Genomic DNA, 72,089 nt, shown 5'->3' on the forward strand with positions numbered 1-72,089 from the left:
TTTATGTTGTTGGAAAGATAGTCCACAAGCAAACAGTTAATTTAAAGTTTTGTAGGTCAGGTTCACCCAAGGTAAAAACTAAAATAAAGCCTGTCATTAAAATAAATTAAAATAACATTAATAATACCCACACTTACCCAATTAAGTCTTATGTAAAATCTTAAACAACTGTTTAGCACGTTGCAAAATTATGGCTAAAGGATCAATTAGTAACAAATAAAAGCAAGCATTTGCCTAGCCTGAGCACACTGCAAGAATCGTCTTGAGGCTTCCTGATCTTGCTCTGAATTACCAGCGACAACCATGTCAACTAAGGGTGGAAAAAGTCAGTGCCCTCCTGTAAACTCGGCAACATGCCAGCCTCCATCAGACCCCACACCGTATCAACCTCCATCAGACCCCATACCATGCCAACCTCCATCAGACCCCATACCAAACCAACCTCCATCAGACCCCACACCATGCCTTCCTCCATCAGACCCCACACCATGCCAACCTCCATCAGACCCCATACCAAGCCAGCCTCCAACAGACCCCACACCATGCCTACCTCCATCAGACCCCACACCATGCCAACCTCCATCAGACCCCATACCAAGCCAGCCTCCAACAGACCCCACACCATGCCAAACTTCATCAAACTGTAAGTATTATTATTGTATATTTATGTAGTGCTGACATCTGCCATAATGCTTTAGAGTCCATAGTCATGTCACTAACAATCCCTCAGAGGAGCTCACAAATCTAATCTCTACCATAGTCAATCGAATGTCTAACAAAGTCTAAAGCCAGTTTTAGGTGGTAAACATTTAAACTACCAATATTTTTTAGGATTGTGAGAGGAAACCCATGCCATCATGCCACCCAACATACTGCCAGAGACTCTCTGACAGGTTATTCTAATGTCACAGTAAAAGACATAGAACACAAAAAATATTTCTTTTCCAACAGACTCCCAAATGGTTTTCACCATGTCCAAATTATCAATTTAAAAATGTATTTTTTATGATGCATTATAAATCTGACCATCTTCTTTGTACATCTTCACTTGATTTATTTTATGTATCACAATAATGCTTAAAAAAAGTGAAATGGTGATGTTCAACCAAATTAAATGCATACATGTGCAATGACTTGTACCAATTTGGCTATGATGCTTACAGAGATACAAAATCAATAAGAAGTACCGTATATACTCGCACATAAGCCGACCCCCGTATAAGCACCCACTTTTCCCTCATACACCAGAAAAAAGTCATTGACTCACGTATAATCCCCCTCCCCAGTATAGCCCCCTCCACAGTAGCCAAATATGCCTCCAGTACAAGTTATTCCTTCTTCCCACAGCCAGATATGCCCCGAGAATGATACATCTGTGTCTCCAGACACCACTAGAATGACATCACAGACGTGAGACACAATAATTGCCACACAGGAAGAATCCTGGATCATTTCTGGCAAGTTGCTTGCACGCTCTGCTCCACAAGCCAGGGGACAGGTAGTCTTGAGCAGCGCACTCTGCACACCATGTTGCAGGGGATAGGGGGCACGAACACAACAGGGAGCCAGCTGGCAAGAGCAGGATCACTAATGCATGATCCTTACGTTCCACTGCCAGTAACAAAACCTGTTCCACCATCTGTTCTGCTCCACTGACTCGCAAATAAGCCGAGAGGTTCATTTTTCAGCACATTTTTTGTGCTGAAAAATTATGCTTATACGCGACTATATAAGGTAGTTAATTCATCAAACATATTTTCGGCTGTTCTGTATATAGTGGGAATAGCTGTCAGATGGTAGTATTGCAGTGATAAAGCAGCATAAATATGAACTTGTCGGTAAGTCAACTGGTGAAAATCTAGAACTAAAAGAGCAGGCTTTCTTGAAATGAAAAGGGATAAAAAGCATACACCCTCCCTACCCATTGTTGGGCATCGTGATACTTGCATAATTTATCAAAAACATAACAATGCAGTGCAATGCCTAACATTCATCTTCTTTGAAAGCAAGTGAAAATTCCCCATGCAAGCTATAGGAACCCCTTCAAGACCAGTACTGTAAAACTTTCAATTACCAGAGAACTGTGTTTGCACTGTGCCAGTTTGACTATCGGTAACTTTTTTATTTGTTAGTTTTTGGGCTGTGTGTGTGGTGGAGACAAATAGCACTTTCTTTTGACACTATATAATCAGGGGGTGACCATTTAGTCTTTCTGAGGTGTATCATTTGATCTAGACCAATGGGAATCTTTAGCAAGAAATACTTTCATTGGTCCACATCAATGACCAATGGTAAGCAATCTTCACTAGCAGGGCCGGGCCGAGGCAGAGGCTGGAGAGGCTCCAGCCTCAGGGCGCAGTGTAGGAGGGGGCGCACAATTCATTCAGCTGTCATTCACAATTGTGTTTGAAGCAGAAAGAAATAAGAAAAGGGGATACATGACAGTGACTGCAAGCCAGATAACTAAAGATTAAGGTGTTGGGGAGGTTGGGGGCCCTGGGGCACCTATTAGTCTAATAGCAATCAGTGTGTGACGGCTGAGGGGTGAGGGATGGAGGGGCGCACTTTGCTGTCTCAGCCTTGGGTGCTGGAGGACCTTGTCCCGTCTCTGCTCACTAGCAAACATTTGTATTGACTTGGGTTAAAGCAGACCAGTTGGCTAGTGCCAGCATTCATGGGGAGTTTAGGAATCAATTAAAAGGCTAGGTGACAAGACTGTTTTTTATATTTTTTTGAACATGTGTGGACAACCAGATAGTTATTGTCTTGTAAGTTTATGCTCACAGGCCCATACACACGTCGGATTTTTTTTAAACGACGGGTCGTTTGGAGGTCCCATCGTTCAGTCGTCCGGACGTCAAATCGGGCGTGTGTACAGTCCGTTGTTCAGCTGATAAGACTGGTCTTGAGCGATCCGCCAGGCGGATCGCTCAAGATCAGTCTTATCAGCTGAACGACGGACTGTACACACGCCAGATTTGACGTCCAGACGACTGAACAACGGGACGTCCAAACGACCAGTCGTTTAAAAAAATCCGACGTGTGTATGGGCCTGTACTCAGTCTGACTATTACCAAAAAGCTAGAACATATTGAAAGAAATGTTTCTTTTTTTGTAAGCATGTTTCAAGCTGGACAGGAAATCTTCTATAATAAATAATCTAAAACATCTAAAAACCATCTATTGAGGGTAATCTATACACAAGACAACAACAATAACAGTACAGTGGATAAAAACAAAAGTTCTTGTGTTTGTGGCAGTGTTGTGATCAGGTCACTTTCAGAGCTTAAAGGATATCCAAGGTGACTTTTTAAAAAATTTTTAAGGAATACTATTTAGATGCATTAACCCCCTGGCATTCGGTCTGCATACTGCTTTTTCTCCAGTTTTCCTCCAAGAGCTTGCAAAAGTGTCCAAACCGGGCCCCAACCCTCCCCTGGACTGACAGGTATGGCCCAAAAGCAGAAGTCCACAATCGCCGCCCTGCCTGTGCAGTTCGCATGGCTGCACATGCACCTGCGCAAGTTAAAAGCCCTCTGTCGCAGCGCCCTTACTCCCGGCAGTCTGGGAGCAAGGACATGACATCAGAGGGCCTTTGGTCTGGGCAGACACATGTGCGGCCATGAAAACTGTGCAGGCGTAGTTTGCATGGCCTGAGCAGTGAATCTGATCTGCTTGTTTGTTCCCAGTGTATGGCTAAAAGCATTAGGACCCTGTCACACGCGAGAGCGTTTTGCGGGTAGTTTTCTTTTTTTTAAAAAATGTTTCCATTGACTTGCATTAAAATCGTGATAAAATCACTGCAAAATTGCTGCGATCGCAATTTTTCAAAAAAGCAGGACATCAGGACAATGTGCATTGTTAAATAGAAATAAATCTTTAATCCGCCACGCCATTCTCTCTTCAGGTGTCCTTTAAGTTACACCGATATCAACCAGGGCAGTTTCTAGGCTAAATTGCACCCAGGGCGAAGGTGTAAAAATCCCCCCCCCCCCGACCGCCGACCTAGGTATAGATGCCTGCGGTATAGGTTGGCTAAGTAAAGGTCCCCCCAGTATAGGTAGCTATTGATAGGTGCTCCAAGTATAGGTAACCAGGCATAGGAGCTCCCAGTATAGCCAGGCATAGTTGCTCCCAGTATATGTAGCCAGGCATAGGAGCTCCCAGTATAGCTAGACATAGGTAGATGCTCCCAGTATTGCCAGGCATGTGTTCCCAGTATGCTGCACAGAGAATTTAAATGTGTGCATTAAACACCAAGTGAACACCTGACACAACTGGCTGAGCAAATTTGGCCTGATTGGCTATTCATGAGGCAATGCTCATGCAAATATGCATTTGCTTTCGCATGCCAACTAATGCAGGGTCCATTGAACCAATGCCGCAAAGCGGTTTGCCCTGCGGGAATTAGTTCATGCTATACAGCACTATCCAGGAGCGCCTCGGGGAGGCTTCCCAATGCCCCCATACAACCGGGGGACCGCGGGGTCCCAGGCGCTCTCACTGCCTGGGAACCACAGCAGCACCCCGGAGGGGGGAGGCTGGGTGGCGCAGGCGGCCCCCCCAAGCGTGGCCAGCGCCGGGGAGAGCCATCCGCACCTTTCACCTCCCAATATTTAAAAACAGGCACTTACCTTAACGTCCATTGCGTTCTGCTGCTGAGCATAGCTTGGGTGCAACACATTTGAAAAGGAAAGGAATGAAGCATGGGTCGCACCGAGCTTTGGAGCTCAGGGCTGGCTCACACACTGCACTCCAAGGGGGGTGGAGGACAGGCACTGACAGCCCACTCCAGGACTCACACTACCTGGAATGAGCCATCCGCTACCCGCCTCCAAGGGAAAGAAATTCACAAATCGCTGCACAGAGAATTTAAATGTGTGCATTAAACACCAAGTGAACACCTGACACAACTGGCTGAGCAAATTTGGCCTGATTGGCTATTCATGAGGCAATGCTCATGCAAATATGCATTTGCTTTCGCATGCCAAATAATGCAGGGTCCATTGAACCAATGCCGCAAAGCGGTTTGCCCTGCGGGAATTAGTTCATGCTATACAGCACTATCCAGGAGCGCCTCGGGGAGGCTTCCCAATGCCCCCATACAACCGGGGGACCGCGGGGTCCCAGGCGCTCTCACTGCCTGGGAACCACAGCAGCACCCCGGAGGGGGGAGGCTGGGTGGCGCAGGCGGCCCCCCCAAGCGTGGCCAGCGCCGGGGAGAGCCATCCGCACCTTTCACCTCCCAATATTTAAAAACAGGCACTTACCTTAACGTCCATTGCGTTCTGCTGCTGAGCATAGCTTGGGTGCAACACATTTGAAAAGGAAAGGAATGAAGCATGGGTCGCACCGAGCTTTGGAGCTCAGGGCTGGCTCACACACTGCACTCCAAGGGGGGTGGAGGACAGGCACTGACAGCCCACTCCAGGACTCACACTACCTGGAATGAGCCATCCGCCACCCGCCTCCAAGGGAAAGAAATTCACAAATCGCTGCACAGAGAATTTAAATGTGTGCATTAAACACCAAACACCATTTCAGCTGTCATTCACAATTGTGTTTGAAGCAGAAAGAAATAAGAAAAGGGGATACATGACAGTGACTGCAAGCCAGATAACTAAAGATTAAGGTGTTGGGGAGGTTGGGGGCCCTGGGGCACCTATTAGTCTAATAGCAATCAGTGTGTGACGGCTGAGGGGTGAGGGATGGAGGGGCGCACTTTGCTGTCTCAGCCTTGGGTGCTGGAGGACCTTGTCCCGTCTCTGCTCACTAGCAAACATTTGTATTGACTTGGGTTAAAGCAGACCAGTTGGCTAGTGCCAGCATTCATGGGGAGTTTAGGAATCAATTAAAAGGCTAGGTGACAAGACTGTTTTTTATATTTTTTTGAACATGTGTGGACAACCAGATAGTTATTGTCTTGTAAGTTTATGCTCACAGGCCCATACACACGTCGGATTTTTTTTAAACGACGGGTCGTTTGGAGGTCCCATCGTTCAGTCGTCCGGACGTCAAATCGGGCGTGTGTACAGTCCGTTGTTCAGCTGATAAGACTGGTCTTGAGCGATCCGCCAGGCGGATCGCTCAAGATCAGTCTTATCAGCTGAACGACGGACTGTACACACGCCAGATTTGACGTCCAGACGACTGAACAACGGGACGTCCAAACGACCAGTCGTTTAAAAAAATCCGACGTGTGTATGGGCCTGTACTCAGTCTGACTATTACCAAAAAGCTAGAACATATTGAAAGAAATGTTTCTTTTTTTGTAAGCATGTTTCAAGCTGGACAGGAAATCTTCTATAATAAATAATCTAAAACATCTAAAAACCATCTATTGAGGGTAATCTATACACAAGACAACAACAATAACAGTACAGTGGATAAAAACAAAAGTTCTTGTGTTTGTGGCAGTGTTGTGATCAGGTCACTTTCAGAGCTTAAAGGATATCCAAGGTGACTTTTTAAAATTTTTTTAAGGAATACTATTTAGATGCATTAACCCCCTGGCATTCGGTCTGCATACTGCTTTTTCTCCAGTTTTCCTCCAAGAGCTTGCAAAAGTGTCCAAACCGGGCCCCAACCCTCCCCTGGACTGACAGGTATGGCCCAAAAGCAGAAGTCCACAATCGCCGCCCTGCCTGTGCAGTTCGCATGGCTGCACATGCACCTGCGCAAGTTAAAAGCCCTCTGTCGCAGCGCCCTTACTCCCGGCAGTCTGGGAGCAAGGACATGACATCAGAGGGCCTTTGGTCTGGTAGTTTTTTGGTAGTTTTCTTTTTTTTAAAAAATGTTTCCATTGACTTGCATTAAAATCGTGATAAAATCACTGCAAAATTGCTGCGATCGCAATTTTTCAAAAAAGCAGGACATCAGGACAATGTGCATTGTTAAATAGAAATAAATCTTTAATCCGCCACGCCATTCTCTCTTCAGGTGTCCTTTAAGTTACACCGATATCAACCAGGGCAGTTTCTAGGCTAAATTGCACCCAGGGCGAAGGTGTAAAAATCCCCCCCCCCCCGACCGCCGACCTAGGTATAGATGCCTGCGGTATAGGTTGGCTAAGTAAAGGTCCCCCCAGTATAGGTAGCTATTGATAGGTGCTCCAAGTATAGGTAACCAGGCATAGGAGCTCCCAGTATAGCCAGGCATAGTTGCTCCCAGTATATGTAGCCAGGCATAGGAGCTCCCAGTATAGCTAGACATAGGTAGATGCTCCCAGTATTGCCAGGCATGTGTTCCCAGTATGCTGCACAGAGAATTTAAATGTGTGCATTAAACACCAAGTGAACACCTGACACAACTGGCTGAGCAAATTTGGCCTGATTGGCTATTCATGAGGCAATGCTCATGCAAATATGCATTTGCTTTCGCATGCCAACTAATGCAGGGTCCATTGAACCAATGCCGCAAAGCGGTTTGCCCTGCGGGAATTAGTTCATGCTATACAGCACTATCCAGGAGCGCCTCGGGGAGGCTTCCCAATGCCCCCATACAACCGGGGGACCGCGGGGTCCCAGGCGCTCTCACTGCCTGGGAACCACAGCAGCACCCCGGAGGGGGGAGGCTGGGTGGCGCAGGCGGCCCCCCCAAGCGTGGCCAGCGCCGGGGAGAGCCATCCGCACCTTTCACCTCCCAATATTTAAAAACAGGCACTTACCTTAACGTCCATTGCGTTCTGCTGCTGAGCATAGCTTGGGTGCAACACATTTGAAAAGGAAAGGAATGAAGCATGGGTCGCACCGAGCTTTGGAGCTCAGGGCTGGCTCACACACTGCACTCCAAGGGGGGTGGAGGACAGGCACTGACAGCCCACTCCAGGACTCACACTACCTGGAATGAGCCATCCGCCACCCGCCTCCAAGGGAAAGAAATTCACAAATCGCTGCACAGAGAATTTAAATGTGTGCATTAAACACCAAACACCATTTCAGCTGTCATTCACAATTGTGTTTGAAGCAGAAAGAAATAAGAAAAGGGGATACATGACAGTGACTGCAAGCCAGATAACTAAAGATTAAGGTGTTGGGGAGGTTGGGGGCCCTGGGGCACCTATTAGTCTAATAGCAATCAGTGTGTGACGGCTGAGGGGTGAGGGATGGAGGGGCGCACTTTGCTGTCTCAGCCTTGGGTGCTGGAGGACCTTGTCCCGTCTCTGCTCACTAGCAAACATTTGTATTGACTTGGGTTAAAGCAGACCAGTTGGCTAGTGCCAGCATTCATGGGGAGTTTAGGAATCAATTAAAAGGCTAGGTGACAAGACTGTTTTTTATATTTTTTTGAACATGTGTGGACAACCAGATAGTTATTGTCTTGTAAGTTTATGCTCACAGGCCCATACACACGTCGGATTTTTTTTAAACGACAGGTCGTTTGGAGGTCCCATCGTTCAGTCGTCCGGACGTCAAATCGGGCGTGTGTACAGTCCGTTGTTCAGCTGATAAGACTGGTCTTGAGCGATCCGCCAGGCGGATCGCTCAAGATCAGTCTTATCAGCTGAACGACGGACTGTACACACGCCAGATTTGACGTCCAGACGACTGAACAACGGGACGTCCAAACGACCAGTCGTTTAAAAAAATCCGACGTGTGTATGGGCCTGTACTCAGTCTGACTATTACCAAAAAGCTAGAACATATTGAAAGAAATGTTTCTTTTTTTGTAAGCATGTTTCAAGCTGGACAGGAAATCTTCTATAATAAATAATCTAAAACATCTAAAAACCATCTATTGAGGGTAATCTATACACAAGACAACAACAATAACAGTACAGTGGATAAAAACAAAAGTTCTTGTGTTTGTGGCAGTGTTGTGATCAGGTCACTTTCAGAGCTTAAAGGATATCCAAGGTGACTTTTTAAAATTTTTTTAAGGAATACTATTTAGATGCATTAACCCCCTGGCATTCGGTCTGCATACTGCTTTTTCTCCAGTTTTCCTCCAAGAGCTTGCAAAAGTGTCCAAACCGGGCCCCAACCCTCCCCTGGACTGACAGGTATGGCCCAAAAGCAGAAGTCCACAATCGCCGCCCTGCCTGTGCAGTTCGCATGGCTGCACATGCACCTGCGCAAGTTAAAAGCCCTCTGTCGCAGCGCCCTTACTCCCGGCAGTCTGGGAGCAAGGACATGACATCAGAGGGCCTTTGGTCTGGGCAGACACATGTGCGGCCATGAAAACTGTGCAGGCGTAGTTTGCATGGCCTGAGCAGTGAATCTGATCTGCTTGTTTGTTCCCAGTGTATGGCTAAAAGCATTAGGACCCTGTCACACGCGAGAGCGTTTTGCGGGTAGTTTTCTTTTTTTTAAAAAATGTTTCCATTGACTTGCATTAAAATCGTGATAAAATCACTGCAAAATTGCTGCGATCGCAATTTTTCAAAAAAGCAGGACATCAGGACAATGTGCATTGTTAAATAGAAATAAATCTTTAATCCGCCACGCCATTCTCTCTTCAGGTGTCCTTTAAGTTACACCGATATCAACCAGGGCAGTTTCTAGGCTAAATTGCACCCAGGGCGAAGGTGTAAAAATCCCCCCCCCCCCCCCCGACCGCCGACCTAGGTATAGATGCCTGCGGTATAGGTTGGCTAAGTAAAGGTCCCCCCAGTATAGGTAGCTATTGATAGGTGCTCCAAGTATAGGTAACCAGGCATAGGAGCTCCCAGTATAGCCAGGCATAGTTGCTCCCAGTATATGTAGCCAGGCATAGGAGCTCCCAGTATAGCTAGACATAGGTAGATGCTCCCAGTATTGCCAGGCATGTGTTCCCAGTATGCTGCACAGAGAATTTAAATGTGTGCATTAAACACCATGTGAACACCTGACACAACTGGCTGAGCAAATTTGGCCTGATTGGCTATTCATGAGGCAATGCTCATGCAAATATGCATTTGCTTTCGCATGCCAACTAATGCAGGGTCCATTGAACCAATGCCGCAAAGCGGTTTGCCCTGCGGGAATTAGTTCATGCTATACAGCACTATCCAGGAGCGCCTCGGGGAGGCTTCCCAATGCCCCCATACAACCGGGGGACCGCGGGGTCCCAGGCGCTCTCACTGCCTGGGAACCACAGCAGCACCCCGGAGGGGGGAGGCTGGGTGGCGCAGGCGGCCCCCCCAAGCGTGGCCAGCGCCGGGGAGAGCCATCCGCACCTTTCACCTCCCAATATTTAAAAACAGGCACTTACCTTAACGTCCATTGCGTTCTGCTGCTGAGCATAGCTTGGGTGCAACACATTTGAAAAGGAAAGGAATGAAGCATGGGTCGCACCGAGCTTTGGAGCTCAGGGCTGGCTCACACACTGCACTCCAAGGGGGGTGGAGGACAGGCACTGACAGCCCACTCCAGGACTCACACTACCTGGAATGAGCCATCCGCCACCCGCCTCCAAGGGAAAGAAATTCACAAATCGCTGCACAGAGAATTTAAATGTGTGCATTAAACACCAAACACCATTTCAGCTGTCATTCACAATTGTGTTTGAAGCAGAAAGAAATAAGAAAAGGGGATACATGACAGTGACTGCAAGCCAGATAACTAAAGATTAAGGTGTTGGGGAGGTTGGGGGCCCTGGGGCACCTATTAGTCTAATAGCAATCAGTGTGTGACGGCTGAGGGGTGAGGGATGGAGGGGCGCACTTTGCTGTCTCAGCCTTGGGTGCTGGAGGACCTTGTCCCGTCTCTGCTCACTAGCAAACATTTGTATTGACTTGGGTTAAAGCAGACCAGTTGGCTAGTGCCAGCATTCATGGGGAGTTTAGGAATCAATTAAAAGGCTAGGTGACAAGACTGTTTTTTATATTTTTTTGAACATGTGTGGACAACCAGATAGTTATTGTCTTGTAAGTTTATGCTCACAGGCCCATACACACGTCGGATTTTTTTTAAACGACAGGTCGTTTGGAGGTCCCATCGTTCAGTCGTCCGGACGTCAAATCGGGCGTGTGTACAGTCCGTTGTTCAGCTGATAAGACTGGTCTTGAGCGATCCGCCAGGCGGATCGCTCAAGATCAGTCTTATCAGCTGAACGACGGACTGTACACACGCCAGATTTGACGTCCAGACGACTGAACAACGGGACGTCCAAACGACCAGTCGTTTAAAAAAATCCGACGTGTGTATGGGCCTGTACTCAGTCTGACTATTACCAAAAAGCTAGAACATATTGAAAGAAATGTTTCTTTTTTTGTAAGCATGTTTCAAGCTGGACAGGAAATCTTCTATAATAAATAATCTAAAACATCTAAAAACCATCTATTGAGGGTAATCTATACACAAGACAACAACAATAACAGTACAGTGGATAAAAACAAAAGTTCTTGTGTTTGTGGCAGTGTTGTGATCAGGTCACTTTCAGAGCTTAAAGGATATCCAAGGTGACTTTTTAAAATTTTTTTAAGGAATACTATTTAGATGCATTAACCCCCTGGCATTCGGTCTGCATACTGCTTTTTCTCCAGTTTTCCTCCAAGAGCTTGCAAAAGTGTCCAAACCGGGCCCCAACCCTCCCCTGGACTGACAGGTATGGCCCAAAAGCAGAAGTCCACAATCGCCGCCCTGCCTGTGCAGTTCGCATGGCTGCACATGCACCTGCGCAAGTTAAAAGCCCTCTGTCGCAGCGCCCTTACTCCCGGCAGTCTGGGAGCAAGGACATGACATCAGAGGGCCTTTGGTCTGGGCAGACACATGTGCGGCCATGAAAACTGTGCAGGCGTAGTTTGCATTGCCTGAGCAGTGAATCTGATCTGCTTGTTTGTTCCCAGTGTATGGCTAAAAGCATTAGGACCCTGTCACACGCGAGAGCGTTTTGCGGGTAGTTTTCTTTTTTTTAAAAAATGTTTCCATTGACTTGCATTAAAATCGTGATAAAATCACTGCAAAATTGCTGCGATCGCAATTTTTCAAAAAAGCAGGACATCAGGACAATGTGCATTGTTAAATAAAAATAAATCTTTAATCCGCCACGCCATTCTCTCTTCAGGTGTCCTTTAAGTTACACCGATATCAACCAGGGCAGTTTCTAGGCTAAATTGCACCCAGGGCGAAGGTGTAAAAATCCCCCCCCCCCCCGACCGCCGACCTAGGTATAGATGCCTGCGGTATAGGTTGGCTAAGTAAAGGTCCCCCCAGTATAGGTAGCTATTGATAGGTGCTCCAAGTATAGGTAACCAGGCATAGGAGCTCCCAGTATAGCCAGGCATAGTTGCTCCCAGTATATGTAGCCAGGCATAGGAGCTCCCAGTATAGCTAGACATAGGTAGATGCTCCCAGTATTGCCAGGCATGTGTTCCCAGTATGCTGCACAGAGAATTTAAATGTGTGCATTAAACACCAAGTGAACACCTGACACAACTGGCTGAGCAAATTTGGCCTGATTGGCTATTCATGAGGCAATGCTCATGCAAATATGCATTTGCTTTCGCATGCCAACTAATGCAGGGTCCATTGAACCAATGCCGCAAAGCGGTTTGCCCTGCGGGAATTAGTTCATGCTATACAGCACTATCCAGGAGCGCCTCGGGGAGGCTTCCCAATGCCCCCATACAACCGGGGGACCGCGGGGTCCCAGGCGCTCTCACTGCCTGGGAACCACAGCAGCACCCCGGAGGGGGGAGGCTGGGTGGCGCAGGCGGCCCCCCCAAGCGTGGCCAGCGCCGGGGAGAGCCATCCGCACCTTTCACCTCCCAATATTTAAAAACAGGCACTTACCTTAACGTCCATTGCGTTCTGCTGCTGAGCATAGCTTGGGTGCAACACATTTGAAAAGGAAAGGAATGAAGCATGGGTCGCACCGAGCTTTGGAGCTCAGGGCTGGCTCACACACTGCACTCCAAGGGGGGTGGAGGACAGGCACTGACAGCCCACTCCAGGACTCACACTACCTGGAATGAGCCATCCGCCACCCGCCTCCAAGGGAAAGAAATTCACAAATCGCTGCACAGAGAATTTAAATGTGTGCATTAAACACCAAACACCATTTCAGCTGTCATTCACAATTGTGTTTGAAGCAGAAAGAAATAAGAAAAGGGGATACATGACAGTGACTGCAAGCCAGATAACTAAAGATTAAGGTGTTGGGGAGGTTGGGGGCCCTGGGGCACCTATTAGTCTAATAGCAATCAGTGTGTGACGGCTGAGGGGTGAGGGATGGAGGGGCGCACTTTGCTGTCTCAGCCTTGGGTGCTGGAGGACCTTGTCCCGTCTCTGCTCACTAGCAAACATTTGTATTGACTTGGGTTAAAGCAGACCAGTTGGCTAGTGCCAGCATTCATGGGGAGTTTAGGAATCAATTAAAAGGCTAGGTGACAAGACTGTTTTTTATATTTTTTTGAACATGTGTGGACAACCAGATAGTTATTGTCTTGTAAGTTTATGCTCACAGGCCCATACACACGTCGGATTTTTTTTAAACGACAGGTCGTTTGGAGGTCCCATCGTTCAGTCGTCCGGACGTCAAATCGGGCGTGTGTACAGTCCGTTGTTCAGCTGATAAGACTGGTCTTGAGCGATCCGCCAGGCGGATCGCTCAAGATCAGTCTTATCAGCTGAACGACGGACTGTACACACGCCAGATTTGACGTCCAGACGACTGAACAACGGGACGTCCAAACGACCAGTCGTTTAAAAAAATCCGACGTGTGTATGGGCCTGTACTCAGTCTGACTATTACCAAAAAGCTAGAACATATTGAAAGAAATGTTTCTTTTTTTGTAAGCATGTTTCAAGCTGGACAGGAAATCTTCTATAATAAATAATCTAAAACATCTAAAAACCATCTATTGAGGGTAATCTATACACAAGACAACAACAATAACAGTACAGTGGATAAAAACAAAAGTTCTTGTGTTTGTGGCAGTGTTGTGATCAGGTCACTTTCAGAGCTTAAAGGATATCCAAGGTGACTTTTTAAAATTTTTTTAAGGAATACTATTTAGATGCATTAACCCCCTGGCATTCGGTCTGCATACTGCTTTTTCTCCAGTTTTCCTCCAAGAGCTTGCAAAAGTGTCCAAACCGGGCCCCAACCCTCCCCTGGACTGACAGGTATGGCCCAAAAGCAGAAGTCCACAATCGCCGCCCTGCCTGTGCAGTTCGCATGGCTGCACATGCACCTGCGCAAGTTAAAAGCCCTCTGTCGCAGCGCCCTTACTCCCGGCAGTCTGGGAGCAAGGACATGACATCAGAGGGCCTTTGGTCTGGGCAGACACATGTGCGGCCATGAAAACTGTGCAGGCGTAGTTTGCATGGCCTGAGCAGTGAATCTGATCTGCTTGTTTGTTCCCAGTGTATGGCTAAAAGCATTAGGACCCTGTCACACGCGAGAGCGTTTTGCGGGTAGTTTTCTTTTTTTTTAAAAATGTTTCCATTGACTTGCATTAAAATCGTGATAAAATCACTGCAAAATTGCTGCGATCGCAATTTTTCAAAAAAGCAGGACATCAGGACAATGTGCATTGTTAAATAGAAATAAATCTTTAATCCGCCACGCCATTCTCTCTTCAGGTGTCCTTTAAGTTACACCGATATCAACCAGGGCAGTTTCTAGGCTAAATTGCACCCAGGGCGAAGGTGTAAAAATCCCCCCCCCCGACCGCCGACCTAGGTATAGATGCCTGCGGTATAGGTTGGCTAAGTAAAGGTCCCCCCAGTATAGGTAGCTATTGATAGGTGCTCCAAGTATAGGTAACCAGGCATAGGAGCTCCCAGTATAGCCAGGCATAGTTGCTCCCAGTATATGTAGCCAGGCATAGGAGCTCCCAGTATAGCTAGACATAGGTAGATGCTCCCAGTATTGCCAGGCATGTGTTCCCAGTATGGCCAGGAATAGAGCGGGCAGCATAGCGCTACAGTGGGTGCCAGGTACTTCCTTCTCCCCCCCCCCCCCGACAGGAGTGACAATGGGTGCCGGGCACAGGGGTGTTTGCCTCCCGACCCCAGACAGTGAGTGCTGGGCACAGAGATGCTCTCCCTCCCAGCAGACAATAGGTGTTGAGCACAGAGGTTCTTCCTACCCACCCCCACATCCAAACAGTGGGTACTGGGCACCCCCCCCATCCCCCTCCCCCCGCACACACACACTGGGTGCTGTGTACTGGGCACAGGTGTGTTTGACCCCCCTTTTTTCACCTGTTGGCAGGGGTGCTTACCCCCCAGCAGGAGTGCACAAAGGTGCTTCCAACCCCCTCCCCAGACAGGTGTTCTCAAACTCTCCCCCCCCCTTCCCCACAGTGGGTGCTGAGCACAGAGGCAGATGTGCTTCCAGCACAGAGGCAGGGTGCTGAGCACAGACGCAAAGGTGCTTCCACTCCCCCTCCCCTCCCCAGACAGGAATGCTACGCAAAATCTCCCTTTTAAAATCTCCCTTTTACCTGTCAGCAGAATAGGATGCACGCAGGGACCATCAGTGCTTCAGTTTTATTGGTTCCAGGCTGCAATGATCTGCCCCGCCTCCATCCTCCACGGTAACCGCTCGTTTTCTATCCCTCTTCTGCACTTCACGTGTAATCAAGTGCAGAGGAACCCGGAAGTGGAGAACAAGCGGCTGCTGAAGATGGAGTGGCAGATCATTGAAGCCTGGAGCCAATGAGACTAAAGCAGCGCTGGCCGCTGTGTACATTCAATTCTGCTGACAGGGACACAGGACAGGGGTGCCCGAACTCCGGGGAAGATACGGTCGGGGGGAAATCTCCCCAATTCCCTCAGGCCAGTCTGCACATGATGACCACCGCAGCGCCCTTCTACCTGCAGCTCCATCTGGCGCTCAGTGCTGTCACACTGACCGCACGGCCCTGGAAACGGGCCTGATATCAACAATCGTCAACAAGTTTAAACTAATGCAATAGGAATGTGTCTTTTTGTTTTCTAGCATGTCAACAGCAACAGCAGCCAGGCACCAACAGGGCTAGTGGTTATGGCAGTGGAAGTGGCCGTGGATATGATGGTGGACAACAAACTCAGGACTGCACACAGACTAGTCCTCCTCCTGGTGAGTGAAACACTAAAGAGGCATTTTAAAATGATCTGTTTACTATCAGTAAGGACTAGTCAGTGGTAAAAATAATGTCATTTATAAATAAGCTGCTATTTATCACTTTTAAACGTTTTTATAACAGTTCCATTTGATGCAAATGTGTGTTGAAAAGTTAGTGGTACAGGAATAGTCTTCTGAAGGAGCCCCTGAATGGATACTTTAATGTCTGGTGCGCACCATGCAATTTCCCATCAGATCGACGTGTCAAATCAATCAATTCCAACAGGTCTGATTTCCAATCGTTTTTCTGATTGTACAGAAGTGAACGGTAAATCAATAAGAAAAACAATCGGACCTGTTGGAAATAATCACTAATGCCAGTGTACTCGGCATTAGAGCTAATCCACACTAGGTCCGGAAACGTATCCGTGGCTGCGTTTTTCAAACCGGATGAAAAACGGAGTCCCGGATACTAATGTTGATAATAGCAGCCAGCCTCACCCAAGTAAAAAACGGATCCGTCTGCGTTTGCGGGGATCCGTTTTCAAAACCTGAACGGAAGGTCCGGATCTGCTGCATTTTCACGCAACGGATCAGGACCACGGATACACGCAGGGGTAGTGAAAGCAATGAGAAAATGCATCTCCAGCTCCACAGGCAAAAAACGGATGTTAAAACGGATAGCCTGAGCTTTATGATTGGCCCAAAAAAATCCTCCCACTACTTCCTAATGATGGAGACGTTTTCTGTCAGGGAAAAACCTGAACGGAAACTGATGCAAAACAGATGCACTTTCATCAGTTTGCAGTACGGTGGGTACTTCCCCTGATCCGGACTGCAGTGTCCGTCCTGCAACTGTGTCTAGTGTGGACCAGCTCTTAGGCTGGGAGCACACATGGTGGTGCGATTTTGCAGGCATTTCCAGTAGTTTGCTGCTCTCATTTCCTATTATCATGTTTCCCACACAGGATTTTTATGCAAGAAATTACACAGAAATAAGCAGTATGTTGTGTGTTTTTAATTGCTAATGAAAGATGCAAACAAACGCAAATGACTGTTTTCCCTAACCTGCACGTCTGTAGCAATCAGATGCATTCGCTAGGGTGACAGTTCAGAAGGCCCTAGTGCTGTACAGATGCATCGCTAGGCAATGGCGAAAGCAGTGCATCTATAGAGCAATGTTTACCTTAGTGATTGCATCTGATTGCTACAGGTGGCAATTAGGCTAGGCTGAGGTTAAAACTTGCCTGGAGATAATAAAGAACACATTTTATTTTATTGAGACCTTATCACTTTAATTTTTTTTATTTTATTTGAAAAACTTTTTTTTCTTTGCCTAACTTTATTGAATGATTTTGCTATTTGCTAGCAGCAGTCATTAACTTCTACACAGGATCTTACTTGTGCAGTGGCAGGCAGTGGTTTTTAACTGGAGGGGGGTGGGGGCAGGGATTAGTACATTCTATATCTTAAAACCAACAGCAGCTACAACTAGTACGTAGAATCTACATCCTAAAATGATGTTAAAGAACTGGTCAATCTACATGGCAGGTTTTTTCATAGATACAATCACAACTGTTTTCAATATTGGGAATAGTTGTGATTCTTTAAGGCTGTGGGTCAAATCAGATTCAGATGGCTTACAACTACAACCTCACTTGAGTACCTTTAATAATCAGCTATTGTTGGTAGGCAGCCAGTGATTGATAGTAGCAGGCAGTGGTGTAGCTAAGGAGCAAGTTTTACATTATTTAGCTTCCAAGATGGTTTGCATGCAAAGTATAATGTACTAGACACTTGCGCCACGGTGAGGCAAACCTCGGGGCAAGTGACCTAACCTAAATTTAAAACCTTGGGAGCAGCTAAGCAAAAAAAGTGTAACTTATATTTTGTTGGACAGCAAGGAGAGGGCCAGCGCATACCACTAAGGCTGCATCTGAAATGACAAGTTACCGAGCACTTAGCAAAGTGTTTATTCATAAAGGCTGTTTCCGCATGAAAAGCTGGCATTCCTGAGCAGAGCGATAAATTACCGCCATGTGCGGTGATTAGGTTAACAAATGTCACCATATGTCAATTCATAAAGATTAGAGCAAGCGGTGCCAGCACGGAGATTACCGCTCCCTTTGACATAGCGATAACCATGCGCAGAACAGCTAAGCTAATTAGACAGACCTCCCAGCAGCAGCAGCAGCAGCAGTGGAGCAGAGCAAAAAAAAAAAAACATTCCAGAATACCAAGGCTGTCTTTAACCCCTTGGGTACCTGTTTTCAGATATATTTCACATCAGAAAGCCTGCATGTGTAACATTTTTTTGAACTTCCTCTAAGTTGTGGCAATTAAATAGATTGTTTAGAAAGACTAATAGACAGATTCCGGCAGATTCAGGGCAAGGAGAGGCCGTTTTTAAAAAATGCACGTGTAAAGGGATGCTGGGGCTGGCTGTTCTGTAGTAACGCTGTCTCTGGAGGAGAAAATGTATCAACTCGGCAGCTTCTCATGTTACACAAACATACCGCCAGCCTACCGCCTGCCTAGTTCAGGGAAAATACTGAACTTGTATCGCAAGTTCGCAACTGTAAACATTTTTATGAATGAGCACACAGAAGTGTAAACTATCGAATACGGTATTTTCCCACACAGATTTTTTTTACCGCACTGCTTTTATGAATGATAGCCTAGGACAGGTTTGAGAAACACAGAGCTACAGGTTTAAAGCATGATTTATATTTTCATTTAAAAGCTGAACTAATTTGTGGTAGTCCTATACAGTATTTTATATCCAAATAAGAAATTTCCCCAGGATTGCTGTGGTATTGTGTAACAGAATTAAACATGTATTGTTGGAACCACTGTCATCTAGGAGAGTCTTTTTCTTTGCAAGTAGGGACGGATTTCCCATTAGGCAGAGTAGGCTTGTGCTTGATTCTTAGGGACACACTCGCCCTAGTGGTTTCAAGAAATTTGTTGATATACAATACACAGTATCTCACAAACATGAGTACATTTTATAAATATTTTATTATATCTTTTCATGGAGCAACACTGAAGATATGACACTTTCATACTATGTAAAGTAGTCAGTGTACAGCTTGTAAATCTATGTATTCAGAATATCATGCACTATGACAATCATCCAACCAGTCTCAACAATCAATCCTTAATTAGGCAAATCTGTAATGCAATCAGATAGTGCTGCTCCAAGAAGGTTCCACCTGAGTACTCCACTATACCACCACGCTGCTGGCCACGGCTTGTCAGAGGAAGGTCCGGAGGTGGAACCTAAAGAGGCACCTATGTTATTTGCCTATGTCATTCAGACATCTTGTAAGTAGATTTGAGTTTTTATGATTACCTATTAAAAATGGAATGCTAGGAAGAGTGCCAATTTCTTCCTTGTATCGTGTAAAAGACAACCTCTGGATATGACACCGAGCATGTGCACTCAACTACAGTGGAACCTTGGTTTGCAAGCATAATTCGCTCCAGAAACATGCTCGTAATCCAGAGCACTCTTATATCAAAGCGAATTTCCCCATAAGAATTAATGGAAACCCAGTTGATTTGTTCCACAATCCAAAAACAGTTATAGTAAAATAGTATAAAATAAAAAATTCAACAAGCCTTTCACTATAACTGACAGGATCATTTCCATCTGTTGGCTCACCCCAACCTTTTTTTGTGTGGCTTTAACAAGGAACTTATCCAATGACAGTTACTTGTGAGGATTTCATGGAAATGTGACTTTGCACAGTTTCTACACTCAGATTACGTACAATTAAGTACAATCCTGCATCACCAAAGGGAGAAGAACCATCGGCTCTTTTGTGATGACATGACGCATGTATACTTTTTTTGCTTATATATCAAGACGTAGCTTGTATATCAAGTCAAAATTTCACAAAAATGTTTGCTTGTATTGCAAAGCGTTCTTAAATCAAGTTACTCTAAGGCTGGTTTTACAGTGGGACGTTACAGGCGCACGTTAGAGCAGCCTGTAACGCACCCCACCGCACAGCAATGAAAAATCAATGGGCTGTTCACAGTGCCCACGTTGCGTTACTTAGTAACCCTGCCCCATAAGACAACGTACTGCATGCATAAGCGGCAGAGCCGCGTTAGACTGCTTGCACATGCTCAGTAATGTTGGGGAGGAGCGGAGAGCGGCCAGGCACATGGCTAATTAACCACTTCAGGATTCTGCGTACGCTTAAGTACGCCCCTGAATCCTGAAGTGGATTCCATGGAAAGGCCGCTCGTATGAAGATCTTCCCCAGTGTTTACTTATATACCGTAGAGGAGATCGGCGATATCCGGCCTCTGATTGGCCGGGGATCGCCGGCATCTGATAGGCTAAAGCCTATCCCATCAGGCGCAGGACGGAAATCCGTCCTGCGCCGCTCACAGGGGGAGGGAGAGGGAGGGAAGGGGAATGAGGCCAGGAAGCGCTGCGGAGGGGGGCTTTGAAGATCCCCCCCCCCCCGCAAGTGCAAGCAGCCGGCGGCGATCAGACCCCCCCAGCAGGACATCCCCCTAGTGGGGAAAAAAGGGGGGAAGTCTGATCGGCCTGGCTGCTATCTGATCGGTGCTGCGGGCTGGAGAGCCCACGCAGCACCGATCAGCAAAAAAACCCCTGACACAGAAGTGGTTATTGATATTCACTGCACTCAGTGACGTGCAGTGTTTACTTCCTGGAGCGGCCGCTCTGTGCGGCGATTGGCCGGCCGGGACCACGTGATGCCGCATGCGTACAAAAGTACGCATCACGGCATCAAGGACGCCAGAGTGAGCTGTACAACGCGGTTCACTCTGACGTCCACATAAGAGAGCACCAGGCGTTGCGTTAGGGGCACGTTATGCGACCTTAACGTCCCCTAAAACGCAACGTCCTGGTGTGAAACCAGCCTAAATGCAAGGTTTTACAGTACTTTGGTCGACAATGGCAAGTCCTGTCTTAAGTGGAACCTATCCTGTTAAACTGCTTATGGTCTTTGCCACAATGCTACAGCTCAGTTTCATGGTGCTGACAATCAACTTATTGCCTCAGACAGTTTTATGTAGAGCAACTATTTTTTTTAACATCCTCAGAGAGTTTTGTGCCATGAGGTGCCATGCTGAACTTCCAGTGACCTGTACAAGAGAGTGTAAGAGTGATAACACTAATCTTAACACACCTGCTACCCATTCACACCTAAGAGCTTGTAACACAAGTAACATGACCCCTTGGAGGAAAAATGTCTAATTGGGCAGAATTTCAACATTCTTCACTTAGGGGTTTGCTCACGTTGTTGCCAGGGTTTTAGATATTAATGGCTGTGTATTAAGTTATTTTGACAGGACAGCACATTTAGGCTGTTGTACAAGCTGTACACTGACTACTTTACAGTATGTTGTATCAAAGTGTCATAACTTCAGTGCTGTCAAATGAAAACATAATAAAATTTTTACAAAAATGTGAGGGGTATACTCACTTTTGTGAGATACTGTATATTTATATATCATAACAGGTGACCTTAAGTAAAAAAAGTAAGGAATTCATAGGGTCCACACACTCAGCAGATTAACGGTTATTTATTCATAACATTACAATCGACCAGAGAATGTTTTGGGGCCACGGCGGGTCCCCTTTGTCAAGGTATATGACAGAATGAGAACGACAGAATGATCTCGTTATCCTGTCTTATACTTTGACAAAGGAGACCCGCCGTGGCCCCCGAAATATTCATTGGTCGATTGAATGTACATCTGGCTTATTATGAATAAATAACCGTTAATCTGCTGAGTTTGCGGACCCTCTGGGTTTCTTGCTTTGAACATTTCTGGTCCAGCACCTCTACTACTATATGGTGTGCTACTCTCTCTTGAAACTTGGACTTATGGAAAAAAAATAACGTTTTTTAATAGGTTTGCACTGCAGATAATGCTTTTTAGTAGTCCCAAAGTAAATAAAATAACTGCCTATCAAGGATCCAGAATGTTAGCACAATGTTAAAATTACTACTAATGTCATTTTCATGTTTTTGTTTTATTTCAGATACCTGCCAACTAAAGGGGTGTGGAGCCAGCAAATGATCAATAATGTGCAGAAGAAGACACATAGCCATTAGCTTTCATATCTTCTAAATTCTCATGTGCTTTCCTTCTAATCTACTGTTTATAATCTGCTATTCATGATTCATTCAAGCAAATAAAATGGACTGATCTTCACACTGAGTTTTTATTTCTATTATATTTTTTTTGAAAGAAAAAAAAAGTGAAAAACTAAATACTAGGGGTTTCTAGATGAGAGAGCACCGGAGTGTAACGATCGGTGTCAGCCAGAACAGATTTTCTGATTATTGGTGATCTGTAGAATCACCAATAATACAAGTATAGCAAGACACACAGGATACAAAGATGTAAGATGGTGTTTGGTGCAACAGTAAATATAGATAGAGATACCCACTGTCCAGAGGAGCTGGTGAAGGGGCTATCTCTAATCAACACAGTAATTAGTATTCCAGAAAGCTGGAGACTCAGAGGAGCAATGACAGGTTTACCCGAGGAGCAGGTGATGCACAGTAAGACAATGTAGCGAGTGATTCAGACTGTACTGCAACAGGTGATCCCCTGAGGGGCAGGGACCGCAGACAGCATATAATGATAGCTAGTCACCTGAGGAGCAGGTGAATAAGACCGTACTGCAGCTATCTACCTGAGGAGCAGGTGATTCAGACTATACTGCAGCTATCTACCTGAGGAGCAGGTGATTCAGTCTAAACTGCAGCTAACAACCTGAGGAGCAGGTGATTCAGACTATACTGCAGCTATCAACCTGAGGAGCAGGTGATTCAGACTATACTTCAGCTATCAACCTGTGGAGCAGGTGATAACTAAACTGAGAACCCCTCACCAGAACTAGCTCCCTGGTGAGGGCAGAAGAGTCAGACAAGCAGGTTCGGCCACACACACGGACAGATACGGTACAGAGGCGGAAGACAGAATGAGGGATAGCCAAGTCGGCAACTGGATCAGATAGGCAAAGGCACAGAATTACAAGACAGAAGAGTAGTCAAGGCTAGCAGAGGGTCATAACAAATAATACAATTCAATTAGTACTTTAAGCTATCAACAGAATCTGTCTAAGTGTGGATCCCCAGCTCCTGCTGGTTCTAGGCACACTTTCGGATCTGACTATGGGTCTGAGTGCTAACACGTAGCATATGCAACAGCAGACAAGGAACAACTGAAAGGCCTGTTCTATATATACTGGGAGCGCTCCTAAACACCGCCCCAGTCACTCAGCCAATCAGGATCAGTGCTGGAGTCAGCTGACCGGCTGATCAGCTGACTCCCCTTCTGCTTGCATAAAGATGCTGTCTGTGCGCGCGCGCACATGCATAGACCTCAGTCTATGTGCGACTGAAGGAGCAGGCAAAGTTCCACTATGCGACTGTAAGGCTTGGTGGTGTATTCTCCACAGTCAGCATGCAACGCATGAGCTGGCGTGGAGGAGGTACACACACTAGCACCAGGAAACAGGCTATCCCTAGTATAGTGGAGGGGAGGACTGACTCCAATAGGAGATTGTGGCGCACAGAGCCGGTGCAGATCTGACAGCCACAAACAATGCTTTCGTTATAACGTCTCAGCGCAAAGTAGCGCTGAACGCATAAACCAGAACTGAGGAGATCAGGACAGGTAGACAGAATGAACGCTTGCTAGCTAGCGGCTACTTAGCGACAGCAAGCGTCCAAAACCAGACAGACTGGAATGAGGCAGCCAATGCGCTGCGGCGATGGCGTGCCTCACAAAGACAGGACAGGACAGTCAGAAAATAGCAGGATTAAGATAGATGAACGTAACACAGATAAATATACAATAAGTATGTTTTCCTAGCGTATTACAATTACAGCTATCAATGAAACTATTTGTAACTTCTGACTAACATATGTATATATCGGCAATGAACCGATATATGACATAAGCAGGAACGCTGACTAGGACTGGAGTAATACAGGGAACAGGACTCAGAAGGATTCGCTATCTCTTCGCAGAGATGAACGCAATCCACAAACAGTAACAGAACAGGATTCAGAAGGATTCGTTATCTCTTCGCAGAGATGAACGCAATCCACAAACAGGACCAGGAACAGGATAACTAGCTCAGCACGGGTGTTCATGGTACGCGCAAACTACCAAAACGTGCTGGAAAACTGACTAACTGAACACAGGAAATAAACAGTTCGTGTACGTATATATCAGCAACACTGATATATCAACGTAACACAAATACAAGGAAAATAATAAACGTGCTGGTATGCATATATATTGGCAATGAACCAATATATGATGCAAAGACCAGCAAAGTATCTTTAACAAGAAACACGATCGGGGGCTAAAGCGACAGCAAGACAGGCTTAAGCTGAAGCTATGAAAACCCAAGGAAACCCTGCAGGAAGCAGATCTTTATACTGAGGTCATCCAATGGGAGCAGACATGCAGATTCCCACACAGGTGAATGATAATCAGTCACAAGCTGACAGCAGGGAAAGACAGACAAATCTATGCAGCTTGCATGGAAAGACATCAGAACTGCCTGAGCTGCAGCACTACTTCCAGCAATAGCTGCTGCAGCAGCGATCATTACAGTACCCCCGCCTTTAAAAGCGGATTCCAGACGCTTTTCAAAACTGAAATTTCCAACAAAACAGTCTGACTGATAATTCATGATGACCGGGACAGCCCGGCAAGACCGAATTCCAGAATCAGTCCCCACAAGACTGGACCCATCAGAACCAGAACCTACAGAACCATGCCCATCAGTACTACAAGCCCCAGTGTGACACCCATCAGAACCATGATTTCCAGAAGAAAGCCCTCCGAAACTCCCTGAGCGATACCCACCGCCTTCCAGGAACAGTTCAGAAACGCCAAAGCCTTTGCAATGCCCACCGGTACTGTCTTTACCAACACAAAACCCACTGTTGAACCAGTCCAAGGCACCAGGACAAGTTTTCTCAGAGACCTCCCAGAACACCTTGAAGCTCCAAAGAGATCCCCATAGGTCAGAATGCCCCTTAGGCTCACATGGAGAACTATCAAGAACCCCTATGGAACCTAGGGCAATTCCCGAGTCAGGGCCACAAGGACAAACATCAATATCAGGGCTTTCAGGGACCAGAACCATCTCTGGGCATGCAGGCAGACTGGCAACATCAGAACATGTTCCCACTAAGGAAGCATCAGAGCACGCTAACACCTTAAACACACTTGGGCATTCTGGCACACAAAGAACATCTGGGCACACTGGCACAAGAGAAACCTCTGGGCATGTCAAGGAACTGTGAGCCTCAGGGTCAGCCAAGACAGGACCAAAACCAGGACTGGCCAAAAAAAAATCATCATGACTAGACTTCGCAACTACTGGATTTTTACACGAGAATGCAGGATCAGACTTAGATGTCGCTGATTCCAGCAAAGTCAACAACAAATCAGATTCAGGGGCACCAACAAGACAGGACAAATCTTCTGATGTATGCACTGAACCAGATAGGGACTCCACAACTACCTCTGGACTGGACAGAGACTCATCTAATACACTGGATTGGAGCTCATGAGGCGCTGCAGAACAAGTCAGCATTGCAGCAGCCCCCACTGGACTAGGCAAAACTGAGGAATTCCCTGGACAGGAAGGGGACTCTGGAACCTCTGCCACAGCGGCCAGAGAACCAGAATCTTTCAGGATACAGGGCTGGGTTTCAGGAACACACATCAGACCGGACTGAAATTCTGAGATTTCTATTATTTTGACCAGAGAATCAGAATTATCCATGTTACAGGGCAAGACTTCTGAAACATTCAGAGGACAGGGCTGGAGTTCCTCGGCTGTTACAACACTGGAGAGGGACTCAACATTGGTTAAATCAGACTGTGTACAGGGCAAGGTATCTAACACAATTGCTGACGAGGACAATATTTCAATGGCTTCTGCTTTGCTGGGCAGAAATTCACCAAGTTTTATTAGAGCAGACTGTAATTCCAAAACAGCTGCTAGACAAGTGAATATTACTGCAACACCAACTGAGGTAAGCAGTGCCTCAGACCCTTCTGCTAGAGGGTTTGAAATATCCAAAGTACTGGGTGAAGCATAAGACTCTGCGACCACAGCTTCACTGGACAGAATCACTGAACAGTCCATATTGCAGGGCAAAACCATGGAAGCACCTGCTGGACAGCATAATGATTCTGTGACCTGAGTTTCATTGGAGAGATCTACTGCACAATTCATGGTACAGGGCAAATTTACTGGAAGATTTTCTGAACAAGGTAATAATTCTGCGATTTCAGGTTCACATAGCAGATGCTCTGAGCTATTCATGAAACTAGAGCGAGGTGTAGAAACAGGAAGATCAAGACACAATGTTTGCGCATCTGAATCACCATTCATTTGTAAAATTGGAAAATTCAGATGCCGGGGTTCTGATGTTTCTATACAGGATTGCTGGGACTCGGAAACTGATGTAGTGCATCTATTGGCATCTGCTGGATCAGACAGGAGTTGAACTTTATTAACACAGGTAATTTCTGCAGAAGTGTTTGCAGAGACAGGCAAGATTTTTCTGGTGTCTGTTTCACTAAACAAAGAGTCATGAGTACTGGCTAGGCTGGACTCGGAAGTCAGCAGGACCTCTGGATTCTCTGCTGAGAAATGTGCGCAGGGCAAGGTTAAGAATGTATCAGTGGCTTCTGTTTTACTGGGAAGTAACACTGAGTTATCCATGGTACAGGGTGGAGTTACAGGAACATTCACAAGACATGGCAGGGACTCAGTAACTGGAGAAGTGGGACAGACTCCAATTGACAGTGTGTCTTCCCTGGTATCAACTGATTGAATCGCATAAAAATCATCCAAAATCATTTTCCACACATCGATCAATGGAGCCACAAAGTGATACCCACACACACCAGTTTTTATTAGGTTATAGGCAGACTTAATGCATGCATTCAATACTAATTCACTTTTTGCACTGTAAAATTGACAAAATGAACTTGAATCATTCTTCCATTCATTGACCAGAGCTTCCATCTCTCCTTTCTCAAATGGAGGATTCCAAGCTTACTTAACAGGCAGATCACAGTTTGCAGATATGATTGTGGCAGGGACATATATTGGGTTAATTAGCAGGTGATTGGCAGATTCCTTATTCTTAAGAATCTCTAATACCTGTAGCAAGTGTTTAACTGTAGTGTATGCAAACTTTCCTTGCTTCACAAATGAGTTGATTTGTTCAATACTCTGTAATATCTCCTCATAATCATACTCAGCAGTGCTGAACCGCCCGCTGCCCGGCCTCCCTCAACGCGTCACTCTCCGGACTCCTCCTCCTCCTCAGTCACTCCATAGTGCCGCCCACTGCCAGCCACCCACTACCGCACAGGTACAGTTTCACTTCCTAACTTTTGAATGGGGAAGCGGGCAGAGGGGGGAGCGCTAGCGGAGGGGGTGGGGGGAATTTCCGACCCCCCCGCGATCGGGGCATGCTCCCCCTTATGCCTGCGACCCCATAGGGCCCCCAAAAGCGGGATGTTCGGGGAGTTCGGGGTTCGGCCCGAACATGCCGAACATTGCGTCCATGTTCGGCGAACTTTCCCGAACCCGAACATCCAGGTGTTCGCCCAACACTAGTTGTTGCACAAGCTGATCAAGAGCATTCTGACTGTATAGAGTCTAACCCAACGCCACTAAAATCTGCACACTGTCTCATCTAACTGGGTTGGACCAAAACCCAACTCAAATCTTACATTTAAGAATTTTTCAGGTTTCTGTGCTCCAGAAAAGGCACAAAAAAAAGATGGAAACTGCTCACTCTACAGCCAACCCAGATGCAAACTTAGAACATAGAGATGACCCCACAATGTCCATAAAATTAAAGTTTCTTTATTATGGACGTATCCAAGAGTCCCCACACATCAACAACTACATCCACTAAGTTGTTGATGTGTGGTGACTTTTGGATATGTCCATAATAAAGAAACTCGCATTTTATGGACATCGTGCGGGCATCACCATGTTCAAAACTCCAGAAAAGGTATAATAAATAGGAGAATTGGGCAGCACTGGCACAAATACTGTATATGTAATGATCAAAAACATGTGTGTCTCCGTCTATAACAAGTAATGCCATTATGTCTCCGATGTAACAATGACACTATGCTCTCCTATAACCAGCACGTAGTTCGTAGCACTCGCTATACTACTCTGATAAGGCATGTTAACTTTGATAAGGCGTGTTATCTCTGATAAGGTGTGCTATTTGTCATAGCACGGTTTAGTGAATCTATCCCCAGGTCTTCAAGGTCAGACATAACTCATAAATCAGGCACGTGCAGAAGGGGGGGCTCTGGGTGCCCAGGCACCTCCCTTTACAATTTTCAATAAAAAGGCCCTTTTGGCAAGTAAAGGAAGCTCCGCCCTGTCCGTGATAAGCCCCACCCACCCACAGTAGGCCCCGCCCCACCCGGGACACTGGCTGTGCAAGAGGTGGCTCATTTGCTGGTGAAACAGAGAGGAGAATAACTTCTGTGAAGCCTCTTGCAGACCCTAACCCTGCCCACTATTCCCCTGTTGTGGGGATGCTGTTCTGACTGACACTGACTACCAAAATGAATTTTTTGCAAGAAGGAGGAAGTGAGGTGAGGCTCTGTGGTGCACACAGTAGAAGAAACTGCTACAACAGATACAGATCCTACTGTATCAGGATACCTCAGATGCCTCATAGTACAGTGGCATTCATTGGCGTAACAATAGGGGATGCGACCCCTGCCATCGCGGGGGGGCCCGGGGCCCCCCTAGGGCCCGCTCGGGGACTTTTTGGGGGCAGGAGGGGTCACAGCATAAGAGGAGAGCTGTGGCCGCAGATCGGTGGGGAGGGGGGAAATTCCCCCCCCCCCTCACCTCGGGCTCTCCTCTCAGCGCTCCCCTCCTGCAAGCAATCATTGGTGGTGCCCGTGGCAGCAGCGGCAGGCAAGCTGAGCACATACCTCCTTCTGGCCGGTCTCCGATCACTAAGTGCTCACTAAGTGCTTTATAGAACTTCCTGTGTCCCTCGCCCTCCTCCCGAGTGCCTCCATTCGCATATTATCGGTCACAGTAATCTGGCTCAGTTGCGCCAGTCGGCTCTTCTGCACAAGCGGGGCCCCTCCGCACATGCGCAGAAGAGCCAGACTGGCATGGCTGGTTACCGGGGCTGATTGCAGCCAAACAGAGGTGCCTTTGGGTGTCCTTTAAGGCAGTGTTCGCCAACCCTGTCCTCAAGGCACAACAGTTCATGTTTTGTAGAATTCCACAGAGGTAGATAATCAGCTCTGCTGAGACACTAATTACCTCATCTGTGTATGTTTGCAAAAAAAGTTACAGGGACACCCTTTAGGTAGTGAGTGACAGGGACCCCCATTTAGGCAGTGAGTGACAGGGACCCCCTTTAGGCAGTGAGTGACAGGAGCCCCCCCCTCTAGCCGCCGCTCCCCCCTCACCTTGCAGTGTCAGACCTCAGGATCAGCGGGCGACCCGACCAGTAAGAGCGGGCGCCGGACGCACCCGCTCTATATGCAGAAGTGATGTCACTTCCGCATATCAGTGCGGTTTGCTAGGTCCTAGCGCCGCACTATTGGTCACCGCCTGATCGAGGTCTGACGTGGCTAGAGGGAGGGAGGGAGCGGCTGCTAGAGGGGGTGAGCAGCGGCCAGAGGGGGTGAGTGGTGGCCGGGCGGCGCCTGTCAGAGAGAGGCACCTGGGTGCAATGCACCCGCAGCACCCGCCCAGGCGCGGCCCTGTGTGCATGGGAGTGCGAGATGCGCAGGGTGGTTAAGAGGAGGTTGTCGGAGGAACGAAGTGGGCGGCCAGGTGTATATCTTCTGACCAAGTCAGAGATGTAGGCTGGGCAGGTCTTGTGTAGGGATTTGTATGCCAAACATAGGATCTTGAAGCGGATTCTGAAGCAAATTGGAAGCCAATGAAGGAATTTGCGTAGGGAAGTCATGGAGACGGAGCGGTGGGAGGAGTAGATGAGTCTGGCTGCTGCATTCATGATGGATTGTAGGGGGGCGATGTGGCTTTGAGGAAGGCCTGACAGGAGGGAGTTGCAGTAGTCCAGGCGGGAGATGATGAAGGCATAGACAAGGAGTTTGGCAGTGTCTGGGGTCAGGAAAGGCCGGATCTTGGAGATGTTGCGTAAATGGAAATAGCAGGCCCTAGCTACGGTTTGAATGTTGTGGGTGAAGGAGAGGGCTGAGTCCAGGGTGACACCCAGGCAGCGGGCTTGTGTGGTTGAACGAATGATTGTGCCATTGACATTGATGTAGAGGTCTGTGGGGGGTGAAACAGCATGGGCCGAGAAGATTAGGAGTTCAGTCTTATCCAGGTTTAATTTTAGGAACCTGGCAGACATCCAGGATGAAATAATCGAGAGGCCAGAGGATACCTTCTCCATGGTGGTGGTGGAGAGGTCAGTGCTATGGAGGTAAATCTGGGTGTCATCTGCATATAGGTGATAGTTGAAACCCAGAGAGGAGAGGAGTTTTCCGATGGAGGCGGTGTAAATGGAGAACAGCAGGGGACCAAGAACAGAGCCTTAGGAGACCCAAACTGAAAGTGGGATGGAGGTTGAGGAGGAACCATTAAAGGAGGTCTTGAAGGAGTGATTTGAGAGGTAGGAGGAGAACCATGCTAGGGCAAGGTTTTGGATACCCACAGATTACAGGGACTGGAGAAGCAGGGAGTGATCAACAGTATTGAATGCTGATGAGAGGTCTAGTAGGAGAAGGATAGTGTATTTTCCTTCGGCCTTGGCAAGCATGAAGTCATTGACGACCTTGATGTGGGCAGTCTCGGTGGAGTGGGCTGGCCGGAATCCTGATTGTAGGGGGTCAAACAGGGAGTTGGAGTCAAGGTAATGGGTCATGCATTGGTGGACTAGATGCTCCAGGAGTTTAGATGCAAAAGGGAGTAAGGAAACAGGGCGGTAGCTGGATGGAAGTGAGGGGTCTAGTGAGGGTTTTTTTTAAGTAGGGGAAGTACAGTGGCCTGTTTGGGCTCTGTTTTTGGCTCTGTCAGAGGGGAAGGTGGCCATGGAGAGGGAGAGGTTAAACAGAGAGGTGAGAACAGGAGCCAGAACAGGGAAGTGAGGACCGAGGCAGTTGGATGGCACAGGGTCTAGGGGGCTGGAGGTGGCAGGAGAAGTGGCTAGGAGACGGCTGACTTCATCCTCTGTGATAGGAGTAAAGGCGGTGAGTGGTGGGTGGGGTGGGGGAGAGGTATTGGTGGGAGAGGAAGAAGTGGTGGAGTGGAGGCATGAGATTTCCTGTCGGATGCTGGCTATTTTGGCGGTAAAGTGGGTGGACAGATAAGTGGCTGAGAGGGTGGAGGTGGGGGAGGAGTGGTGGGGTTAAGGAGGGTTGAAGGTGGCAAAGAGGTGCCGAGGGTTTGAGGCTTGGGATCCGATCAGGGCAGCAAAGTATTTTTGTTTAGCATCAGTTAATGCAGAATAGAACAGCTGCAGGTTGGCCTTGTACTCCAAGAAGTCGGAGTTGAGGCAGGATTTCCTCCATTTGCATTCGTAGGTGCGTGTCTGTTTTTGGAGGTTGCGAGTGTGTGCATTGTGCCAGGGCTGGAGGTTGATGGGACGGCTGGGGCGGAATGTGGGGGGTGCAGCAATGGCTAGGGCTGCTGAAAGGGCCTGGTTGTCTTCGGCCACATCTTGGTTTGGGCAGGTAAAGTTGGGAAGGGTGGATGTGAGGAAGTGGAGGGGGTTGGTTAGTGCAGTTGGGTCTAGGTTACGCAGATCTCTCTGCCAACGACCTGAGGGTAGTGGAGGGTGGGGGGAGCATTATGGGGAGATCGAAAAAGTGAGAAGATGATGGTCTGAGAGGGGGAAGGGTGTGATGTCCAGGTTGGGGAGGGTGGCAGATTTTGAGAGAATCAGGTCGAGAGTGTGGCCAGCGTGGTGGGTGGGGGAATTGGTGTGTTGGGTGAGGCCAAGGGAAGTAGTGAGGGAGAGCAGTTGAGAGGCTTGGGGGGAGTAAGGACTGTTCATGGGGATGTACAGAGCCGGTTTGCTGAACTTCCCAACCTCCATGTATCCATATTCTTGGTGAATGATAACCCCCAAGTGAATACTGTCACAGGAGCCCTAGTGGTCAGACCGCAAATTACCTTCCAATCAGTTTCGACACACAGACCATGCAAGCTGTGGGTGTGATCTTTGCGCAGAAACCGACGGAAATTTGGGCAGCAGCCTGACCAGAAGGGAGCCTGTGGGATTACGAAAATACAAAATACACACTAATTCAGGGTATAATAATCCGATAATCTGAACATTTGTATAGCGGTCAGACCGCAAATTGCCTTCCAATCGGTTTCAGCACACAGACCATGCAAGCTGTGGGTGTGATCTTTGCGCAGAAACCGACGGAAATTTGGGCAGCAGCCTGACCAGAAGGGAGCCTGTGGGGTTACGGAAATACAAAATACACACTAATTCAGGGTATAATAATCCGATAATCCGAACATTTGTATAGTAGTCAGACTGCAAATTGCCTTCCAATCGGTTTCAGCATACAGACCATGCAAGCTGTGGGCGTGATCTTTGCGCAGAAACCGACGGAAATTTGGGCAGCAGCCTGACCAGAAGGGAGCCTGTGGGATTACGAAAATACAAAATACACACTAATTCAGGGTATAATAATCCGATAATCTGAACATTTGTATAGCGGTCAGACCGCAAATTGCCTTCCAATCGGTTTCAGCACACAGACCATGCAAGCTGTGGGTGTGATCTTTGCGCAGAAACCGACGGAAATTTGGGCAGCAGCCTGACCAGAAGGGAGCCTGTGGGGTTACGGAAATACAAAATACACACTAATTCAGGGTATAATAATCCGATAATCCGAACATTTGTATAGTAGTCAGACTGCAAATTGCCTTCCAATCGGTTTCAGCATACAGACCATGCAAGCTGTGGGCGTGATCTTTGCGCAGAAACCGACGGAAATTTGGGCAGCAGCCTGACCAGAAGGGAGCCTGTGGTGTTACGGAAATACAAAATACACACTAATTCAGGGTATAATAATCCGATAATCTGAACATTTGTATAGCGGTCAGACCGCAAATTGCCTTCCAATCGGTTTCAGCACACAGACCATGCAAGCTGTGGGTGTGATCTTTGCGCAGAAACCGACGGAAATTTGGGCAGCAGCCTGACCAGAAGGGAGCCTGTGGGGTTACGGAAATACAAAATACACACTAATTCAGGGTATAATAATCCGATAATCCGAACATTTGTATAGTAGTCAGACTGCAAATTGCCTTCCAATCGGTTTCAGCATACAGACCATGCAAGCTGTGGGCGTGATCTTTGCGCAGAAACCGACGGAAATTTGGGCAGCAGCCTGACCAGAAGGGAGCCTGTGGTGTTACGGAAATACAAAATACACACTAATTCAGGGTATAATAATCCGATAATCTGAACATTTGTATAGCGCTTTTCTCCTGTCGGACTCAAAGCGCTCAAGAGCTGCAGCCACTGGGACACGCTCAAGAGGCCACCCTGCAGTGTTAGGGAGTCTTGCCTTGAACTCCTTACTGAATAGGTACTTACCGTTCTCATATAGATGGAATGTGGAGGACTGAGTTGCCCGGGCAGCTCATTTCTTTTAATTGAGCTGAGTTCACAGGCGGACTTCCAGAGTCGGCCCCTGGGCCGGATTATTGTAATCACATCTGGGCAGGGGCTTTCACCAGCCCCATAACCCTGACATTTTCTCTAGGCCGACCTACGTGGCCGGCACACAAATAATAATTACATATTATCGATCCCCAGAACTTGCCAATTAATATGATACCTTGGATGCGGGTGCTAGGGCGTATGGTTACCGAGGGGCCCATAACTCCTTAACCGAAGGAGGTATGATTATGATTTGTATACCGAGACGTTAGTCCAATTTCAACGGATCCGAATACACTCCTCCCACCTCTGGGTGATACTCGGTTTTCCTTTAATAAGCAGAAATCATAATTCACATGCTTCATCATTTTAACTCCTGGAGACAGTTTGACTGGTGAGCAGGAGGAAGCCCCATTTGCTAGTCAATCAGTGGCGGCTCCAGGAAATTTTTTTAGGGGGTGCTATGCAGGTGCTGGACCAATTTCCGGGGGAGCTGACGACTGCAAAAATGGGTGTGGCTACGAAAATGGGCGTGGTCATGATCGGATGAGGGCGGGGCTAACTGTAATTTAAAGTGAACCCAGGGTGAGAGTGATATGGTGGCTGCCATATTTATTTCCTTTTAAACAATACTAGTTGCCTGGCAGCCCTGCTGATCTATTTGGCTGTAGTAGTGAACTGAATTACACCAGAAACAAGCCATGCAGCTAATCTTGTCAGTTCTGACAATATTGTCAGAAACCCCTGACCTGCTGCATGCTTGTTCAGGGTCTATGGTTGAAAGAATAAGAGGCAGAGGACCAGCACGGCAGCCAGGCAACTGGTATTGCTTAAAGGGAGATAAATATGGCAGCCTCAATATTATTCTCACCTCGGGTTCCCTATAAAAGTGCAACGCAAAGACAGAGGGCCCAAGTTTTGGTGACCCTTTTCCCAGAAAATTCACATAATTGTGCAGGTTTTCTCAAGAAAATACACGTAATGTGAGCAGATTTTAACAAAAAACACGTCCAATGACCCCAATATGCACAATCGTTATCAGATATGGCTCCAATATGCACAATCGGTAGCAGATATGGCCCCAATATGCACAATCGGTAGCAGATATGGCCCCAATATGCACAATCGGTAGCAGATATGGCCCCAATATGCACAATCGGTAGCAGATATGGCCCCAATATGCACAATCGGTAGCAGATATGGCCCCAATATGCACAATCGGTAGCAGGTATGGTCCCAATATGCACAATCGGTAGCAGGTATGGTCCCAATATGCACAATCGGTAGCAGGTATGACCCCAATATGCACAATCGGTAGCAGGTATGACCCCAATATGCACAATCGGTAGCAGATATGACCCCAATATGCACAATCCGTAGCAGAAATGACCCCAATATGCACAATCCGTAGCAGATATGACCCCAATATGCACAATCCGTAGCAGATATGACCCCAATATGCACAATCCGTAGCAGATATGACCCCAATATGCACAATCCGTAGCAGATATGACCCCAATATGCACAATCCGTAGCAGATATGACCCCAATATGCACAATCTGTAGCAGAAATGACCCCAATATGCACAATCCGTAGCAGATATGACCCCAATATGCACAATCCGTAGCAGAAATTACCCTAATATGCACAATCCGTAGCAGAAATGACCCCAATATGCACAATCCGTAGCAGAAATGACCCCAATATGCACAATCCGTAGCAGATATGACCCCAATATGCACAATCAGCATCACCTGAAAAAGAAAAGAAAAACCCATTTACTCACCTACAGCCAGAAGACCTTCTTTCCCGACCTCCTGTCCCGAGTCCCGACCTCATTGTGGCGCGCAGCACCCGCGCGCCCACGATCCTCTTCCCGACGTCACGACGAGACTTCCTGCCTGCATGCAGAGAGCAGGGCTACGGGAAAATGGCCGCCCGAAGCCATGCACTGCAGACTCGAAGTCTGCAGAACAGGGCTCCGGGCGGCCATCTTACCGTAGCCCTGCCTGCTGCTCCGTGCTGCAGCTGTGTGAACTGACTTGGCGTCTTTTAGACGCCTGAAGTCAGTTCACTCCAGGGGGTGCTTTGGGGGTGCTTGGACAATTCTAGGGGGTGCTCGAGCACCCCCAAGCACCCCCCTGGCGCCGCCCCTGTAGTCAATTCACATTGAGGTGTGAGCTGTGGGCTCATCCTGTCTTCCCCAAAGGCAGGACACTGGTCTTGTGGTTCTTAATTAGCATCTGAGTGAGATCAGCTTGGTCAAAATGAATTTTACACCTCTGGCTAAATTAGCTAGTCAAAGGGCCAGTTTCCATGAAAAGACTCTGCTAACTATCTCCTATGAAGACAGCAGAGACCCCCCAGGCTGGACTGCCTGGTATCCACAGACATGAGATTCTGATTTGGCAGCGCAATGACAATCGAGGCAGGAAACCGATTGCGGTTGTGTTTTCGTTTCTCCCGGCTGTTCCGTGACAAATACCTTGTTTTAATAGATGGTTTAATTCATCCTTGACTTTGGGAAATGGGTCCCTTGGATCCTCATGTAGGTCGAGGAATTGCCGAGTTGCCTTTCAACCTCAGCTCTGTACATGGCCCTGTCCATCAAGACCACGTTCCCCCCCTTGTTGCTTGGTTTGATTACCAAATCATTGCGGAATTGCAGGTAATCTTGTCAGATCTGACAAGATTACCTGCATGCTTGTTTCTGCTGTGAATAAGACACTACTGCAGCCAAATGGATCAGCAGGTGCCAGATAACTAGTATTGTTTAAAGGAGTATAGCTAGCCAGATGTTCACCCAGTATTAGGCGCCCCCACCCCAGTATAGATAGCCAGATGTGCTCCCAGTATTATGCATACAGACCCCCTCCCTAGTAGGGATGCTCGTTTGGATTCTGTGGAAATGCAATTTTCGCATTTCCAATTGGTAATTGCATTTCCGCATCGGATTTCGGAAATCGGTAATACAAGTGTGGTAGGCGGATTTCCATGAAAATCGCAGACATTTTTGCAGAAATTTCCGCCAACTTTAACATCGATTTTCTCTAAAACTACTAGGTCTATTTGAAAACTTTTTCAAATCAGAAGAGAGGACAAAAAAAAAATTCAAAAAGACCTTGTAGTTTGAGAAAATAGATGTTAAAGTCGGCAGAAATTTCTACGATTTCCACGGAAATCCACATTGGAATGTGGAAATCGGTAGCGGTAATCGGCAATGGCGGAAAACAGATTTTCCGCGGAATCAGAATTTGGCATTTCCGACCATCCCTACTCCCAAGGATAGATAGCTAGTGGTTCCCCAGTATTAGGCAGCACCCCTAGATATGTAGAAGAATAAGCACAGAACCTGGCTGACTCTTGGGTGCATGCAAAAATCACTTTAATACGTTAAATTACATAAAACATACACAATTATATATCACTTGGACACATCAACACATCTCTAAAAAGGCTACAGAAAAGTACCCCAGAGAGAAACTCAGAGGCTGCAGTCCTCTATTAGGAAACCAAAACTGCATATGCAGAGAGCAGGTGGGAATGAGGCAGTACTGCTGTTAGATTGCATGATTGCAGAAAGGTAGCATCTTAGATCTTGATGTGGCTACATATAAAGTGCTTATCCTGGACCTGAGCCCATTCACAGTACAGGAAACAAAAGGTTACACGCTGTAGATATACCAAACAAACCCAATCGCAGTCCCATATATATCCTATATAATAATAGTCAAGTCAAGTGTCCCTGCGTCATCATGTCCGTGTGTGTCTGCTTCCAGACTTGACAGTTTGCTGTCTGAGAACCTCATTGCATTGTGGGAAATAACAGCTTTATCCAACTGCCAAGCAAGCAACATCTCCCTGTGTGCATATACTTCGGACAGTGTTGGGAGACAGGTGAGCATACAAGGCAGCAAACCACATAGGAGTCAAGTTCATCCACCAAAAATGTACACTTGTAATGGTAAAGTATTAGTTGCGTGCTTGCAAGCAGAGATGGTCCAAACCTCCGATGTTAGGTTCGCGAACCTACCGTGAAAGTTCGGTTCGCGCGAACCGCAATAGACTTCAATGGAGAGACGAACTTAGAAATTCAGAAATAATTTTGCTGGCCAGAAAAAATGATGAAAAAGATGTTTCAAGCGGTCTAATACCTGGACGGAGACATGGTTGAGTGAGATACACGTCAAAAGTCTCAATAAAAAACCTAGATTTGATGCAAACCACTGTTTTAAGGTCAGAAATCACATTGAATGTTGAATTGTAGGCCTAAACTGCTTTACAACATCTTACATGTGTATACATCTATCAGGAAGTGTAATTCTTTCTCCCTCTCCCTTCCTCCCCCTCCTCCGGAGGAGGATCTTGTCTTCCAGGGAATTGTAGGATGTCAAAAGCTGTAATGCACCTGGTTGTATGGATACCGATTTGCTGAGGGCAGCAGCTCTTGCGGCTTATTAACCAGAGTCCCTGGACTGGAAACAGGAATCTCCGGTGAACAAGGGGCAGGAGTGCTCGCAGATCCAACAGCGTGATCTGGTAGGAACTGGAGACTCCCGCGAAACGCGTCTGGTACTGCAATGACCCATTAACCAGGCAGGATGACGGATGATTCACTGGTTGATCACTTGGTACACTTGGGTAGCAGGAAGTCGGCAACAGAGCAGGTTCTCGGACAGGCTGGAGTCGGTAACTGAGCAGGTTCTCGGACAGGCAGAGGTCGGCAACAGAGCGGGTAGTCAGGCAGGCAGAGGTTGGCAACAGAGCGGGCAGTCGGACGTAGCAAAGGTCAAAGCCGGAGCGGGTAATCAGACGGGCCAGGGTCAGCATCAACAGAGCAAGGAACAGGCAGACAAACGTCAGGTCACGGGAGAAACTAGCTGCAATACTACAGCACTGAGCTAATCCCTCAGCGAGCTTAAATAGGACGTTTGGCGCGTTAATTGATGCCATGCGTAATGACGTCATGCGTAATGATGCGCGCGCACGACATACCCACCACTACACCTTCCAGCGCAGCAGTTTAAGCGTGCACGCACGGCGCCCGCGGACACCCATCACCGGACCCCCAACAGTGGCAGCCCGATGACGAGCCTTCGGACGCCCATGGACATCCGTTTGTGCCAGCCGCCGCACTCGCCCAGGTGACTGACCGTGACAATGCCCCCCTCTTAGGGGCAGCCTCCGGATGCCCCTTGGGGCTGGTTTGTCAGGGAATTTCCCATGAAACCTCTTAACCAAAACAGGTGCGTGGATGAAGGAGGCTGGTTCCCAAGTGTTATCTTCAGGCCCATAATTCTTCCACTTGATCAGATACTGCAAGTGCCTACCTCTCCATCTGGAATCAAGAATGGCCTCTACCTCAAGCTCCTCTTCACCATTTACAATATCCGGTGGTGGTGGTGCTGAATTTTGCTCAGGAAAGAGGTCCGGTAGTACTCGTTTCAATAATGCAACATGAAATACAGGGCGAATCTTTAGATTAGCAGGTAATTTCAATTCATATGCTACTTGTCCAACTCTTCGTTTAATCTCAAATGGTCCGATAAACTTGGGTCCCAATTTCTTTGAAGGACCAGTAAGTCTCAAGTTCTTGGTTGACAGGAACACATGGTCTCCAATTGCTAAGTCTAGATTTCCCCTCCTGTGATGGTCAGCTTTCTTCTTAAAAGTCTCCTGAGACTGGGACATGGATTCTTGAAGAAGTTGATTGTTTTGGAAAAAAAATTTAAGTAACTCTTCCGCGGCAGGAACAGATGTTTCTTTAACCATATTAGGAAGAAATGAAGGATGATATCCATAATTTGCAAAAAATGGTGTTTGATTAGTAGAAGCATGAACTGAGTTATTATAGGCAAATTTTGCAGATGGAAGTAATTGTGACCAGTTATCTTGTGAACCTGTAATAAAGCATCTGAGGTACTGTTCCAATGTTTGATTAGTGCGTTCTGTCTGACCATTAGATTGAGGGTGATAAGCTGATGAGAAGTGTAATTGTATGTTCAATAGTTGACATAAAGCTCTCCAAAATCGAGAAGTAAATTGCATTCTTCTGTCTGATACAATATCGTTAGGGATGCCATGTAACCAAACTATTTCTTTAATGAAAGCAATAGCAGTGGCTTTAGCTGAAGGCAGATTTAACATAGGAATTAAATGCGCCATCTTCGTCAGTCTGTCCACCACTATAAGAATTGTATTAAAACTTTCCGATCTAGGTAACTCCACGATAAAGTCTATTGAAATTGAATGCCAGGGTCTAGGAGGGACAGGTAGAGGGTCTAACAGCCCCCAAGGTCTCAGATTGGAACCCTTACTTCGGTTACAAACTTGACAGGACCTCACATATTTCTTACAATCCTTCCGTAAAGTAGGCCACCAGAAGAAACGTTGCATTAATTCGTAAGTCTTTGCCACCCCAAAATGTCCGGCCAGCTGATGATCATGGCACAGCCTAAAGACTTCTAACTGATGGTTCTCTGGCACAAAGATCCTGTCCTTAAACAACCATAGACCGTCTTTACACACTAGTTGGGCTTTGATTTTATCTGGAGGATCCGAGGAATCTTGACGAAGCTGTTCCATCAGAGTCGGTTGCATAAGTAAAAAGTTTTGTTGAGAAAGAATGGTGTCTGTGACCAGTGGTGCATTTTCTTCCGGGAACATGCGGGATAAAGCATCGGGTTTGGTATTTTTAGAGCCCGGGCGATACGTGATGTGGAAAGAAAATCTTGAAAAAAAAGTGCCCATCTCGCCTGTCTCGGATTAAGTCTTTTAGCAGTCTTCAAATATTCTAAATTCCTGTGATCCGTGTAGATCAATATGTCCTGAGAAGCCCCTTCCAGTAAATATCTCCACTCCTCCAGAGCGTATTTAATTGCCAGCAACTCCCTATCCCCAACATCGTAATTCCTCTCTGCATCAGACAGTTTTCTGGAATAGAAGGCTATGGGGTGCAGAGCCGCCTTCAATCCTGATCTTTGGGATAAGACAGCACCCACTGCTGATTCAGAAGCATCCACTTCTAAAATAAATGGCGTTGCTGGATCCGGATGTTTGAGAATCGGTGCAGAGGTGAATAACTTCTTAAGTTTCTCAAAGGCAGACTGGGCTTCCGTAGTCCAATGAAACTGAACATGCTGACGCGTTAATTTCGTAATGGGCAGAATAATGGCAGAAAAATTTCGAATAAATTTCCTATAAAAGTTTGCAAACCCCACAAAACGTTGCACTGCTTTCTTGTTAGTGGGAGCTGGCCATTCCAAAATCGATTGGACCTTTTGTGGATCCATGACGAAACCATCTGCTGAGATAATAAGTCCTAGAAACTGAATGGTATGCTGTTCAAATTCGCATTTTTCAGCTTTTACATAAAGTTTATGGAGTCTCAGATGTTCCAACACTTGACTAATTTGTCTCCTGTGTTCTTCCAGGGATGATGAAAATATTAAAATGTCATCTAAGTAGACTATTAAGAAATGATCAATTAATTCTCTCAATACATCATTAATAAAATGTTGAAAAGTTGCAGGTGCATTGCACAGGCCGAAGGGCATTCCCAGATATTTGTAGTGTCCATAACGAGATCTAAAAGCGGTCTTCCATTCGTCGCCCTCCCTGATCCTTACTAGATTATATGCTCCTCTGAGATCCAATTTGGTGAAGATCTTGGCTTCTCGTAACTTCTGAAACAATTCCGGCATAAGAGGCAAGGGGTACCTATTATTGATAGTTATTTTATTTAATTCTCTGTAGTCAATACAAGGTCTCAGAGTCTTGTCCTTCTTTTGTACAAAAAATATACCGGCACCAGCTGAAGATTTAGATGGGCGAATGAACCCCTTCCTCAAGTTCTCTTCAATGTATTCACTCAATACTTCCTGTTCTGGTTCTGATAAGGGAAACATCCGGCTGAACGGAATTGCTGCACCAGGAAACAGATCAATTGGGCAATCGTAAGGACGATGGGGAGGGAGTTGATCTGCTTTTTTCTTGTCGAAAACATCTAAAAAGGCATGGTATTGTTCCGGTATGGCTTCCTGTAATGTGGATGTACAAAGGAAAGAACCCACTGCTGCTGGTTGCTCAATGATACAGATTTTATCACAGTACGTAGAGGGAAAAGATATAGTCCCGGATGACCAATTAATAGCTGGATTATGTGCTTGGAGCCAGGGTAACCCCAGAATGACTGGGTGCAATAGTGAAGTTAAGAGGTCCAGTTTTAATTGCTCTTGATGTATTCCTTGAATGGAAGTGGACAAAGGCACTGTTTCCCAAATAACGGGTCCTGAACTAATGGCACTACCATCCGCTAGATGAATCATAAGTGGGTTCTTCCGAGGCTGGATGGGAATCTGATGAGCAGTAGCGAAAGAAATGTCCATGAAGCAACTGCAAGCTCCTGAGTCTACAATAGCTGAAACTTCAAGGATTCTTCCGGGCCACTGAAAGGAAACAGGAACAGAAAAATGATTAGTTGCTGAGGGTGTAAAATTAGAAATAGGTACCGCATTAAACTCTGGAGTTTGCTCCTTACCAGGGGGACGGACCGGGCAGGATCTCAAAAAATGACCGGTTGCTCCGCAATAGAAACACAGATTTCCTTGTCTTCGTCTCATTTTTTCCTCAGCCGAATGAGCGGATCGGATTACACCTATTTGCACAGGTTCGGGTTGATCGCTGACTGTCACAGCGGTTGGAGCGGGGGAAGATGGAACCCAATTGGAGCGTAAACTGTTGTTACTGGATCTTTCCAATTGACGTTCCCGGAAACGTCGATCAATCTGGATTGCTGAGGTGATTAATAACTCCAGTGTAGCTGGAACGTCCGTTCGGGCCAATTCATCCTTCACATAATCTGAAAGACCCTTTTTGTATTGAAACTTGAGGGCTGAGTCATTGCAGTCCGTGTCTGCAGCCCATCGACGAAACTCTGAAGTATATTCCTCCACAGACCGGCGACCTTGACGTAAATAGCCTAGTGCAGTTTCAGCAGTAGCCCCGCGTTGTGGATCGTCATAGAGGAGAGCCATAGCAGTAAACAGGGTCTCTGATGATGCCAATGAAGCGTGTTTTTGATCCATCTTATTGTGTGCCCAGGCCTGCGGTTCACCCTGTAGCAAGGAGATAATGAATCCTACCTTGGTTTCTTCATTGAGGAAGGTACGGGGTTGTAAACCGAAGTACAGTTGACAAGCATGTTGGAAGGCACGAAACTTGGTCCGGTCTCCGGAAAAACGTTCAGGAGTAGGTACTCTTGGCTCTGGAGGAGGAATTACTGTTACAGGTGCTGGAACTGGGGGGAGAGCTGGTGGCGGGTTACTTGCTGGAACTGATACTCCGGCTGCTGCCATAGTACTGATCCGTCCTTCCATTTGAATATGACTGGCCTGAAGTTCCTTAATGGCCTCTGTTAGGGCGGTCACTTGTTTGCAGAGTGTGGCTAAAACATTTGCTGCCTCAGCGGTATCCATGTTAGGGCTGTAGTATTTTGTAACGCACCTGGTTGTATGGATACCGATTTGCTGAGGGCAGCAGCTCTTGCGGCTTATTAACCAAAGTCCCTGGACTGGAAACAGGAATCTCCGGTGAACAAGGGGCAGGAGTGCTCGCAGATCCAACAGCGTGATCTGGTAGGAACTGGAGACTGCCGCGAAACGGGTCTGGTACTGCAATGACCCGTTAACCAGGCAAGATGACGGATGATTCACTGGTTGATCACTTGGTACACTTGGGTAGCAGGAAGTCGGCAACAGAGCAGGTTCTCGGACAGGCCGGAGTTGGTAACTGAGCAGGTTCTCGGACAGGCAGAGGTCGGCAACAGAGCAGGTTCTCGGACAGGCCGGAGTTGGTAACTGAGCAGGTTCTCGGACAGGCAGAGGTCGGCAACAGAGCGGGTAGTCAGGCAGGCAGAGGTCGGCAACAGAGCGGGCAGTCGGACGTAGCAAAGGTCAAAGCCGGAGCGGGTAATCAGACGTGCCAGGGTCAGCATCAACAGAGCAAGGAACAGGCAGACAAATGTCAGGTCACGGGAGAAACTAGCTGCAATACTACAGCACTGAGCTAATCCCTCAGCGAGCTTAAATAGGCCGTTTGGCGCGTTAATTGACGCCATGCGTAATGACGTCATGTACCAACAAGCGGAACTGATGTACATGCGGACGTCCGTCCGCGTGCGCGCGCACGACACACCCACCACTACACCTTCCGGCGCAGCAGTTTAGGCGTGCACACATGGCGCCCGCTGACACCCATCACCGGACCCCAACAGTGGCAGCCCGATAACGAGCCTTCGGACGCCACGGACATCCGTTTGTGCCAGCCGCCGCACTCGCCCAGGTGACTGACCGTGACAAAAGCACACTCACATACATTGGCCAGGAATCAAACCCAGGTCAACTGCTTGGAGACCATAGCTGCTCACCACTATACCACCAACACTATGGGCTGAAGCCAGCCTAGCTGGCCTGGCAAGGATGAAAAGCTAGGTGGCCATGCAACCATTCCTGCTAACCTATAACTTACTTGTGTCTTACAACACATTGGTTTAAGACTTTACCAAATCCAATGCTCCAATATGGGGAAGCTTCTCTGTTTGCTGTTGTTTTTTTTTTTTTAAGTGTGGTGTCACAGTTCATTCATCTCTTCAACTACAAGAAAGGCCCAGGAGTAGTCTTAGCTACCGTAATATCTATGTTACGGCATGGCCCTTATTACACTTTCTCTTATAGAGCTATGGAAACCGTTTTGCCCATGTGATAGAGCGAGGTGCAAAAATGAAATCATGCCTAGCAGTGGTTGGTTTCGAATTCGATCCATCAACCTTTGGGTTATGGGCCCAGCACACTTCCACTGCGCCACTCTGCAGTCTACTTTCATTTGTATACAATCTACAAGTTTAAGAAGGGTACATTAGATGAAATAGTTACACTACAACCTATGTTACAGCAAGGCCCTAAAGACACTTTCTCTTAAGGGGCTATGGTGGCCTTGTCATTAGGGCCTTGCTGTAACATAGATTGTAGTGTAACTATTTCAACTAATGTACCCTTCTTAAACTTGAAGATTGTATACAAATGTAAGCAGAGTGGCGCAGTGGAAGTGTGCTGGGCCCATTACCCAGAGGTTGATGGATTGAAACCATCTTCTGTTAGGCATGATTTCATTTTTGCACCTCGCTTTATCGCATGGGCAAAATGGTTTCCATTGCCCTGTATGAGAAAGTGTAATAAGGGCCCCGTCGTAACATAGATATTACGGTACCTAAGACTACTCCTGGGCCTTTCTTGTAGTTGAAGAGATGAGTGAACTGTGACACCACACTTTAAAAAAAAAACAGAAAACAGAGAAGCTTCCCCATATTGGAGCATTGGATTTGGTAAAGTCCTAAGCTGATGTGTTGTAAGACTTACTCCTTCCCAGGCCAGCTAGGCTGGTTTTAGCCTGTAGTGTTGGTGGTATAGTGGTGAGCATAGCTGCCCTCCAAGCAGTTGACATGGGTTCGATTCCTGGCCAATGTATGTGAGTGTGCTTTTGACATCCTACAAATCCCTGGAAGACAAGATCCTCCTCCGGATGAGGAGGGAGGAAGGGAGAAAGCTGTTTTGGGGTGCTATTTAAGGAATAACTATCAGCCAGGAGCAAGCTAAAAAGCCTACAAGAGCCTAACTAAGCTTTCCCTAGCAGAGTCTGTCAGCAGCTGTCCCTTCACTAATTACTGTAGGCAGATGAGTAAAATGGCCGGAGAACCTTGCCTTTTAAAAGAGGGGGTGGGGCTCCAGCAGTGAGTGTAGTCTGATTGGCGACAATGTGCCTGCTGACTGTGATGTAGAGGGTCAAAGTTGAACCTAATGGAGCATTATGGGGGCGAACCTAACTTCCGCAAAAGTTCGTCTTCGCCGGCGAATGCGAACCACCCAAAGTTCGCCTGGCACCGTTCACGGGCGAACCGTTCAGGCCATCTCCACTTGCAAGCAGAAAATCATGCCAGTTTTGAGCTCAAGTTAGCAAGCATAAGTAAGAGAAATGATGCAATCAGCAATACAGTTTGCAGCTCATTAAAAGTCATGAAGGCAGTTCATAGTTACCACACCGGCAAGGAGCTGAATAGGTTTCCAGAGTCCATGTAGAAAAGTATCTCCAGGGTACTAAATAATGGCCTCGAACCCCATCTGACATGTTTTGCCGTCTCCATAATGGCCTCTTTCATTGATTGGCGTGTTAAGACAAATCTGGCCGTCAGAAGACTAAGACAGGCACTTAAAGATCGCCGATTGGTCACGCCTACCACACCCACAGCAAACACAGCCAACCGCAAAGTGATTTTTGCATGCACCCAAGAGTCAGCCAGGTTCTGTGCTTTTTCTACTTCATATTGCTGACATGGTGCATGCAAGGGTTTATGTAAATTAACTTAATACTATTTATACTTCTTTTTGTATTTTTCTTTTGTGTTTGGTTATTCTCTGCCTTTGCTTCCTATTTCTTTGTTTTGACCAGCACCCCTAGATATGTCTCCCTCTGCTGACATACATCATGGGAGATGCCACGATGAGAGGGTGACATAGAAGAGATGTGACATGGCTGAAAAGCCTAATGCAGAGGGGATGTGAGGGATACTTTTAAAGCTCTACTCGAGACTTTGCAATGACTAGGCTGGGGGATGTCGGGCACAGACATGCTCTCCCCAGCCTGCGCCTTTAGTATCTGCCCCTGCATTTAGTTCAATATTTTATGCCTATTTTTGTAAGATCCCCACCATTAAAGTGAACCTCTGGACTAAAAATCTACTCAGCAGAACTGAAAAGGCTTGGTGTTTCTTTAACAGTTTCACAGCATCAGAACTTTGTTTTTCTTACCAAAGCATCATTTTTAGCTGAATTTTTAGCTAAGCTCCACCCATCAAAGAAAACTGCCTGGGCTTATTTTCCCTGATGCTGTACAAAGCATGATGGGATTTCCTATGTTGTTATTCACGTTGCCTAGCAACTGGGAGGGGTGATCAGCACACAGGACAGTTGGAACTGTGTCTCATGCTCCCTGTCGTCTCCTTTCAACCAAAAAGATGGCTGCCCTTATGAAATCAAACATTTGCCTGTTCTTTTAAAACAGGGTGGGTGAGAGATTATATTACCTATCTATTTTAACCACTTGCCGACCACCCACAGCCGATGGGCGGCGGCAAAGTAGACGCCGAAAAGGACCGCAATACCCCATTCGGCGGTGGCTCCTTTCGGCTTTGCGGGGCAGCGATTGCGTCACTGACGCGCGCTGCCCCTGGCAACAGGCTCCGCCCACCAACGTCATCCCGCCTGCCGGTAGTAAGCGCCGGCGGGATGTAAATACTCGATCGCCGCATACAAAGTGTATAATACACTTTGTAATGTATACAAAGTGTATTATACAGGCTGACTCCTGCCCTGGTGGTCCCAGCGATCGAGGGACCACCAGGGCAGGCTGCAGCCACCCTAAGTCGCACCCAACACATTGATATGCCCCCCCCTCCCTCTGATCGCCCACAGCACACCTCAGACCCCCCCCGCCCGCCCCCCAGACCCCTGTTTTCACCCAATCACCCTCCTAATCACCCATCAATCACTCCCTGTCACTATCTGTCAGCGCTATTTTTTTTATTGGGTCCTAATCTGCCCTCTGGGGTCTCCTGGTCACCCCCACACCCTCAGATCCTCCCCAGACCCCCCCCCCCCCCGTGTACTGTTTACATCTATTCTCTCCACTAATCACCTGTCAATAACCTGTCAATCACTCATCAATCACCCATTAATCACCTGTCAATCACCCATCAATCATCCCCTGTCGCTAGCACTGCCCCCTGGGGGCTCCTGATCACCCCCCACACCCTCAGATTCTCCCTAGACCCCCAACAGACCCCCCTCCCCTGTGTACTGTTTACATCTATTCTCCCCACTAATCACCTGTCAATCACCCGTCAATCACCCCCTGTCACTAACACTGCCCCCTGGGGGCTACTGATCACCCCCCACACCCTCAGATCCTCACCAGACCCCCCCCAGACTCCCCCCCCCGTGTACTGTATACATCTATCCTCCCCTGTAATCACCCGTCAATCACCCCCTGTCACTGCCACCAATCAGATCAGACCCTAACCTGCCTCTTACGGGCATCTGATCACCCGCCCGCACCCTCAGATCGCCCGCAGACCCACCCTCAAATCACCTCCAAAGTGCATTGTTTACAATGTTTATGCTTACAAGATTTCTCAAGAGCTGGCCCCACCCTATGGAACTCCCTTCCACTCCCCTTCAGACTTGCTTTGTTCCTTCAACACCTTCAAGCAAGCCCTCAAAACACATTTCTTTAAAATAGCCTACCCCACATCTACCACACTCTCTCTGTCAATCACCCTTTCCACAGTCCTACCTCATGTGTCCCCCACCCTTTAGATTGTAAGCCTTGGCAGGGCCTCCCCCTTCCCTTAGTGTTTCCTTCTTAATTTTACTACCCCGGCAATTACAACCTTCTCATGGACTAACTCGTACTTGTTTTGCCGGGTCTCTGTAAACCGCATTTTATACCCAGATTGTACGTATAACCTTGTGCTATGTTGTATAACCGTTTGCTACCTCTCTGTCTGTCACCCCTTGTTGCAATGTATGTATCCCTATTTATTGTCCAGCGCTGCGTAATATGTTGGCGCTTTCTAAATACAATTAATAATAATAATAATAATCTGTTCTGCCATCTAATCACCCATCAATCACCCATCAATCACCCCCTGTCACCGCTACCAATCAGATCAGACCCCTATCTGCCCCTAGGGAACCCAATCACCCGCCCACACCCTCAGAACACCCTTAGACCCCCCCCAGACCTCCCCCCCCTGTGTACTGTATACATCTATCCTCCCCTGTAATCACCCGTCAATCACCCGTCAATCACCCGCTGTCACTGCCACCCATCAGATCAGATCAGACCCTAACCTGCCTCTTACGGGCATCTGATCACCCAGCCACACCCTCAGATCACCTCCAAAGTGCATTGCTTACATCTGTTCTGCCATCTAATCACCCACTGATCACCCATCAATCACCCCCTGTCACCGCTACCAATCAGATCAGACCCCTATCTGCCCCTAGGGCACCCAATCACCCGCTCACACCCTCAGAATGGATGCCCTCAGACCCCAGCCCTGATCACCTTGCCAGTGCATTGCTTGCATCTATTCCCCCCTCTAATCACACCTTGAGACAGCCATCAATCACCTCCTGTCACCCCCTAGCACACCTACCCATCAGATCAGGCCCCAATTTGCCCCGTGTGGGCTCCTGATCACTTGGCCAAACCCTCAGCTCCCCCTCAGACCCCCTTCCAATCACTTCCCCAGTGCATTGATTGCATCTATTTTCCCCTCTAATCACCCCCTGAGACACCCATCAATCACCTCCTGTCACCCCCCCTAGCACTTCTATCCATCAGATCAGGCCCAATACAACCTGCCATCTAAGAGGCTACCCTGCTTATGACCGGTTCCACAAAATGTGCCCCCTCATAGGTATTCCGTTAGTAGTATGGTGCGTTCATAGAAGTTTTTATTTTTTTTGTCACAAGTTAGTGGAAAATGACACTTTGTGAAAAAAAAAATCCAATTCCGCTAACTTGTGACAAAAAATAAAATCTTCTATGAACTCATCATACTCCTAACGGAATACCTTGGGGTGTCTTCTTTCTTAAATGGGGTCACTTGTGGGGTTCCTATACTGCCCTGGCATTTTAGGGGCCCTAAACCATGAGGAGTAGTCTAGAAACCAAATGCCTCAAAATGACCTGTGAAATCCTAAAGGTACTCATAGGACGTTGGGCCCCTTAGCGCAGTTAGGCTGCAAAAAAGTGCCACACATGTGTTATCGCCGTACTCAGGAGAAGTAGTATAATGTGTTTTGTGGTGTATTTTTACACATACCCATGCTGGGTGGGAGAAATATCTCTGTAAATAGACAATTGTGTGTAAAAAAAATAAAAAAATTGTCATTTACAGAGATATTTCTCCCACCCAGCATGGGTATATGTAAAAATACACCACAAAACACATTATACTACTTCTCCTGAGTACGGCGGTACCACATGTGTGGCACTTTTTTGCACCCTAACTGCGCTAAGGGGCCCAAAGAGAAATTTGCTTTCAAGACTACTCCTCATGGTTTAGGGCCCCTAAAATGTCAGGGCAGTATAGGAACCCCACAAGTGACCCCATTTTAGAAATAAGACACCCCAAGGTATTATGTTAGGGGTATGGTGAGTTCATAGAAGATTTTATTTTTGTGTCACAAGTTAGCGGAAATTGATTTTTATTGTGTTTTTTTTTTCACAAAGTGTCAATTTTTCGCTAACTTCTGACAATAAAAAAAAAATCTTCTACGAACTCACCATACTCCTAATAGAAAACCTTGTGGTGTTTTCTTTCTAAAATGTGGTCACTTGTGGGGTTCTTAAACTGCCTTGGCATTTTAGGGGCCCTAAACCGTGAGGCGTAGTCTTGAAACCAAATGTCTCAAAACGACCTGTGAAATCCTATTGTGAAATTTTGTGTAAAAAAAAAATCAAAACATTGTCATTTACAGAGATATTCTCCGCCCCACCTAGCATGGGTATGTGTAAAAATACACCCCAAAACACATTATACTACTTCTCCTGAGTACGGCAATACCACATGTGTGGCATCTTTTTGCAGCCTAACTGGGCTAAGGGGCCCAAAGTCCAATGAGCACCTTTAGGCTTTACAGGGGTGCTTACAATTTAGCACCCCCCAAAATGCCAGGACAGTAAACACCCCACAAATGACCCCATTTCGGAAAGTAGACACTTCAAGGTATTCAGAGAGGGGCATGGTGAGTCCATGGCAGATTTCATTTTTTTTTTTGTCACAAGTTAGCAGAAATGGAAACTTTTCCTTTTTTTTTGTCTTAAAGTGTCATTTTCCGCTAACTTGTGACAAAAAATAAAATCTTCTATGAACTCACCATGCCTCTCAGTGAATACTTTGGGATGTCTTCTTTCCAAAATGGGGTAATTTGGGGGGTATTTATACTATCCTGGAATTTTGGCACCTCATGAAACATGACAGGTGCTCAGAAAAGTCGGAGATGCTTCAAAATGGGAAAATTCACTTTTTGCACCATAGTTTGTAAATGCTATAACTTTCACCCAAACCAATATACACTGAATGTTTTTTTTAATCAAAGACATGTAGCACAATAAATTTGGATAAAAATGTATACTGAAATTTTACTTTATTTGACAAATGTTATCACAGAAAGTTAAAAAAACTTTGACAAAATTCATGTCTTTTTTGATGAATATAATAAAAACTAAAAATCGCAGCAGCAATCAAATAGCACCAAAAAAAAGCTGTATTAGTGACAAGAAAAGGAGGTAAAATTCATTTAGATGGTAGGTTGTATGACTGAGCAATAAACCGTGAAATCTGCAGTGGTCTCAATGGAAAAAAAGGCTCTGGTCCTTAAGGGGTAGAAAGACTGTGGTCCTCAAGTGGTTAATTAACCTCCCTGTTGGTAAGCCCGAACTATGCCACTGCGGAGGATTTCTCAGGCCCTGGTGGCCCAATTTTCATAATTTTTTGGGGGTACACGCAGCTAGCACTTTGCTAGCTGCATGTACTTTACGATCTCCGCGCCGATTCGCCACGTCCCCCCCCCCCCAGACCCCTTGCGCAGCCTGGCCTATCAGCGCCAGGCAGCGCTAAGGGGTGGATCGGGACTCCCCTGTGCGCAATGACGTGGATGACGTTATCCCGATCGTCGCCATGGCGACGGGGGAAGCCAAACAGGTAATCTCGTTCTGAACGGGATTTCCTGTTTGCTCTGATCGCCGGAGGCGATCGGATGGGGAGGGGGGATGCCGCTGCACAGCGGCTATCACGTAGCTAGCGCTAGGCTAGCTACATGATTTAAAAAAAAAATAAAAAAAAAATAGTGTGCTGCGCTGCCCCCTGGCGGTTTTAATAGACCTCCAGGGAGGTTAGCATAACTAATGTAACTTAATGACAGTATGCTCTGTACGTTTCAAAGTCCACTTTCTTGCTCTGCGCACTACAAGATATCTCTGTGCTGGATTTTCCATGTTTGTAACTGTATGAAGAAATGCAGACAGTTACATTCTATGGCTGGAAGCTTATAAAGCTGTGAAGTCTGTGGATGTTTGGGTTGTCTATCAGTTTGAAACACAGGACCTCTTTGATAAATAAATGTAGGAAAAAAAAAGCTCACTAACATCCTTATCCATATTCATAGTTGCATTGTTGTCATTTTTACAGGAAATAAAAAAAAGAAAAAAAAACTATGGAAGAAGTTTAAGAAGATACCTAACCAAATTATTAAACTGATTTTGCAAGAGAACTTACGCCTAACTTGAGCAATCTCTTAGCTAATACATCCGAAACTCATGGTTGTCTATGAATGCTTGTGATTGCTGAAAGATGTCAAGAAACTTTGGCGTAAACTAGTATGCACAGCCTCTAATTATTTTATTATGCTATGAGAACCAAATGATGTAACTCTTTGTATTGTGGCCAACTTGTGATTCAGTTTCAACAGCATTAACACGTGTACAGCATTTACAATTTGTGAGCAAAATATTTTATTATGTAGATTTTGTTTTTAAAAACATCATAAAACATGAAATAGATAGCATGCTTATTAGCATAATAATTATGGAGAGTACCTTAACTGCTTTTACCACTTCTAATTTTGTTCATATTTCCACCTTATAGAAGTAAGTGATGAGAGCTTCCTAGACTACAGCTACAGGCTCCACATTAGTGATTGTTTTGGGTGACATTTTAGCTATGAGCACTGTGCAGACATGCTACTCAGTTATCTGTAGGCCAGTATGTGCTGTTATATGGAAGGAAAAGGACACAGAGACAGGACTTATATTATATAGGACATATTCCTTCAGATACAAGAATGAAAGAAAGTAGTAGTAGTAGTGTAACGATAGGTGAAGCACAGAGAGGATCTGATTACCGGTGATCTGCAGTATCACTGGGAATACAGATGTATACCAGATTATAAGTGATCTGCAGTATCACCGATAATCCGATATTCCAGCTAACCTCTGTTCACCTGAGTAGAGTGTAGTGTTTGGTGTAACAGTAACACTTAGAGGACTAGGCCTCAGTGCAGCAAGGAGTACTGCACGGATTCCTTCCGCAGACCTGAACTCTCCAAGACGGGAGGAGTCAGGCTGACAGTAGGAAGAATTGTCTGAAAATGACACTCTGGAGGAAGTGTCACTGACAGGACAGGGAACCGCCTCCAATAGTAAGGTCGGTTCTCGAGGTCGGACAAGCCAGGTCGTACACACACCGACAGATAAAGTACAAGATTAGGAGGCAAAGGCGGAGTCTAAGTACAGGCTGGGTTCGGCAACAGAGTATCAGATATATCGAGGTACATGATCAGTAGGCAGAAGCAGAGTCTAAGGACGAGCTGGGGTTCGGCAACAGAGTATCAGAAATATCGAGGTACAAGATCAGAGTTCAGGAGGATAGTCAGGCAGGCAAAAGGTCAAAACAGATAATCACAATCAAACTAGTACTTTAAGCTATCAACAGAAACTAGCTAAGTGTAGGATTACAGCTCCAGCTGGTCCCGGCACACTTGCGGATCTGACTATGGATCTGGGTGCTCCCACGTATGTGATCGCAACGCCAGACAACCAGCAACTGAATAAGCAGCAGAATATATAGTTGCTGGACTCTGCTGCCCCGCCCGAACCATTCAGCCAATCATGAGTCCTGCAGGAATCAGCTGACCTTCCTGATCAGCTGACACTTCCTCTGCAGGTATAAAGGTCCTGAATTCAGGCCCGCGCGAGCATAGCTCTCCATCTGCCTAGGTGCACTAACAGACCCAGCCACACCAAGCACATGCTGCTGCATGCAAACAGCCGCTTTGCTGTCAGGACATGCGGCGGCTTTTCCGCGTTCCACCACACCAGATGCGTGCAAACCGCCGCGTAGGACGCGGAGTCATCCGCCTAGCTCTTGGCACACGCTGCGGCTTTTCCGCGTTTCCTCACAGTACCCCCCCCCGAGGAGTGGACTCTGGACAACTCCTACCAGGTTTCTCGGGATGTAAAGCGTGAAACTCTTTCCTTAATTCGTCCGCATGCATGCGGTTCCCAGGTACCCATTGTCTCTCCTCAATGCCATACCCTTTCCAATGCACCAGGTATTGTACTGAGTTCTGTACAATGCGCGAATCTAAGATTTTCTCTACCTCATACTCGGGTTGGTCCTCCACCATCACAGGAGGAGGAGGAGTAGGACCCACATGAACCACAGGTTTGAGTAGGGACACGTGAAACGACCTTACGCCCCGCATGCTGGCAGGAAGATCAATGGCATAAGTGACGTTGTTGATCTTCTTGGTCACAGAAAATGGACCCACAAACCTGGGGCCCAGTTTGGCAGATGGATGCTTCAGGGTCAAGTGACGTGTGGACACCCAGACTAAATCCCCTGGCTGAAACTTCCATTCCATGGAACGTCTCTTGTCCGCTTGACCCTTTTGACTTTGGAACGCTTTCTGCAAATTCTCTCTAACAATTCCCCAATTGCCCCTGAGTGACTTCTGCCAATCCTCCAGTGCGGGAAACGGAGAAGAGGCAACTGGCAGCGGGGAGAACTTGGGCGACCTCCCTGTCACAATCTGGAACGGAGAAAAAACAGAAGAAGAACTCTTCAAATTATTCTGTGCGAATTCTGCAAAAGCCAGAAACTTTACCCAATCATTCTGTGTCTCCGCAACGTAACATCTTAAGAACTGTTCTAAAGACTGATTAATTTGTTCGGTCTGCCCATTGGTCTGTGGGTGGTAGCCTGACGAGAAAGACAGCTTCATGCCCATTTGGTGGCAAAATGCCCTCCAGAATTTAGAGATGAATTGGACTCCCCGATCGGACACAATGTTTTCCGGAATGCCGTGCAGCCGGAAAATGTGGACGATAAATAGGTCGGCCAATTCCTGGGCCGAGGGGAGTCCTTTCAAGGGCACGAAATGGGCCATTTTGCTGAAGCGGTCTACTACCACCCAAACGACCGACATGCCTTCAGACCTGGGGAGTTCACCCACAAAATCCATGGACAAGTGGGTCCATGGTTCACTCGGGGCGGGCAAAGGCTGCAAGGTACCGACAGGTGCCTGCCGGGAGGGTTTACTCTTGGCACATACCGCACACTCCCTGACATACTCCTTGCAGTCTGTTGCCATAGAAGGCCACCAAGCACACCTGGCGATCAGATCCTGCGTTCTGGCAGCACCAGGGTGACTAGCATTCTTATGGGCGTGAAACATTTGTAAGACCTGTAGACGAAAAGGTAGTGGGATAAACAAAACCCCCTCTGGTTTTCCCTCAGGGACATCCTGCTGAAAGGGACCCAAAGCTTTTGTCCAATCCTCCCAGGTCTCTGTGGCTGCTAATACCAGCCTTTGCGGGATGATGGACTCAGGAGCAGGGGGCTGTGCTGTCTCTAATTCGAAACATCTGGACAGGGCATCTGCCTTGATGTTTTTGCTGCCTGGAGTGTACGTGATAATAAATCTGAATCTCGTAAAAAATAAAGACCAACGGGCCTGTCGGGGACTTAGTCTCTTAGCCCCCTCGATGTATTCCAAATTTTTGTGATCAGTATAAACCGTGATCGTGTGCTCTGCCCCCTCCAACCAGTGGCGCCATTCTTCAAATGCCAATTTAATGGCCAGAAGTTCCCGGTTGCCTATGTCATAGTTTTTTTCTGCCGGAGAAAACCTACGGGAAAAATAAGCGCATGGATGCAATCTGCCTTGTAACCCTGACCGCTGAGACAGCACCGCCCCTACCCCAACCTCCGAAGCGTCAACCTCCACAATAAAGGGAAAGGACGTGTCTACATGTCTTAAAATAGGCGCTGAGCAAAACAGTTTTTTCAAGTGCGAAAAGGCTGCCACAGCCTCAGGAGACCAGTGGGTGGTATCTGCCCCCTTTTTTGTGAGACTGGTGAGAGGGGCAATTATCATGGAGTACCCCTTTATGAACCTCCTATAGTAGTTCGCAAAACCTAAAAATCTCTGCAGGGGCTTCAACACCACTGGCTGTGGCCATTCCAGGACAGCTGTGACCTTGGCAGGATCCATTGACAAGCCTGAGGTGGAAATCACATACCCTAGAAATGTGACAGTGGTCACCTCGAAAATACATTTCTCCACCTTGGCATACAGCATATTTTGCCTCAATTTGTCCAACACAAATTTAATGTGGACCCTGTGCTCGGAGAGGTTGTTGGAATAGATCAGTATATCGTCAAGGTATACTAGCACAAATCTACCCAACACCTCCCTGAATACGTCGTTGATTAATTCTTGGAAGACGGCTGGCGCATTGCACAACCCGAAGGGCATCACTAAGTACTCGTAATGCCCGTCGGGAGTGTTGAAGGCCGTCTTCCATTCATCGCCCTTTCTAATGCGGATCAGGTTGTATGCAACCCTCAGATCTAATTTTGAAAAGATCTTGGCGTTCGTGACCTGCGTAAATAAATCGTCTATCAATGGTAACGGATATCGATTCTTCACCGTGATTTTATTCAGGCCACGGTAGTCGATGCAAGGTCGAAGCCCTCCGTCTTGCTTCTTAACAAAAAAGAAACCGGCCCCTGCAGGCGACCGGGAGGGGCGAATGAACCCTTTGGCTAAATTGTCACGAATGTACTCCTGCATCGCTATTTTCTCTGGTCCAGACAAATTATACAGGTGACCCCTAGGGGGCATACAACCGGCACGGAGATCGATGGGGCAATCGAAAGGGCGATGAGGAAGTAACTTGTCAGCAGCCTTGGGACAGAATACATCCGAGAACTCGGAGTATTGCTCGGGAACACCCTCCACATGAAACTTGGTCTGACCTAAAGTCACCTTCCCTAGACACTGTTGAGAACAGAAGTCTGACCAACTAGTTAATTGTCCAGCAGCCCAATTAATCTGTGGCAAATGGAGCTGCAGCCAGGGCATACCCAAAACAATTGTGGAGGTGGTCATGTGTAATACAAAGAAACTTAGACTTTCGTTATGCAGAACCCCAATAGTGACTTCCACCTCTGGTGTCTGAGACAGCGGACGGTCCCTTTGCAGCGGGGAATCGTCCACAGCAGTAACCTGGATAGGTGGTCTTACTGGGGTGAGCGGAATGCCCAACTTTTCTGCGAACTCTGAACTCATAAAGTTAGCCGCGGAGCCTGAATCAAGAAAGGCCTCTGTGGCTTCAGATTTGACCCCCCACGTAATCGTACAAGGAAGGAGTAAACGTCTTTCTTTTAGGGGTGTGAGTTGGGCGCCCAGGGTGTCACCCCTTACAACTCCTAGGCGGTAGCGTTTCCCGGCTTATTTTTATCCGGTTTAATGTGACAGTCTCGTACCCTATGCCCCCCTTCACCACAGTATAGACATAATTGCTCATACATTCTCCGTTTTCTCTCCACTTGGGTCAACTTAGACCGACCGATCTGCATCGGTTCAGGTGGCGGCAAGACCGGAGACGATGAGACAGCAGGAGAAGGAGTTACTAGGGGTGCAGCAGGAGGTGCTGCGTAGGAAGTCACCCTGACACGATGACTGCCCCTAGTTTGTTTCTGATGGCGTAGCCTACGGTCGATTCGAATGGCCGACGAGATGGCCTCATCGACTGTCTTGGGCTCGGGTTGGCTTAACATTAGGTCGGAGACCTCATCCGACAACCCAAACAGGGAGTAGTCTAACAGGGCATAGGTGTCAAACCTGGCCGTAACTGACCACCTACGAAATTCGGCCGCGTAATCTTCGACCGAGCCTCTGCCTTGCCGCAAAATTTTGAGCTTCCGCTCAGAGGTTGCAGCAAGGTCAGGGTTGTCGTATATTACTGCCATGGCTTTAAAAAATTCCTCTACCGAGGTCAGAGCTGTATCTGTGGGGGGCAGGTTGTATGCCCAGGACTGGGAATCACCAGTTAACAAAGTTTTAATAAAAATGACCCGACGGGTCTCATTTCCCGAGGATCGGGGTCTCAACTCGAAATATGACAACACTCTACTCTTGAAATTCCGGAAGTCAGACTTGTGGCCGGAAAATGTATCAGGTACGGGCATACGTATGTCGTCACTAGGAGGGGATCGCACCGAATCAACTGACGTCTGAAGTGTTTGCACAGAGCCTGATAGGGCATCAATTAAGGCTTTGTGCTGGCCCAGTGCTTGATGGATGTTATCCACCGAAGTGGCAAGCACAGTCAGAGGGTCAGCGCGTGCGTCCATCTGTTTATTGGTCTGGCGTTCTGTAACGATCGGTGAAGCACAGAGAGGATCTGATTACCGGTGATCTGCAGTATCACTGGGAATACAGATGTATACCAGATTATAAGTGATCTGCAGTATCACCGATAATCCGATATTCCAGCTAACCTCTGTTCACCTGAGTAGAGTGTAGTGTTTGGTGTAACAGTAACACTTAGAGGACTAGGCCTCAGTGCAGCAAGGAGTACTGCACGGATTCCTTCCGCAGACCTGAACTCTCCAAGACGGGAGGAGTCAGGCTGACAGTAGGAAGGATTGTCTGAAAATGACACTCTGGAGGAAGTGTCACTGACAGGACAGGGAACCGCCTCCAATAGTAAGGTCAGTTCTCGAGGTCGGACAAGCCAGGTCGTACACACACCGACAGATAAAGTACAAGATCAGGAGGCAAAGGCGGAGTCTAAGTACAGGCGGGGTTCGGCAACAGAGTATCAGATATATCGAGGTACAAGATCAGTAGGCAGAAGCAGAGTCTAAGGACGAGCTGGGGTTCGGCAACAGAGTATCAGAAATATCGAGGTACAAGATCAGAGTTCAGGAGGATAGTCAGGCAGGCAAAAGGTCAAAACAGATAATCACAATCAAACTAGTACTTTAAGCTATCAACAGAAACTAGCTAAGTGTAGGATTACAGCTCCAGCTGGTCCCGGCACACTTGCGGATCTGACTACGGATCTGGGTGCTCCCACGTATGTGATCGCAACGCCAGACAACCAGCAACTGAATAAGCAGCAGAATATATAGTTGCTGGACTCTGCTGCCCCGTCCGAACCATTCAGCCAATCATGAGTCCTGCAGGAATCAGCTGACCTTCCTGATCAGCTGACACTTCCTCTGCAGGTATAAAGGTCCTGAATTCAGGCCCGCGCGAGCATAGCTCTCCATCTGCCTAGGTGCACTAACAGACCCAGCCACACCAAGCACATGCTGCTGCATGCAAACAGCCGCTTTGCTGTCAGGACATGCGGCGGCTTTTCCGCATTCCACCACACCAGACGCGTGCAAACCGCCGCGTAGGACGCGGAGTCAGCCACCTAGCTCTTGGCACACGCGGCGGCTTTTCCGCGTTTCCTCACAAGTAGGTTGCCAGATGTGCCTCTAGCTAGTAGTGCAATAGTAGTACAGAGGCGCCAACAGGGTTAAAACAATATTTCTTTAAAATGGATTAAAATGAAGTAGGTAGCGGTGGACTTACCCCTCCAAAAAATTGTAGTTTTAAGCAAAAATTAGTTTATTTACATACTCCGAACAAGGTGCAACGCGTTTCACAGATATATCCCACTTCCTCAGGCAATAAATAGGAGCTTATAACCGTTGATAGAAGACAGTATGCTAAGTACTCATACAGCCAAGATATAAAAAAAATTATACATAGAATATTTTCATAAAACGGGCTTTGAATTAAATATATATCTGTGCTCATATTGCTGCATACACACCAGGCATGGGCAAACTCGGCTTTCCAGCTGTTACGGAACTACAAGTCCCACAATGCATTTGCCTTTATGAGTCATGACTGTGGCTGTCAGACTCCTGCAATGCATTGTGGGACTTGTAGTTCCTTAACAGCTGGAGGGCCAAGTTTGCCCATGCCTGATACACACACACACACACACAAACACACGTCATCCCAGGGGTATATAAAGTATATTCTAAGTAAAATAGGTTGTGGGGAAATAAACTACACAGAAAAAAAATTGGGGTGGGGAGGGGGGGTCTGGGGTAAGGTGGGGGTGGACGGGTTTGTGTTTTCTTTTTTGGGGGGAGGGGGGGGGGGTGATCATTGTGTGGGCTAGTAAAAGAAGCAATCTTATATGCATATAGTTAAGTGGTCTTACAAGTGCAAACATATGGACTGGTAAAGTGTGTGGATAAAGAGTATTCCTACTTACAAAAAATTAAGTAATTGAACAGGTGCTTAAATAGGGGTTAAATAAAGAACTCAAAAGGCTCACCCAATGCGGTCCAGTACGTAGCCTGGCACCTCTGTACCAGGCAATGTTGGAATGAGGCCTCTTATACTGTGTTAATTCCCTATTAGGGGGTAATTAGCCAATGGGAGGGAGAGTGTGGGTGTGCATCATCAACGCGGGCCGTCACTCTGTGTATGACATCACCCACGTCTAATGCAATCCTCATAGTAAGAACTGGTGAGGGCAGGATTTGTGTGTCTGATGTTGTGGTGGCTGGATAGTGCACTGGTCAAGGGCTCTGTCTCTGACACAGGGGACCCGGGTTTGAATCCCGGCTCTGCCTGCTCAGCAAGCCAGGAGACACTGGGCAAAATCTCCCCAACAAAATGTATATACCTGCCAGTATGTTGGTTAGGACAGGTAGCATGTTGAGAGGGGGATTAATCATGGCTGTTTTATGCCTATTTTGGGAGATGCCTCATTTTGAGTATAAAAAATACAAAGGTTATAAGGAAAAAATCAACATAAAAGTACAAATAACATTAAAGATCGATGTGGTGATAAAAATAATTAATAGACATAATAGTACACGAGTAATAAATGAGATAGAAACAGGGGCGGCGCCAGGGGGGTGCAAGGGGGTGCTCGAGCACCCCCTAGAATTGTCCAAGCACCCCCAAAGCACCCCCTGGAGTGAACTGACTTCAGGCGTCTAAAAGACGCCAAGTCAGTTCACACAGCGGCAGCACGGAGCAGCAGGCAGGGTTACGGTAAGATGGCCGACCGGAGCCCTGTTCTGCAGACTTCGAGTCTGCAGTGCATGGCTTCGGGCGGCCATTTTCCCGTAGCCCTGCTCGCTGCATGCAGGCAGGAAGTCTCGTCGTGACGTCGGGAAGGAAGAGGATCGTGGGCGCGCGGGCGCTGCGCGCCACAATGAGGTCGGGACTCGGGACAGGAGGTCGGGAAAGAAGGTCTTCTGGCTGTAGGTGAGTAAATGGGTTTTTCTTTTCTTTTTCAGGTGATGCTGATTGTGCATATTGGGGTCATATCTGCTACGAATTGTGCATATTGGGGTCATATCTGCTACGGATTGTGCATATTGGGGTCATATCTGCTACGGATTGTGCATATTGGGGTCATTTCTGCTACCGATTGTGCATATTGGGGTCATTTCTGCTACCGATTGTGCATATTGGGGTCATTTCTGCTACCGATTGTGCATATTGGGGTCATTTCTGCTACCGATTGTGCATATTGGGGTCATTTCTGCTACCGATTGTGCATATTGGGGTCATTTCTGCTACCGATTGTGCATATTGGGGTCATTTCTGCTACCGATTGTGCATATTGGGGTCATATCTGCTACCGATTGTGCATATTGGAGTCATATCTGCTACCGATTGTGCATATTGGGGTCATATCTGCTACCGATTGTGCATATTGGGGTCATATCTGCTACCGATTGTGCATATTGGGGTCATATCTGCTACGGATTGTGCATATTGGAGTCATATCTGCTACCGATTGTGCATATTGGGGTCATATCTGCTACCGATTGTGCATATTGGGGTCATATCTGCTACCGATTGTGCATATTGGGGTCATATCTGCTACCGATTGTGCATATTGGGGTCATATCTGCTACCGATTGTGCATATTGGGGTCATATCTGCTACCGATTGTGCATATTGGGGTCATATCTGCTACCGATTGTGCATATTGGGGTCATATCTGCTACCGATTGTGCATATTGGGGACATATCTGATAACGATTGTGCATATTGGGACCATATCTGATAACGATTGTGCATATTGGGACCATATCTGCTACCGATTGTGCATATTGGGGTCATATCTGCTACCGATTGTGCATATTGGGGACATATCTGATAACGATTGTGCATATTGGGACCATATCTGATAACGATTGTGCATATTGGGACCATATCTGCTACCGATTGTGCATATTGGGGTCATATCTGCTACCGATTGTGCATATTGGGGTCATATCTGCTACCGATTGTGCATATTGGGGTCATATCTGCTACCGATTGTGCATATTGGAGCCATATCTGATAACGATTGTGCATATTGGGGTCATTGGACGTGTTTTTTGTTAAAATCTGCTCACATTACGTGTATTTTCTTGAGAAAACCTGCACAATTATGTGAATTTTCTGGGAAAAGGGTCACCAAAACTTGGGCCCTCTGTCTTTGCGTTGCACTTTTAAAGGGAACCCGAGGTGAGAATAATATTGAGGCTGCCATATTTATCTCCCTTTAAGCAATACCAGTTGCCTGGCTGCCGTGCTGGTCCTCTGCCTCTTATTCTTTCAACCATAGACCCTGAACAAGCATGCAGCAGGTCAGGGGTTTCTGACAATATTGTCAGAACTGACAAGATTAGCTGCATGGCTTGTTTCTGGTGTAATTCAGTTCACTACTACAGCCAAATAGATCAGCAGGGCTGCCAGGCAACTAGTATTGTTTAAAAGGAAATAAATATGGCAGCCACCATATCACTCTCACCCTGGGTTCACTTTAAATTACAGTTAGCCCCGCCCTCATCTGGTCATGACCACGCCCATATTTTCGCCGCGGCGCGCTTTGCGCGCCGCAGGTTGTAGCCACACCCATTTTTTGCCGCGGCGTGCTTCGCGCGCCGCAGGTCGTCAGCTCCCCCGGAAATTGGTCCAGCACCTGCATAGCACCCCCTAAAAAAATTTCCTGGAGCCGCCACTGGATAGAAATGATGAATAGTGTAAAACATATAACATAAGACCATAAAAATAAAAGAGAGGACCATAAAAAAAGGTAAAAATTGAGTATTAAAGTGCATTAATATAGTTTTTCTAGCTGCTCGTGGAGACCATTAGGTGTGAGGGTATTTAGTAACTGCATTCAGTACATTTCGCATTTTTTGTTTGATATATGTAACAAAATATGTAGAAGCTAGTGTTGGGCGAACATCTAGATGTTCGGGTTCGGGCCGAACAGGCCGAACATGGCCGCGATGTTCGGGTGTTCGACCCGAACTCCGAACATAATGGAAGTCAATGGGGACCCGAACTTTTGTGCTTTGTAAAGCCTCCTTATATGCTACATACCCCAAATTTACAGGGTATGTGCACCTTGGGAGTGGGTACAAGAGGAAAAAAAAATTTAGCAAAAAGAGCTTATAGTTTTTGAGAAAATCGATTTTAAAGTTTCAAAGGGAAAACTGTCTTTTAAATGCGGGAAATGTCTGTTTTCTTTGCACAGGTAACATGCTTTTTGTCGGCATGCAGTCATAAATGTAATACATATAAGAGGTTCCAGGAAAAGGGACCGGTAATGCTAACCCAGCAGCAGCACACGTGATGGAACAGGAGGAGGGTGGCGCAGGAGGAGAAGGCCACGCTTTGAGACACAACAACCCAGGCCTTGCATGAGGACAAGAAGCGTGCGGATAGCATGCTTTGTACCACCATGCAGTCATAAATGTAATAAAGATAAGTGGTTCAATAAACAGGGACCACGCGGCAACGCTAACCCAGCAGCAGCACACGTGATGGAACAGGAGGAGGCGCAGGAGGAGAAGGCCACGCTTTGTGAGACACAACAACCCAGGCCTTGCATGAGGACAAAAAGCGTGCGGATAGCATGCTTTGTACCGCCATGTAGTCATAAATGTAATAAAGATAAGAGGTTCAATAAACAGGGACCACGCGGCAACGCTAACCCAGCAGCAGCAGCAGCAGCAGCACACGTGATGGAACAGGAGGAGGCGCAGGAGGAGAAGGCCACGCTTTGTGAGACACAACAACCCAGGCCTTGCATGAGGACAAAAAGCGTGCGGATAGCATGCTTTGTACCGCCATGTAGTCATAAATGTAATAAAGATAAGAGGTTCAATAAACAGGGACCACGCGGCAACGGTAACCCAGCAGCAGCAGCAGCACACGTGATGGAACAGGAGGAGGCGCAGGAGGAGAAGGCCACGCTTTGTGAGACACAACAACCCAGGCCTTGCATGAGGACAAAAAGCGTGCGGATATAGCAGCAATGCTTTTTGCCGCCATGCAGTCATAAATGTAATACAGATGAGAGGTTCAATAAACAGGGACCGGAAACGCTAAACCATCCCAGATGTTCATCGGTCATGTTACTTGGTTGGGGTCCAGGAGTGTTGCGTAGTCGTTTCCAATCCAGGATTGATTCATTTTAATTTGAGTCAGACGGTCTGCATTTTCTGTGGAGAGGCGGATACGCCGATCTGTGATGATGCCTCCGGCAGCACTGAAACAGCGTTCCGACATAACGCTGGCTGCCGGGCAAGCCAGCACCTCTATTGCGTACATTGCCAGTTCGTGCCAGGTGTCTAGCTTCATGCCCGGTTTCAGGTCCAGCGGTGCCAGCCACAAATCCGTCTGTTCCTTTATTCCCCTCCAAATTTCCTCCCCTGTGTGCTGCTTATCCCCAAGGCAGATCAGCTTCAGCAACGCTTGCTGACGCATGCCAACAGCTGTGCTGCACTGCTTCCACGATCCTACTGCTGCTGGTGCTGGGTTAGCATTTCCGGATGAGGTACAGCTTTGAGATGCGTTGGAGGAGAAGGAGTCAGAGAGGTAGGTGCTGCTGTTGTTATCCAGCTGTTTGCGGCGTGGGCAACACCCGCGCCGTAGCAGGTGAGGAATCGCTGCCAGGCTCCACAAGGTTCACCCAGTGCGCGGTAAGGGAGATGTATCGACCCTGGCCGAACGCACTCGTCCAGGTGTCAGTGGTGAGGTGAACCTTGCAGGCAACGGCATTCTTCAAGCTTCGGGTTATTTAGCTGACCACGTGCTCATGCAACTCAGGCACTGCAGAGCGCGCAAAGTGGTAGCGGCTGGGAACCACGTAACGTGGGATGGCCACTGACATCATGCCCTTGAAGCTGTTTGTCTCCACCACTCGATATGGCAGCATTTCGCAGGCCAGAAGCTTGGCTATGCTGGCTGGCTGTTACTGCCACGGCCCGGGGGTCATTTGCTGGCAATTTCCTCTTGTGCTCAAACATCTCAGAAACAGACAACTCAACCGTAGCGCTGCACACCGAAGGGCTGTTGGTTGTTGTGTTTGATGAACACTGGGAGACCTCAAGAGCACTAGTCCGGAAAGTGACAGTGTCAGCATCGTCTGATGTTTGTGAATGTTGTGAACCACGCAATGGCTGGGCTACTGCTGCTGCTGAGGCGGGTCTGGTGGTGAGTCTGGTGAACCCAAGGGAGGCAGTGTTGCTGGTGGTACCCTGTCCTGCCGCGTTTGCCCACAGAGTGGGATGTTTGGATAGAATGTGGCGGCTCATGCTGGTGGTGGAGAGGTTGTTAATACTTTTCCCCCTGCTCAGGCGGGTCTTGCACACCTTGCAAATCGCCATGGTAACATCCTCAGTGCAGTCTTCAAAGAAAGCCCAGACTTTAACTGGCTGAGGACTCGGACCTCGTGCGTGATGTGCTGGTGCTGCTTAACCCACTGCTGGACGCTTGAGAGGTCATCCAAGTAATTATCTGGTCCTGTTCTTTTGGATCTGTGAGGGTTGTTGTCCTGGACAACATGGGCAGTATTGAGTGGGTTTTCTTGGGTGCTCCCCTGTGGCCTGTACGTGAACCGTCAGGGGAAACACCTCTTCCCTTGCCCCTCCCTCTTTCACCGGATTTCTTCCTCATTTCACTTATCCTTAAAGTACACGCTGACTGGCAGCAGTACAGTGGCAGTACAGAAATGCTATACAGTGGTGGGTGAGCGGTGTACCACTATTGTCAGCAGTGACACAGAGCACAATGCTATACAGTGGCGGGTGAGCGGTGTACTACTGTTCCCAGCAGACACAGAGTGGAAGTAAACACAATGCTATATAGTGTGGCTGAGCCGTGTACACAGAGTGGCATTAAACACAATGCTATATAGTCTGCTATATAGTCACCCCGAACAGGGTGATGTTCTGCAGAACCCGAACAGTGGCAAACACTGTTCGCCCAACACTACTGGGAGGGAACGCAGATTTTAGTACCTAAACACACGATACAACATGTTTTCCGGGGTCGGACTCTGAGGCACATACAGATGGTCCCGATCATCATCCTCATCATACAACTCTTCTCCTGAGTCTGACCCACCCACCACCTCTGCCACCCCAACATCCCCAGACACAGACCCCTCATCGTCCTCAACATTAACTTGGGATGCTGGCCTGAGCCAGACCTCCTCCTCCACATCAGGCCCCATCATCTCCTCAATGGCAGCCCTCATTAATCGCTCTGGCGACGGACTGATGGACACAACGTTCTCCTCCGGGGAGGGCTGCTGCTGACCACTGGCTGCTGGGGTGGATGTTATAGCTTGCGTGGGGCGTTGGCTGTTGCTGTTGTTGGGAGTGCTGCTCACAGCGGAGGTCTCTGGGGAACTCATGTTGAGCTCATATAGTGGTTGACGGTGAGTGGAGTATTACTGATCCCAGCAATATACACACTGACTGGCAGAGTACGCAATGCTATATAGTGTGGCTGAGCGGTGTACACAGAGTGGCAGTAAACACAATGCTATATAGTCTGGCTGAGCGAGCGGTGTACTACTGTTCCCAGCAGAATCAGAGTGGCAGTAAACAATGGTATATAGTCTGGCTGAGCGGTGTACATAGAGTGTCAGTAAACAATGGTATATAGTCTGGCTGAGCGAGCGGTGTACTACTGTTCCCAGCAGAATCAGAGTGGCAGTAAACAATGGTATATAGTCTGGCTGAGCGGTGTACATAGAGTGTCAGTAAACAATGGTATATAGTCTGGCTGAGCGAGCGGTGTACTACTGTTCCCAGCAGAATCAGAGTGGCAGTAAACAATGGTATATAGTCTGGCTGAGCGGTGTACACAGAGTGTCAGTAAACAATGGTATATAGTGTGGCTGAGTGGTGTACACAGAGTGTCAGTAAACAATGGTATATAGTCTGGCTGAGCGGTGTACACAGAGTGGCAGTAAACACAATGCTATATACTCTGGCTGAGCGAGCGGTGTACTACTGTTCCCAGCAGACACAGAACAGTAAACAGAATGCTATATAGTGTGGCTGAGCGAGCGGTGTACCACTATTCCCAGCAGACACAGAACAGTGAACAGAATGCTATATAGTGTGGCTGAGCGAGCGGTGTACCACTATTCCCAGCAGACACAGAACAGTAAACAGAATGCTATATAGTGTGGCTGAGCGAGCGGTGTACCACTATTCCAAGCAGACACAGAACAGTGAACAGAATGCTATATAGTGTGGCTGAGCGAGCGGTGTACCACTATTCCCAGCAGACACAGAGTGGCAGTAAACAGAATGCTATATAGTGTGGCTGAGCGAGGTACACAGAGTGGCAGTAAACAGAATGCTATATAGTGTGGCTGAGCGAGCGGTGTACCACTATTCCCAGCAGACACAGAACAGTGAACAGAATGCTATATAGTGTGGCTGAGCGAGCGGTGTACCACTATTCCCAGCAGACACAGAACAGTGAACAGAATGCTATATAGTGTGGATGAGCGAGCGGTGTACCACTATTCCCAGCAGACACAGAACAGTAAACAGAATGCTATATAGTGTGGCTGAGCGAGCGGTGTACCACTATTCCCAGCAGACACAGAACAGTGAACAGAATGCTATATAGTGTGGCTGAGCGAGCGGTGTACCACTATTCCCAGCAGACACAGAACAGTGAACAGAATGCTATATAGTGTGGCTGAGCGAGCGGTGTACTACTGTTCCCAGCAGACACAGAACAGTACACAGAATGCTATATAGTGTGGCTGAACGAGCGGTGTACTACTGTTCCCAGCAGACACAGAACAGTACACAGAATGCTATATAGTGTGGCTGAACGAGCGGTGTACCACTATTCCAAGCAGACACAGAACAGTGAACAGAATGCTATATAGTGTGGCTGAGCGAGCGGTGTACCACTATTCCCAGCAGACACAGAGTGGCAGTAAACAGAATGCTATATAGTGTGGCTGAGCGAGGTACACAGAGTGGCAGTAAACAGAATGCTATATAGTGTGGCTGTGCAAGCGGTGTACTACTATTCCCAGCAGACACAGAGTGGCAGTAAACAGAATGCTATATAGTGTGGCTGAGCGAGGTACACAGAGTGGCAGTAAACAGAATGCTGAGCGAGCGGTGTACTACTATTCCCAGCAGCGACACACAATGACTGGGGGGGACCCTGGCTAGCGTGGCTGGAGCGCGAACTACCCTGCCTGCCTACCCAAAGCTAAACCCACAGACAAATGGCGGAGATATGACGTGGTTCGGGTATTTATTTACCCGAACCACGTGACAGTTCGGCCAATCAGAGCGCGTTCGGGTCCGAACCACGTGACCCGTTCGGCCAATCACAGCGCTAGCCGAACGTTCGGGGAACGTTCGGCCATGCGCTCTTAGTTCGGCCATATGGCCGAACGGTTTGGCCGAGCACCGTCAGGTGTTCGGCCGAACTCGAACATCACCCGAACAGGGTGATGTTCTGCAGAACCCGAACAGTGGCGAACACTGTTCGCCCAACACTAGTAGAAGCTTTCCAGAGGCGCCAATAGAATAAAAGTCACTTAAACGAGCTTAAAACCGATGGGGCAGTGGTGGGCCTATCCCATCCATGCGGACAAAGCAAACAAAGGAAGGACTGTGGCATCAACAGTCAAACAACAATTTTATTTCTACTCCACAGTAAAAATAGGCAACGCGTTTCACGGACTCAATCCCGCTTCATCAGGCCAATCAAAAAGGAGCATACAGCTTAACAGCATCAAAACCACACTGAGCGCCTCAGAGGTGTATACAGTATATGGGTCCATACCCAACAATCCTTCACAGTGTATAAATCATTAATTTGCCATTTTGCACAATGTTTGAGTTATTTTTATAATTACGATTGAATGCACTAGTTTACTAATTTTATTGGTCTAATGGTCTTATGTTATATGCTTTACACTATTCATCATTTCTATCTTGTTTATTACCCGTGTACTATTATGTCTATTAATTATTTTTATCACCACATCGATCTTTAATGTTATTTGTACTTTTATGTTGATTTTTCCTTTATAACCTTTGTATTTTTTATACTCAAAATGAGGTATCTTCCAAAATAGGCATAAAACAGCCATGATTAATCCCCCTCTCAACATGCTACCTGTCCTAACCAACATACTGGTAGGTTATATACATTTTGTTGGGGAGATTTTGCCCGGTGTCTCCTGCTGGGTGGGTGCTGGCTTGCTTGTGTCAGAGACAGAGCCCTTGACCAGTGCACTATCCAGCCACCACAACATCAAACACGCAAATCCAGTCCTCACCAGCTCTTACTATGAGGATTGCATTAGACATGTGGGTGATGTCATACACAGAGCGACTGCCCGCGCTGATGATGCACACCCACACTCTCCCTCCCATTGGCTAATTACCCACTAATAGGGGTTTAACACAGTATAAGAGGCCTCATTCCAACATTGCAAGGTACTGAGGTGCCAGGCTATGTACCGGACCTCATTGGGTGAGTCTTTTGATTACTTTATTTAACCCCTTTTTAAGCACTTGTTCAATTACTTAATTTTTTGTAAGTAGGAATCCTCTTTATACACACACTTTACCAGCCCCTTTGTTTGCACATGTAAAGGTGGCTGGATAGTGTAATGGTTAAGGGCTCTGCCTCTGACACGGGAGACCAGGGTTCGAATCTTGGCTCTGCCTGTTCAGTAAACCAGCACCTATTCAGCAGGATACCTTAGGCAAGTCTCCCTAACACTGCTACTGCCTATAGAGTGCATCCTAGTGGCTGCAGCTCTGGCGCTTTGAGTCCGCCAGGGGAAAAGCGCTATATAAGTGTTTGTCTTTGTCTTTAATACCACTTAGCTCTTTTACATAGAACAATATAGAACAAACAACTCAAGTTTGTTTTAATTCTTCCTGCACTGGAAAACAATATTGCTACTAATGTACTAAATATTATTCATACTACACATACAATTTACTGTCTCATAAGTTTATTTCCACTTTAGATTTACTCTAAAACCGCAGTATTTGGTAGCCAGATGTACCCCCAAGATAGTAGTATTCGGTAGCCAGATATACCCTCAAATTAGCATAGACAAATAGATAGATAGATGCTCTCCCAGGTAGCAGTATTCATAGCCACTTTATATAACAAAAACGTGCTACACAGTCCATGCATGAATCAGAACCAGGTTATAATCGTTATTTCTTCTGTAAACAATATATTGCTCAGTCACAATTCAACTCTAAGCACCTTGGTGAATACACAGGAAAACTTCTAGGCAGTAGATCTAGACAGTGAGTACCACACCCTTTTTATGGAGAACTCACAATTAAGGAAAACTCTATACAATACGGGTCAGACTACTCTTGCATGGTAGTTATATAGGCCTTCTTCTGGCTTTCTCCCTTGATCACCACCTCTGTTCAATTACCTTCATTGCATGGTCAGTTACCTCAGAAAAATGAAATAATGTTTCCCCTAGTATAAAACGGCAGCACAATTTATTTAAAAATAGTTGTACACTCACATTTAAAATCTTCAAAATAATCACCATTTTTTTCGTGCTCTCCCTCACTAGTTGGCCACCGGGCCAGCTCTTGTCTCACGCTGCAGATCAAGGATGCCTGTATCACGCTGCCAAACTGCCTTCCTGGTCCATGTGTAGCTGCTCTCTACATGTTTCATCACGTATAGGGACTCATCATCACTCTGCAGCGCGAAACAGGAGCCGGTCCGGTGGTCAACTAAAGGGGAGAGTCCAAAAAAAGTATGATATATGAAGAGAATTTAATGCTGATGTGGGAGATGTGCACCACCAAGTAAACCCTAGGATACAGATATTGTTAAGTACAGTGTTTTGTTCTATATTTGTTCAGTACTCATAGCCGGATTTGCCCAAGAAAGTAGCATATGGTAGCGAGATGTGCCCCACACAAAGCAGTATTCAGAAGCCCCCCATATAATAGATTTTGGTTGTAAGATATAGCCGTAGATAGTAATACTTGGTAGCCATGTATGTCCTTCAGTTAATATAAGACTAAGGAAGCAGGAGGAAATAAATTATATATAAAAGTACAAATTTTATTAATGACCAAAATACAAACACATATATATGTAAATCTATTTAAAATTGACCAGAACACACAGGTGGGCCACCATGTCTAGGCCAGAGGGAAAAATGTAGGGGATCCCCTAAAAAAATATTGATAGTGCGCAATCCATCAAATATCTTAATGCAAAAAAGGGGGAAGCGACTCCTAGCAGGTAACATTGAAACAAAAGACCTTGGAGAGAAATATATCATTGGTTTTAAAGGCCAAGTGTCCAGGACCTAAATTGGAAAAAGACATCCTAGTAGAAAAGCACAGGTGTATCGGATACTGGCTGTGCTGCTGCAATGTTTCATTGGTTTTAAGGGCCAAGTGTCCAGGACCTAAATGGAAAAAGACATCCTGGTAGAAAAAGCACAGGTGTATCAGACACTGGCTGTGTTGCTGCGATGTTTCATTGGTTTTAAGGGCCAAGTGTCCAGGACCTAAATGGAAAAAGACATCCTAGTAGAAAAAGCACAGGTGTATCAGATTCCGGCTGTGTTGCTATAATATTTCCAGTGATTTGCAGGATCAAAAGGCTGAATAACGGCTGATAGAGAGATTCAATCCATCACAATAGGTGGTCTTACTGCATATGTTATCACAAAATAATTGATGTGCAGGTCCACAGGTCAGGCAAGCTGTCTCATTTATGATACACCTGTGCAGGTCTGCTCCCCATATAGCAGTAAGGCAGCTAGATCTGCTCCCAGATCGTAGTATTCAGTAGGCAGGTGTGCTCCCCTGAAAGTGATATGTGGTAGGCAAGTGTGCCCCTAAATTAATGGTATTGGGTTTGGCAGGTGTGCCTTTCCAAATATGGGTATTGGGTAGACAGGTGTGCACATAGATAGCAGCCATGTGAGGCTCCAGATAGCAGTGTTCAGTAGCTAGATCTGCCACCAGACAGTAATATTCAGTAGGCAAGTATGCCCACTAGATAGTGGCACTGGGAAGACAGGTGTGCACTCACACTCTCCTCCAAATTGTAGCT

General features: G+C 47.1%; 1 protein-coding gene across 1 annotated transcript; it reads left to right on the top strand.

Moving 5' to 3' along the window:
* Positions 1–279: 279 nt before the first annotated feature.
* Positions 280–22,167, top strand: LOC137535719 (uncharacterized). Its single transcript, XM_068257592.1, has 3 exons — positions 280–643; positions 15,871–15,990; positions 22,010–22,167. The coding sequence occupies exons 1-3, from the start codon at positions 304–306 to the stop codon at positions 22,045–22,047; spliced, it is 498 nt and encodes a 165-aa protein (XP_068113693.1). The 5' UTR covers positions 280–303; the 3' UTR covers positions 22,048–22,167.
* Positions 22,168–72,089: the final 49,922 nt, after the last annotated feature.

This window comes from Hyperolius riggenbachi, chromosome 10, assembly GCF_040937935.1.
Source record: "Hyperolius riggenbachi isolate aHypRig1 chromosome 10, aHypRig1.pri, whole genome shotgun sequence".
Lineage (NCBI taxonomy): Eukaryota > Metazoa > Chordata > Amphibia > Anura > Hyperoliidae > Hyperolius > Hyperolius riggenbachi.

Coding starts and splice junctions, on each gene's coding strand:
- LOC137535719 (XM_068257592.1), top strand. CDS start 304: ATGTCAACTAAGGGTGGAAAAAGTCAGTGCCCTCCTGTAAACTCGGCA. Junction 644..15,870: donor ATGCCAAACTTCATCAAACT/GTAAGTATTATT, acceptor TTTGTTTTCTAG/CATGTCAACAGCAACAGCAG. Junction 15,991..22,009: donor ACAGACTAGTCCTCCTCCTG/GTGAGTGAAACA, acceptor GTTTTATTTCAG/ATACCTGCCAACTAAAGGGG.